The sequence below is a fragment of the Arachis hypogaea genome, chromosome 9 (genome assembly GCF_003086295.3).
Source record: "Arachis hypogaea cultivar Tifrunner chromosome 9, arahy.Tifrunner.gnm2.J5K5, whole genome shotgun sequence".
NCBI lineage: Eukaryota > Viridiplantae > Streptophyta > Magnoliopsida > Fabales > Fabaceae > Arachis > Arachis hypogaea.
Window position 1 is genome coordinate 47,827,220 of NC_092044.1, and position 72,089 is coordinate 47,899,308.

At 38.6% G+C, this 72,089-nt stretch overlaps 3 non-coding genes across 3 annotated transcripts; 2 read left to right on the forward strand and 1 right to left on the reverse strand.

Moving 5' to 3' along the window:
* Positions 1-17,747: 17,747 nt before the first annotated feature.
* On the forward strand, positions 17,748-17,855 carry LOC112713264 (small nucleolar RNA R71). The gene has a single exon (XR_003158238.1). It is a non-coding gene; the product is annotated as a small nucleolar RNA R71 (small nucleolar RNA).
* A 12,459-nt stretch (positions 17,856-30,314) lies between these two features.
* On the reverse strand, positions 30,315-30,423 carry LOC112713224 (small nucleolar RNA R71). Its single transcript, XR_003158199.1, has one exon. It is a non-coding gene; the product is annotated as a small nucleolar RNA R71 (small nucleolar RNA).
* A 25,725-nt stretch (positions 30,424-56,148) lies between these two features.
* On the forward strand, positions 56,149-56,256 carry LOC112714019 (small nucleolar RNA R71). Its single transcript, XR_003158977.1, has one exon. It is a non-coding gene; the product is annotated as a small nucleolar RNA R71 (small nucleolar RNA).
* Positions 56,257-72,089: the final 15,833 nt, after the last annotated feature.

Here is a 72,089-nt window from a genome sequence, read left to right on the forward strand (position 1 = left end):
GTAAACTTTTTCAGTTTCCCTCCAATCCTTCTTATGGCTTAAGATCTCTTTCATGAACTTAGCATAAGAGGGTATTTGCTCAAGTGCCTCTGCAAACGGAATCTTTATTTCAAGAGTCCTGAGATAGTCTGCAAAGCGGGCAAATTGCTTATCCTGTTCCACTTGGCGGAGTTTTTGAGGATAAGGCATTTTGGCTTTGTATTTCCCAACCTTAGTTGCTGTAGGTTTATTGTCTACAGATGTGGGTTGGGAAGCCTTTTTAAAAGGGTTGTTATCAACACTTGTATGTGACTGATCCCCCACTGGTGTTTGAATACCAGGGGTGGAAGCTGGAGTGGCGTTAGACGCTAGCTCCTTGCCTGTTTCTGGCGTCTGAACGCCAGAACTGTGCTCTCTTTGGGCGTTCAACGCCAAATCCTTGCTTGTTTCTGGTGTTGAACGCCAGGAATGAGCATGGTTTGGGCGTTCAACGCCAGTATTATTCCTCTCTGGGCTATGATTGTCCTCAGAGGGATTTTGGGTAGCCATTTGTTCATTTCTTAGCTTTCTGCTGCCTTGAAGTGAGGTATTTAGTGTTTTCCCACTTCTTAATTGAACTGCTTGGCATTCTTCTGTTATTTGTTTTGACAGTTGCTTTTCTGTTTGCTTCAACTGTACTTCTATATTCATATTAGCCATTCTTGTTTCTTGTAATATCTCCTTGAACTCGGCTAGCTGTTTTGTTAGAAAGTCTAATTGCTGATTGAATTCATTAGCCTGATCTACAGGACTGAGTTCAGCAGTTATTGTTTTAGCTTCTTCTTTCATGGAAGATTCACTGCTTAGGTACAGATGTTGATTTCTGGCAACTGTATCAATAAGCTCTTGAGCTTCTTCAATTGTTTTTCTCATATGTATAGATCCACCAGCTGAGTGATCTAGAGAAATCTGAGCCTTTTCTGTAAGCCCATAGTAGAAGATGTCTAATTGCACCCACTCTGAAAACATTTCAGACGGGCATTTTCTTAGCATCTCTCTGTATCTCCCCCAGGCATCATAAAGGGATTCATTATCTCCTTGTTTGAAGCCTTGGATGCTTAGCCTTAGCTGTGTCATCCGTTTTGGAGGAAAATAGTGATTCAGGAATTTTTCTGACAGCTGTTTCCATGTCCTTATGCTGTCCTTAGGTTGGTTATTTAACCACCTCTTAGCTTGATCTTTTACAGCGAATGGAAACAGTAATAATCTGTAGACATCCTGATCTACTTCATTATCATGTACTGTGTCAGCAATTTGTAAAAATTGTGCCAAAAACTCTGTAGGTTCTTCATGTGGAAGACCGGAATACTGGCAGCTTTGCTGCACCATGATAATGAACTGAGGATTCAACTCAAAGCTACTAACTCCAATGGAGGGTATACAGATACTACTCCCATATGAAGTAGTAGTGGGGTTAGCATATGACCCCAGAGTCCTCCTGGACTGTTCATTTCCACTTAGTTCCATGATGGAGCAAGGGAGATGGTATGGATGTTGATATTGTTTATTTTATTTAATTTATTATATAAAAAATTGATTTTCAAAATAATAAAATAAAATAAAATAAAAACCGAAATAAAAATAAAATAAATAAAGAAAGAAAATTAACAATTAAAATTAATAAATATTTGAAAAAATTTATGAAGATTTTCGAAAAAGTAAGGAGGGAGAAAGTGGTTAGGATATTTTTGAAAAAGATATAAATTTTTTTTTCTAATTCTTAAAAGGGATAACATTTGAAAAATTCTGAAATTGAAATATGAATTTTTATAAAAAAGAAAATTCGAAAAAATTAGTTTAAAATTAGTTAGAAAAGATATTTTTTTTGAATTTTGAATTTTATGATGAAAGAGAAAAACACATAAAAGACACAAGACTTAAAATTTTAGTTTTAATGCTCCTTATTTTCGAAAATTTTGGAGGGAAAACACCAAGGAACACCAAACTTAAAAATTTTAAGATCAAAGCACAAGAAAGACTCAAGAACACCTTGAAGATTCACAAGAACACCAAGAACAAAAGAAAGAACACCAAACTTAAAACTTTTAGAAAACTTTAATAAAATTTTCGAAAATTATGAAAAGATTAACAAGAAAACACCAAACTTAAAGTTTGGCACATGATTAAATTAAAAAAATTTATTCTTGAAAAAGATTTAAAAAAAAAGATACCCAATTACCAAGAACATAGACCAACACTCTAGCCAATTGGGCAGTAAATGTAACACTTGTTCTGAATAGGTATATTCGTTTTGGAAGATTAATGCTTTAAAAAGAGAACACAAGTGAAACAAGAAAAGACACAGAACAAGAAAAATTAAAGATCAAACAAGAAAAATAAACAAGAACAACTTGAAGATCAAGGAAGAACAAAGAACACTAATACGAAAATTTTAAAGGAAAATATAAAATATGCAATTAACACCAAACTTATAACAAGACACTAGACTAAAAAAAAATTAAAAATCAATAAAGAAAAATAATATTTTTGAAAAGAAAATAAAAGACTCTGATCCAATTGCCAAAATCTTCCTAATATAAGAAATAAAATAAACCTTTAGTTGTTCAAACTCGAACAATCCCCGGCAACGGCGCCAAAAACTTGGTGGACGAAATTGCAATCACACTTTTGCAATCCGCACAACTAATCAGCAAGTGCAATGGGTCGTCCAAGTAATACCTTACGTGAGTAAGGGTCGATCCCACGGAGATTATTGGTTGTCAGGCACACGTTCATGGATTGAGGAAGGTGATGAGTGTCACGGGTCATCACCTTCTTCATAATTAAGCGCGAATGAACATCTTAGATAGGAACACACACGTTTGAATGGAGAAATAGAAACAATTGCATTAATTCATCGAGACGCTGCAGAGCTCCTCACCCCCAACAATGGGGTTTAGAGACTCATGCCGTCAAAGTGTATAAAATTCAGATCTAAAAATGTCATGAGGTACAAAATAAGTCTCTAAAAGTTGTTTAAATAGTAAACTAGTAACCTAGGTTTACAGAATATGAGTAAACTAAGATAATTGGTGCAGAAATCCACTTCTGGGGCCCACTTGGTGTGTGCTGAGGCTGAGACTTAAGCCTCTCACGTGCTTGGGCTGCTTTTGGAGTTGAACGCCAGGTTGTAACGTGTTTTGGGCATTGAACTCCAACTTGTAACCTGTTTCGGGCGCTGGACGCCAGATTGCAACATGGAACTGGCGTTGAATGCTAGTTTACATCGTCTATATTTGCGAAAAGTATGGATTATTATATATTGCTGGAAAGCCCTGGATGTCTACTTTCCAACCCAATTAAGAGCGTGTCAATTGGATTTCTGTAGCTCCAGAAAATCTATTCCGAGTGCAGGGAGGTCAGGATCCAACAACATCAGCAGTCCTTTTTCAGCCTAAATCAGATTTTTGCTCAGCTCCCTCAATTTCTGTCATAAAATACCTGAAATCACAGAAAAATACACAAACTCATAGTAAAGTCCAGAAATATGATTTTTGCCTAAAAAATAATGATATTCTACTAAAAAATAATTAAAACATACTAAAATCTACATGAAATTACCCCCAAAAAGCGTATAAAATATCCGCTCATCAGGCTCTTGAGCAGATACCTTCTTATGCTTAGTTCATGAAGGACATTCTAAGTCATAAGAAGGATTGGAGTGTGACACAAACAGTCTTCCTCACTAAGGAGTGCAGTGCAATCATTCAAAGCAGCTTACCAGAGAAGCTTAAAGGCCCTGTAAGCTTTATGATACCATGCACTCTAGGTGATGCTTGCACAAGGACAGCTCTATGTGACCTTAGAGCAAGCATCAACCTAATACCTGTTTCTTAAATAAAGAAGTTCTGTTTGATTGAGGAAGTCAAACTAACCCGCATGTGCCTTCAACTTGCTGATGGTTCTATTAAGATACCATCAGGAGTAATCGAAGACATCATTGTCAAGGTTGGACCCTTTGCATTTCCCACTGACTTTGTGGTGTTGGACAAGGAAGGGCACAAGAGTGCATCCCTTATTCTAGGGAGATCCTCCCTAGTTACAAGACGGACCCTCATTGACATTGAAAAAGGGGAAGTAACTCTGAGTGTCAATGAGGAAAAGTTTATACTGAATGCTGTCAAGGCTATGCAGCATCCAGACACCCCTGAGGAATGCATGAGCATTGACCTCATTGATTCCCTGGTAGAAGAGGTCAACATGGCCGAAAGCCTCAAGGAAGGGCTAGATGATTTCCTTGATGATACTCAGCCCGATTCAGAGGAACCTCTAGAAACCTCTTAAGGAAAAGGAGAAGTCTCCAAAGCTTGAGCTTAAGCCATTACCATCTTCCTTAAAATATGCATTTTTGGGAGATAGAGACAACTATCCTGTAATCATAAGCTCTGCCTTAGAGCCACAAGAAAATAAAGCACTAGTTCAAGTGCTTAAAATACATAGGATCGCCCTTGGGTGGACCATAAGGGACCTTAAGGGCATTAGCCCAGCCTGATGCATTCATAAAATCCTACTGGAAGATAATGCCAAACCAGTGGTGCAACCACAAAGGTGATTAAATCCAGCTATGAAGGAAGTAGTACAGAAGGAAGTCACTAAGCTCAATGAGGTTGGGATCATTTATCCCATTTTTGATAGCCCCTGGGTGAGCCCTGTCCAAGTTGTTGCTAAGAAGGGAGGCATGCCAGTGGTTCATAATGAAAAGAATGAGCTGATCCCTAAAAGGACAGTTACAGGGTGGCATATGTGCATTGACTATAGAAGACTCAATGACGTCACCAGGAAAGATCACTTTGATTTACCCTTCATTGACCAAATGCTAGAAAGACTAGTGATGCACGAAAACTTGTCTCTCAACAAATTTTCCTTCGACAAGTATACTGAATTGTCGTCAAGTAAAAACTCACAATAGAGTGAGGTCGAATCCACAGGGATTAACATATTAAGCAATCAATGGTTAATTAATTATCCTAGTTAGACGAATCATATTTGAGTGATAAGTAACAAGGAAATGTAAATGGCATAAAAGTAAAGAAAGCAATAAAGTGCAGAAAAGTAAAATGGCAAGAAAAGTAAATGTAAGAACTAAAAATAAAATGAACATTGGGATCAAGAGATATTGCAATCTTCCGGATCAAGTTCATTCTCATCTATTCCTCAATCAATGCATTCATTGATCTCTTTGGCAATCTTAAGTGATTGGATCCCAATTCCTTGGCAATCCAATCTCTCTAAGCTTGAACAATTTCCCAATTCCTTGATTTAATTGCTCATGGGAAGAGATGAAGATTGGTCACTGATTATACCACACACATTCATAGATCAAAGTATTGGTAGGGTTAAATGTCACAATATCCATCCAACCCCCAACCTAATCCAATGTGAGAGAGCATTTCTAGCATGATCTCCTCATTCCTCTTCCAAGGTTCCGAGGAGATCCAATTATGGAGAGCTTGTCTTCCAGGATAGCTAACCAATTGGATGAAAATCGAAAGCTCTCTAGTAAAATCAAGAGAAAAGAAAGAACAAGAAAAATAAGTACAATTGATCCATTGAATCACAATAGAGCTCTCTAACCCAATGAAAAGAGTTAGTTGATCATTGCTTTACCAAAATAGAAAAGAAAGAAAGTGCAGAAAAGTAAATTTGATGATTAAAACTAACATTGAAACTTCCAAATTCATAAATGAAAAGTACAAAGAAAAGAAAGAGAAGGAAAAGTGTGTGTGGGGAGGGAGTCCGAAGACCCCTCTTCAATCCCCAATTCCAGAATCCCAATCCAGCCTCTCTTGAATGTAAAAACTAAGGCTTTTATATAGGCTCTCCTAAATTACAAAATGAAATTAAAAGCAAATTACAATTAAATAAAAATTCTTATTCTAGATGCTTCTTGAGGACTTGATTGGTTGACAATTGTGGGCTTGCTTGCTTGAGCTTTGAAGTGGACTTGAGAGAGAAGTGAATCAAGTTGAGGTCCAGGTGCTTAGCGTTAGTGATGCCGTTAGCTACAAGTGTGGCGTTAGTGCTGAAGTTATTGTGGCTAACGTTACACTTGCTACCCAGTTGGTGTTTTTAGGGCTTAAAAGATGCCTCTTGTTTGTGCTCCAATTTCATGCCCACTATAAACTATTATATATCTTTCAAAAGCTCTAAATCTCAGCTTTCTAACGCAACTAGAATCACCTCAATTGGACTTCTATAACTCAAGTTATGTTCCTTTGATGTGGACAAGGTCGCTGGCATAGTCGCTAGCGTTACTGAAAAAAGTGAGTCACAATAACATTAGCGATCAAGGGCTTAATATTGCCAGGTTCTGGAGCTTAAACTTAATGTCCACCCCATACTATTATATATTTTTGGAAAGTCCTGGATGCCTACTTTCCAAAGCCTTTAGAAGCGCATCATTTGGAGCTCTTCTGCTCGAGTTACACGTCTTGGAAAGTGAAAAGGTCAGCTGGCCTTATTACAGGTTGATACCATGTTAATCTTTGCACTTTCGGGGCATGTTTTATCCCTCAAATTTAGTGTCCACCATGTAGTGCCATATATGCTTGGAAAGCTCTGGAATCCTACTTTCCAATGCCACTAGAATCACCTCATTTGGAACTTTGTGGCTCATGTTATTCTTGTTTGAAGAAGGCATGGTCAGGCTGTCTGGTGAGATTTTGCCCACGTTAGTGTCCACGTTAGTCTAACTAACGTGGCCATTAATGTGGGTCTTCCTTTTCTTTGAAAACGTTAGTGGCGATCACCTTTTCCACTAACGTGGGCATTTCCCTTTCCTTCCACGTTAGTTCCCACGTTAATGTAACTAACGTGGAAGCTAACGTGGGTGTTCTTGCCTTCGCAAACGTTAGTGGCGTTCACTTTTTTCACTAACATTGGCGTTCCCCTTTCCTTCCACGTTAGTTCCCACGTTAATGTAACTAACGTGGGTCTTCTTGCCCTTCGCTAACGTTAGTGGTGTTTACTTTTACCACTAACGTTCCATGCTCTCCTTCTTCAAAGTTAATGCCACTAACTTTCTCACTAACGTTGAGGCTTCTCTTTTCTTACACGTTAATGGCCACGTTAGTGGCACTAACATAGCCACTAACGTGGCTCTTCTCTACTTCTTGTTACCTGAAATCAATCAAACAAAGTGCATCAAAGTCTTGCTCTTAATCATGGGATCATGCATCTTCCAATTTATCATTCAATTCATGCATAATTCTCATGAAATCATTCAAAATTCACAATGTTTGCTTGAATCATGGTATGATTGCATTTTCAACCAAATACTTGCTTATTTCCTAAGAAAATGCATGAAACCAACCTAAAGCATACAAAAAATGGCTAGTAAAACTAGCCAAGATGCCCTGGCATCAACTAGAAGGTCAAGCTCTTTTTTATTTCCTTTATGGATATTCCGGGTACAATCAAACAGCAGTGGATCCACAAGATCAAGAGAAGACAGCATTCATATGTCCATCTGGCGTGTTCACCTATAGACAAATGCCATTTGGCCTGCGTAATGCACTTGCCACCTTTCAGAGATGTATGTTAACCATCTTCTCTAATATGGTAGAGAATTTCCTTGAAGTATTCATGGAGGACTTCTCTGTTTTCGGAGACTCATTTGTCTCCAGTCTTGATCATCTGATCCGAGTTCTGAAAAGATGCCAAGAGACAAACCCTGTTCTAAACTGGGAAAATGCCACTTCATGGTAACTGAAGGCATTGTTCTTGGACATCGGATCTCAAATAAAGGGATAGAAGTGGATCAAGCTAAGGTGGAAGTGATTAAAAAATTGCCTCCACCTACTAATGTCTAGGCAATCAGAAGCTTCTTAGGACATGTAGGATTTTACAGGTGGTTTATAAAAATTTTTTCAAAAATCATAAAACCCCTGTGTAATCTCTTGGCCACTGATGTTCCATTCATCTTTAACTAAAAATGCCTGCATGCCTTTGAAACTCTGAAAGCCAACCTTGTCACTGCTCCTATCATCTCTGCACCCAACTAGGACTTACTATTTGAGCTAATGTGTGATGCCAACGATCATGCAATTGGCGCAGTCAGAGGGCAGAGACATGACAAGCTTCTGCATGTCATCTATTATGCTAGTTGCATATTAAATGATGCGTAGAAAAACTACACTACTATAGAAATGGAGCTACTTGCAGTGGTCTATGCCATTAACAAGTTCAAATCCTACCTAGTAGGGTCTAAGGTCATTATTTATAATGACCATGCTGCTCTAAAGTATATACTCACTAAGCAGGATTCTGAACCCAGACTTATCAGATGGGTATTACTCCTGCAAGAGTTTGATATAGAAATTAGAGACAGAAAAGAGATATAAAATCAGGTGGCTGATCACTTGCCCCAGATTGAGCCAATAGCAGGGACTTCTTCTCCCTCCACTGATATATCTGAATCATTTCTAGATGAGTAACTCTATGCCATCCGGACAGTACCTTGGTTTGCACACATTGCAAATTACAACGCTATAAGGTTCATCCCCAAGGAATTTACCAAGCAGCAAGCCCGGAAACTCATACATGATGCAAAATATTACCTATGGGATGAACCATATCTCTTTAAAAGATGCTCGGATGGAATAATCCAACGCTGTGTGTCTGAAGAAGAAGCACAGAAAATTCTGTGGCATTGCCATGGCTCTGACTTTGGAGGACACTTTGGAGGTGAGCGGACAACCACCAAAGTTCTCCAAAGTGACTTTTACTGGCCTACTATCTTTAAAGATTATAGAGAGTTTGTCCGTAACTGTGACAGTTGTCAAAGGACTAGAAATCTCCCTCATGGTCACAGTATGCCTCAGCAAGGAATCCTCAAGATTGAGTTGTTTGACGTATGGGGAACAGATTTCATGGGACCCTTCCCGCCTTCAAACTCAAACACCTACATCCTTATGGCTGTAGATTATGTGTCTAAATAGGTTGAAGCAATAGCAACACCCACTAATGACACCAGAGTAGTAATGAAGTCCCTCCAAAAGAATATTTTCAGCAGATTTTGTGTCCCTAGGACACTAATTAATGATGGAGGTACTCATTTCTGCAACAGACACTTGGATTTTGTCTTAAGCCGTTACAGAGTTCGCCATAAAGTAGCAACACCGTATCATCCTCAAACAAATGGCCAAGCTGAAGTCTCAAATAGAAAACAAAAGCAAATCCTAGAGAGGACAGTAAGTGCCTCTAGAAAGGATTGATCTAGATAGCTTGATGATGCTCTGTGGGCATATAGAACTGCTTTCAAAATGCCCATTGGAACTTCACAATATCAGTTACTATATGGGAAGTCCTGTCATTTGCCAGTGGAACTAGAACACAAAGCCTATTGGGCTACTAGATTCCTCAACCTTGATGCCAAGGCAGCAGGAGAAAAACAGCTTCTCCAACTAAATGAGTTGGATGAATTCCACTTAAATGCATTTGAAGATGCAAAAATCTATAAGGAGAATGCAAAAAGGTGGCATGAAAGGAAGTTATCTTCCAGAGTCTTTGAACTAGGATAGAAAGACCTGCTCTTCAACTCAAGACTCAAATGTTTCCTTGGAAACTCAAATCCCATTGGATGGGACCATTTGTGATTACTAATGTATCATCCTACGGACACATAGAACTTCAAGGTAAAGAAACTAGATTCACTGTCAATGGACAGAGGGTTAAGCATGACTTTGAAGGAGATATAGAGCGAGGAGGGTTAACACTGTTACTAAGTTAAGTACAGTGAAGTCCAGCTAAAGACATTAAAGAAGCGCTTGTTGGGAGGCAACCCAATGATTCCTTCTATGTTATTAATTCTCTAAGTACTTCTATTTTAATTAGTTTTCTTGTTAATTAGTTTTTGATTATGTTTTAAGTTAATTTTATTGTTAGTAATCATGGACAGTGCTTAAACAGAGACAGAATGATACAGAATAGCAAATAGAATAAGGTAGGCGAATGGGCATTCAAACGCCCATGGAGGCAGCAATCCTGGTGTTAAACGCCAGCTAGGGAGCACTGGCTGGGCGTTTAAACACCAACAAGGCAGCATGCAGGTACTTTCAAAATTCTAATCTTCTCTTGATTCAACTCATCTTTTTCCAATTCAATTTCAAATATTCTTTGATTTTTAAATCAAATCTTGTTCAAATACTTCAATTTCAATTTAATTTCAATTTTTAAATATTTTCTTTAAAAACCTTTTAAATCTTTTTCAACTTGTTTTAAATTTCTTGCAAAATCTTTTCTTATCTTTCCCATTTTAGTTCTTATCTTTTATTAAACTTTCATATCTTTTTCATATTTCTTATCTTATATTTAATGCCTTTTCTATATTTTTAAAATCTTTTCTTATCTTTCAAGTTTAACAACTTATCTTTTCCATCTTTTTTCAAAAAATTTTATCTTTTTTTCAAATTATTTTCGAAAATCTCTCTCCCCCTCCCTATATATATGTGTGACCATACCCCTTTCCCTCACTCACCACTTATCATTCGAATTCTCTCCTCTTTTTCTTCTTCTATTCTCTTTTCTTCTTCTTCCTTTCTTACTTTTTGCTCGAGGACGAGCAAATCTTTTAGTTTGGTGTGGCAGGAGCCCTGTTCTCTCATCAAAATTTGAACCTCATGGCTCCAAAAAATGGCAAGACCGCCCCCAAACAACAAGAAGGAAGACAACTCAACAGTTGTTTTCAAACCAGTTCGATTCCTTACCAAGCAACATGAAGAACATTATCACAAGATAATGAGTAAAAGGCCAGGAATCCCTGTGGTGGGATTAAAGCTAGGAGAACAAGAATGCCTGGAGGTCCAAGAGTATATTCGAAGGAGAGGCTGGGAGATTCTAAGTAATCCTGAATTAAATGTTGGATACAACATGATCCGTGAATTCTATGCAAATTTGTGGATGGCAGATAAGAAAAAGAAAGATGGAATATGATGAGTGGATAATTTATACGCTTTTTGGCATTGTTTTTAGATAGTTTTTAGTGTGTTTTACTTACTTTTTAGTATATTTTTATTAGTTTTTATGCAAAAATCACATTTTTGGACTTTACTATGAGTTTGTGTGTTTTTTGTGATTTCAGGTATTTTCTGGCTAAAATTGAGGGACCTGAGCAAAAATCTAATTCAGAGGCTGAGAAAGGATTGCAGCTGCTGTTGGATTCTGACCTCCCTGCACTCGAAGTGGATTTTCTGGAGCTACAGAAGCTCCATTGGTGCACTCTCAATTGCGTTGGAAATTAGACATCTTCCAGAAATTTATAATAGTCCATACTTTGTCCAAGATTTTATGGCCCAAACTGGCGTCCAAACGCCCACTAGAGACCCTTTTCTAGCGTAAAACACCGGAACTGGCACCAGAACTGGAGTTAAATGCCCAAACTAGCATCCAAGCTGGCGTTTAACTCCAAGAATGGCCTATGCACATGAAGGCTTCAAAACTCAGCCCAAGCACACACTAAGTGGGCCCCAGAAGTGGATTTTTGCACTATCTGCACTTAGTTACTCATTTTCTGTAAACCTAGTTTACTAGTTTAGTATAAATAGCACTTTTAGATAGTTTGGAGTCTTTGACCCTTTGGAGTCTTGGAACCCTTTTATCGGTTATCATGCCATTAGGGAGGCTGGCCATTCGGCCATGCCTAGATCTTATTCTCTTATGTATTTTCTACGGTAGAGTTTCTACACCTCGTAGATTAAGGTGAGGAGCTCTACTATTCCTCATGAATTAATGCAAGCACTATTATTTTTCTTTCAATTCACACGTACTTCTTCTCCAAGATATACTCTCATACTTAATTCAGTTAAGTCAGAATGAAGGGGGTGACCCATGACAATCACCCACTATCTTCATTACTCGCTTAGCTAAGATTCGCGTGCCTGACAACCACAAGTGGTCTACATGATGCTCAACATAGTCATTGTACGACAGCCGGAGTATACTCTCTTGGGTCTCTGATCCGCGATTCGCATCGTCTTTCCTAACAACAGAGCATCCGAATATGAGATTATAACCTTTGTGGTATAGGCTAAAAACAATTGGCAGCATTCCTGAGATCCGGAAAGTCTAAACCTTGTCTGTGGTATTACGAGTAGGATCTAGGACAGGATGACTATGACGAGCTTCAAACTCACAACTGTTGGGTGCAGTGATAGTGTGCAAAAGGATCAAGTGATCCTATTCTGACACAAGAGAGAACCGACAGATGATTAGCCCTGCGGTAGCTATGCCTGGTATTTTTCATCCGAGACAAGAAATCCAACAGTTGATTAGCTGTACAAAAACCGTAGCCGGACCATTTTCACTGAGAGGATCATACAACTTGCCATGGAAGGGAGGATGCATGATTGGATGAAGACAATAGGAAAGCAGAGGTTCAGAAGTAACAAAGCATCTCCAAACGCTTATCTGAAATTTCCACCCATGAATTACATAAGTATCTCTATGTTATTTTCCGTTTTATTTATCTTTTAATTATCAAATCCTCATAACCATTTGAATCCGCCTGATTGAGATTTAGAAGATGACCATAGCTTGCTTCAAGCCGTCAATCTCCGTGGGATCGACCCTTTCTCACGTAAGGTATTACCTGGATGACCAAGTGCACTTGCTGGTTAGTTGTGTGGAGTTGTGAAAAGTGTGATCACAATTTTGTGCACCAGAATAGCATTCCATACTTTTGCACTATGGTTAGGGGGAATATCATGTACTTTCATCTGGATAGGGTGAGAGAGATCTTCAAATTACCCTTGCAAAGGGATGACCCTGAATTATACAACAGAAGGGTTGTTGCCAACTAAAAGCTGGATCAAGAACTAGAGGACATATGCAAGCCTGGAACTCAATGGATGGAGAATACAAAAGGGGAACACTGCCAGCTAAAAAGGGTGAACCTCAAGCCAATTGCTAGAGGATGGCTAGACTTCATTGGGCATTCTATACTCTCCACAAGTAACCGCTCTAAAGTCAATATTCCAAGAGCTGTGATAATTCACTGCATCATGATGGGGAATGCGGTGGAAGTCCACCAAATAATCCCCTGTAAGATTTACAAGCTGGCATAGAGGGTGTCTACTAATGCCATGATAGCTTATCCAAATCTCATCTTTCACCTATGCCAAAAGGCTAAGGTTATGATCCCATCGGATAACTTTATCCCAGTGGAAAAACCAATCACCAAGTAGGTGATGGAGAGTTCCAAGATAGAAGAGGATCAACCCAAAAGGAAAGCACCTGAGCCTTCCCAAGAGATCCCTCCAATGGAGTATTGGGACCAGCTAAAGGCATCTGTAATACACTTACAGAGCACTTTAGATCAGCTCAGAGAGGAGCAAAAAGATCAGACTAGCATGATTTGCAAACTGATCATGGAGCAAGAGAAGTAGGGGCGTGAAATTGAGGAGCTGAAGCGCCAGAAGCTCTCCTCTGAAAAGGCCAGTACCTCTCAAGCTGAAGGTTGTTGAGTTTCAGCCTTGTGACTATTCCTATTCCTGTTTCACATGTTTCCATCCTAATTTAGAGTTGCATGATCACTACTAATACTTAAGTCTTTATTTTTATTTTATGTCTTTTAATTTTTAGGATTACATAAGCATTAGTAGTAATTAATAAATTTTTATTTTTCCAATTAGCTATAAATTATTCCTTTTATTATCATTAAACATGAATAAAATAGTAGATTTTTTAGAAGAAATAAACATGTATAAATTTTTGAGATTTCCAATAAATAACAGTTAATTATTTTGATGTGGTGTCATTGCTTCAGTTTTCTAAATGTATGAATAAACAGTACATATTTGAAGTTGGAATTTTAATATGTTGGCTCTTGAAAGAATGAAGAAAAGGGAAAAATATTATTGATGATATGAAAAATCCAAAAATTTGATTTTTCAAGCAAGAAAAAGCAGCAAAAAAAATTAGAAATAGAAAGAAAAACCCATTAGCTGTTTAAAATAAAAGGCAAGAGCCAAAAGCCTAAAGCTCTTTTATTCAAAAGGCAAGAGTAAAAGAATCCAAGGCTTTGAGCATCAGTCGTTAGGAGGGCCTAAAGGAAACAAAATCCTGGCCTAAGCGGCTCAAATAAGTTGTCCCTAACCATGTGCTCGTGGCGTGAAGGTGTTAAGTGAAAAGCTTCAGACTGAGCAGTTAAAGTCGTGATCCAAAGCAAAAAGAGTGTGCTTAAGAACTCTGGACACCTCTATATGGGGATTCTAGCAAAGCTGAATCACAATCCGAACGGATTCACCCAGGTAAAGTGTCTGTGGCATTTATGTATTCGGTGGTAATACTGGAAAACAAAGTGCTTAGGGCCATGGCCAAGACTCTAAAAGGCTGTGTTCAAGAATAAAAAAAAGCTGAACTAGAAGAATCAATAATATCATCTGGATTCTAAGTTCCTAAAGATGCTAGCCATTGTGATTTCCAATGGATAGTGAGATGCCAAGACTATTTAGAAGCAAAAAGCTACTAAGTTCCGCTCATCTAATTAAAACTGAACTTCATTGGAAACTCAAAGATTTATTGCAACCTAATCTTCTTTTCATCCTGTTTTATTTTTAGTTGCTTGAGGACAAGAAACAATTTAAGTTTGGTGTTGTGATGAGCGGATATTTTATACGTTTTTGGCATAGTTTTCATATAGTTTTTAATATATTTTGTTTTGTTTTTATTAAGTTTTTACAGGTTTTACTGTTAAATTCACATTTTTGAATTCCAATTTGAGTTTGTGTATTTTTCTACCATTTTTGAATTCCAATTTGAGTTTGTGTATTTTACAGGTTTTTACAGGTTTTACAGGTTTTACAGGAGTTGGAGCAAAAGTCTGATTCACAGACAGAAATTGCAGATGCTGTCCAAATCTGACCTCCTTAAACTTGGAAGCAATTTTTTGGAACTACAGAAAACCAAATGGAGCGTTCCTAATCACTATGCAAAGCTGACTTCTAGAGATTTCCAACAATATATAATATTTCATACTTTTTCTCGGATTAGAGGCCCAAAACTGGTGTTTAACGCTAGCCTCTTGCCCCCTTTCAGGCGTCCAATGTCTAAAAAGTAGAGCCCAGCGTCCAAACGCCCAGAGAGGACCCCCTAGCCAGCGTTGCACGCCCAAGAGACCTCATCGCACATGGATCTCATCAAAGTTCATCCCAAACACTCACCATGTCACCCCCAAAAGTGGATTTTAGCACTAAAAGGACTGTTTTACCCTTACTAGACATTAGTTTAGTATTTAAGAGATTTTATTTATGTTATTCAAATAATCTATACTTCATTCAGCATGTTTTCGTGTATCACTTTGTTTTTCACATAAGTATGAGTTTCTAAACCTCCTAGGTTGAGGGGAGGAGCCCTGCTGTCAGATTTATTAATAAAAGTATTACTATTTCTTCTTTGATCCGTGTCAGATTTATTTCTAAGATGTATATTCGTTCTTCAACATGGTGAATAGGATGATTAGTGACAACTGGTGCACGAAATTGTGATCACACTTTTCACAACTCCGCACAACTAACCAGCAAGTGCACTGGGTTGTCCAAGTAATAGCTTACGTGAGTAAGGGTCAATCCCACAGAGATTGATGGCTTGAAGCAAGCTATGGTAATCTTGTAAATCTCAGTTAGGCAGATTCAAATGGTTATGAGGATTTGATAGTTAAAAGATAAATAAAACGGAAAATAACATAGAGATACTTATGTAATTCATTTGTGGGAATTTCATATAAGCGTCTGGAGATGCTTTGTTGCTTCTGAACCTCTGCTTTCTTATTGTCTTCATCCAATCATGCGTCCTCCCTTCCATGGCAAGCTGTATGATCCTCTCAGCAAAAATGGTCTGGCTACGGTTTCTGTACGGCTAATCAACTATCGAATTTCTCGTCTCGGATGAAAAATACCAGGCACAGCTACTGCAGGGCTAATCATCTGTCGGTTCTCACTTGTGTCAGAATAGGATCCTTTGATCCTTTTGCACACTGTTACTGCGCCCAACAGTCCTGAGTTTGAAGCTCGTCACAGTCATCCCTTCCTAGATCTTACTTGGAATACCACAGACAAGGTTTAGACATTCCGAATCTCAAGAATGCTGTCTATTGGTTCTAGCCTATACCACAAAGGTTCTAATCACGAATTTGGATGCTCTGTTGTCAGGAGAGGTGATGCCAATCCGTGGATCAGAGACCCAAGAGAATATACTCCAGCTGTCGTCCAATGACTACGTTGAACATCATGTAGACCACTTTGTGGTTGTCAGGCACGCGGATCTTTGTTAAGCGAGTAACGAAGATAGTGGGTGATTGTCACGGGTCACCCACTTCATTCTGACTTAACTGAATTAAGTACGAGAGTATATCTTGGAGAAGAAGTAGGCGTGAATTGAAAGAAAAACAATAGTACTTGCATTAATTCATGAAGAACAGTAGAGCTCCTCTCCTTAATCTATGAGGTGTAGAAACTCTACCATAGAAAATACATAAGAGAAGAAGGTCTAAGCATGGCCGAATGGCCAGCCTCCCAAAAGTGATCCAACGATCAAAAGATATTCCAAAGGATCCTAAATATAATAGTCAAAAGTGCTATTTATACTAAACTAGTTACTAGGGTTTACAGAAAATGAGTAGATAGTGCAGAAATCCACTTCCAGGGCCCACTTGGTGTGTGTTTGGGCTGAGCTTTGAAGCTTTCACGTGCATATGCCATCCTTGGAGTTAAACGCCAGCTTGGATGCTAGTTTGGGCATTTAACTCCAAGGAACTTGCTCTTCAACAGTGTCTTTGTCCTCTTCAGAGGAAGAATATTAATCAGAGCTCATGAATGACAATAGTAAGTTTAGTGGAATCTCTATGGTCTCTGTATGAGCCTCAGATTCCTCTGGTTCCTCAATAGGGAACTTATTATTGGTCAATGGACGTCCCTTGAGGACTTCCTCACTGGGAATCACTGCCTTTTCACTCACTCCAGGTTCGGCCATTTTGGTTATAGTTATGGCGTTGCACTCTCTTTTGGGATTCTCTTCTGTATTGCTTGGGAGAGTACTAGGAGGAGTTTCAGTAACTCTTTTACTCAACTGACCCACCTGTGCCCCAAATTTCTGATGGAGGACCTTGTTTCATTCATGAAACTGAGAGTGGTTTTAGATAGATCAAAGACTATGTTTGCTAAGCCAGAGAGGCCCTGTTCAAAATTCTCTGTCTGTTGCTGAGAAGATGATGGAAAAGGTTTGCTATTGCGAAACCTATTTCTCCCACCATTATTATTAATGAAGCCTTGTTGAGGCTTCTGTTGATCCTTCCATGAGAAATTTGGATGATTTCTCCATGAAAGATTATAGGTGTTTCCATAAGATTCTCCCATGTAATTCACCTCTTCCATTGCGGGATTCTCAGGGTCATAAGCTTCTCCTTCAGAGGAGGCTTCTTTAGTACTGCTGGATGCAGCTTGCAATCCAGTCAGATTCTGAGAAATCATATTGACTTGCTGAGTCAATATTTTATTCTAAGCCAGTATGGCATTCAAAGTATCAATCTCAAGAACTCCTTTCTTCTGAGTTATCCCATTATTAACAGGATTTCTTTTAGAAGTGTACATGAACTAGTTATTTGCAACCATCTCAATGAGTTCCGGGGCTTCTGCAGGTGTTTTCAGATGAAGAGATCCACCAGCAGAGTGGTCCACTGACATCTTGGACAATTCAGATAGACGATCATAGAATATACATATGATGCTCCATTCTGGAAGCATGTCAGAAGGACACCTTTTGGTTAATTGCTTGTATCTTTCCCAAGCTTCATAGAGGTATTCACTTTCCTTCTGTTTGAAGGCTTAGACTTCCACTCTAAGCTTGCTCATCTTTTGAGGTGGAAAGAATTTGGTCAAGAAAGCATTGGCCAACTTGTCCCAAGAGTTCAGGCTTTTTCTAGGTTGTGAGTCTAACCATGTTCTAGCTCTATCTCTTACAGCAAAGGGGAAAAGCATAAATCTGTAGACCTCGGGATTAACCCCATTGGTCTTAACAATATCACAGATCTGCAAGAATTCAGCTAAGAACTAATGAGGATCTTCCGATGGAAGTCCATGAAACTTGCAATTTTGCTGCATTAGAGAAACTAATTGAGGCTTAAGCTCAATGTTGTTTGCTCCAATGGCAGGTGATGCACGAAAACTTGTCTCTCAACAAATTTCCCTTCAGCAAGTATACCGAATTGTCGTCAAGTAAAAATTCACAATAGAGTGAGGTCGAATCCACAGGGATTAACAGATTAAGCAATCAATGGTTAATTGATTATCCTAGTTAGACGGTTCAAATTTGAGTGATAAGTAACAAGGAAATGTAAATGGCATAAAAGTAAAGAAAGTAATAAAGTGCAAAAAAGTAAAATGGCAAGAAAAGTAAATGTAAGAACTAAAAATAAAATGAACATTGGGATCAAGAGATATTGCAATCCTCTGGATCAAGTTCATTCTCATCTCTTCCTCAATCAATGCATTCATTAATCTCCTTGGCAATCTTAAGTGATTGGATCCTAATTCCTTGGCAATCCAATCTCTCATGGCAATCCAATCTCCTAAATTACAAAATGAAATTAAAAGCATTTTACAATTAAATGAAAATTCCTATTCTAGATGCTTCATGTGGCCTTGATTGGTTGACACTTGTGGGCTTGCTTGCTTGAGGTTGGGTGGTCCTTTCAAGAGAAATGAATCAAGTTGAGGTCCACGTGCTAATCGTTAGTGCTACCGTTAGCCACACTAACGCTACAAGTGTGGCGTTAGTGCTGAAGTTAGTGTAGCTAACGTCACACTTGCTACCCAGTTGGTGTTTTTGGGGCTTAAAGGATGCCTCTTGTTTGTGCTTCAATTTCATGCCCACTATAGAGTATTATATATCATTGAAAATCTCTGAATGTCAAATTTCTAACGCAAGTAGAATCACCTCAATTGGACATTTGTAACTCAAGTTATACTCCTTTAAAGTGGACAAGGTCGCTAGCATAGTCGCTGGCGTTATTGGAAAGGTTAGCCACAATAACGTCAGCGTTCACGGGATTAATATTGCCAGGTTCTGGAGCTCAAACTTAATGTCCACCCCATACTATTATATATTGTTGGAAATCACCGGATGTCTACTTTCCAACGTTTTTAGAAGTGCATCATTTGGAGCTCTATAGCTCGAGTTATACTTCTTGGAAGGTGAAGAGGTCAGCTGGCCTTACTACAGGTTGATACCATGTTCATCTTTGCACTTTTGGAGCAGGTTTTATCCCTCAAATTTAGTATCCACCATATAGTTCTATATATGCATGGAAAGCTCTGGAATCCTACTTTCCAATACCACTAGAATCGCCTCATTTGGAGCTTTGTGGCTCAAGTTATTCTTGTTTGAAGAAGGCATGGTCAGGTTGCCGGGTGAGATTTTGCCCACGTTAGTGTAACTAACGTGGCCACTAACATTGCCTCTTAGCCCTTTGCTAGCGTTATTGGCACTCACTTTTACCAATAACACTGCTTCTTGTCCCTCCTTCCCACGTTAATGGTCCACGTTAGTGTAACTAACGTGGCCCTTAACGTAGGCATGCCAAGGCTCGAGGGCGTTAGTGACACTCACCTTTGTCACTAACGCTACAAAAACCCCCTTCTTCCACGTTAATGCCCACATTAGTGGCATTAACATGGCTACTAACATGGGCCTTTTTTGGTTCGCCAGAGTTAGTGGTGTTAACGTTGCCACTAACTTTCCAAGTTCTCCTCCTTCAAAGTTAATGCCGTTAACGTTCCTACTAACGTTGGGGCTTCTCCTTTCTTCCACGTTAGTGTCCATGTTAATGGCACTAACGTGGCTCTTCTCTACTTCTTGTTATATGAAATCAATCAAACAAAGTGCATCAAAGTCTGGCTTTTAATCATGAAATTATGAATCATCCATTTTATCATTCAATTCATGCATAATTCTCATGAAATCATTCAAAATTCACAATGTTTTCTTGAATCATGGTATGAATGTATTTTCAACCAAATACTTGCTTATTTCCTAAGAAAATGCATGAAACCAACCTAAAGCATACAAAAAATGGCTAGTAAAACTAGCCAAGATGCCCTGGCATCAGTAGGAATTGAGATGCTTCTTCCATAGAAGTTGGAAGTTGGTGCAGTATAGTCACCAAGCATCTTCCTTGCATCTCTAGCATTGTTTTTGGGATCGGCTGCATGTCTGCTTCTTTTTCAAAATTCTCTGTAAGGTCCTCTCCGGAGCATTATGCTTTAACTTCTCTTAGCTTCTTCTTCAGACTCCTTTCAGGTTCAGGATCAGCTTCAACAAGAATGTTTTTATCCCTGTTTCTGCTCATATGAAAAAGAAGAGAACAAAGGGAGTAGTGGAATCCTCTATGTCACAGTATAGCGATTCCTTAATGTGTCAGAAGAAAAGAAGAATAGAGGAATGAGGTAGAGAGAGAATAAGAAGAATTCGAACACAGAGGGAGAGAGAGTTCGAATTATAAGTAGAAGAGAAGTGTTAGCAAATAAATAGAAAGAGATGAGAGAGAGAGTATTCAAAAATTAAAACTAAAACAATTAGTTAATTATAAAGATTTTTAAAAAAGTGGTTAGGTGGTTTTGAAAAAGATAAGAAATAGTAATTAGTTGAAAAAGATTTGAAAATAATTTTGAAAAGATAAGAAGTTAGAAAAAAGATTTTGAAATCAAAATTTAAAAAGATATGATTGAAAAAGATTTGATTTTAAAAAGATTTGATTGAAAAGATATGATTGAAAAAGATTTGATTGAAAAAGATTTGATTTTAAAAAGATATGATTGAAAAGATATAATTGAAAAAGATTTGATTTTTAAAATTGATGACTTGACTAATAAGAAATTAAAAGATATGATTCTAAAATTCAAAGGTTGAACCTTTCTTAACAAGAAAGTAACAAACTTGCAATTTTTTGAATCAAAACATTAATTGTTAGCAAGGAATTTTGAAAATATGGAAAGATAAGATTTTAAAATTATGATTTAAAACATGAAAAATTGACAAAATATGAATTGGAAATGAAATTACCTCCCCTGTGTCTTCCTGGCGTTAAATGCCCAGAATGATATCCATTATGGCGTTTAACGCCCATGTGGCTGCCTCTTTGTGCGTTTAATGCCTAGCCAGATACCCTGGCTGGCGTTAAACGCCAGGAATCCTTCCTTACTGGGCGTTTTTCTAAACACCCAGAATGCTGCCCATTTTGGCGTTAAACACCCAAAATGCTGCCCATTCTTGCATTTAATGCCCAAAATGGTACCTTTACTAGTGTTAAATGCCTAGAATGATAGCCATTCTGGTGTTTAACGCCCAAATTGCCTCTTTACTGACGTTTTAATGCCAGTGAGCTCTTTTTCTTTGTGATTCTTTTGCCTTATGTTCTAAACCTTCATTTCTCTTTATTATTTACTTGAGAATATATATATATATATATATATATATATATATATATATATATATTTGAATTTTTAATGAAGAGAGAGAAAAATAACAAAAGGAAATAAAACATAAAAATGCATGATCAAAACAAGTAATGCATGCAAGGACACTTTGGATGTCAAGATCCACACCAAGAATGCTTTGAAGATCATGATGAACATCAAGGACATATTTTTGAAAATTTTTAAGAAAAGAAAGACATGCAAGACACCAAACTTAATAATTTTGAATGTTCAAACACTATGATTTTGAAAATGCATATGAAAAACAACATAAAACACAAAATAGAAAAATCATAAATTCAGACAAAGGAAATCATAAAGAACCACTCGAAGATCACAGAAGAACTCAATGCATGAATTTTTTTTCGAAAACTTAGGAAAATTAAAAACATGCAATTAACACCAATCTTAGGATTTGACACTAGACTCAAACAAGAAACAGAATATTTTTTTGGTTTTTATGATTTTTATAAAAAAATTTTGTATTTTTCGAAAATAAAAATAAAAAGCTTAAACATAAAATAAAATTACCCAATCTAAGCAACAAGATAAACTGTTAGTTGTCCAAACTCGAACAATCCCGGCAACGGCGCCAAAAACTTGGTGCACGAAATTGTGATCACACTTTTCACAACTCCGCACAACTAACCAGTAAGTGCACTGGGTCGTCCAAGTAATAGCTTACGTGAGTAAGGGTTGATCCCACGGAGATTGACGGCTTGAAGCAAGCTATGGTCATCTTGTAAATCTCAGTCAGGCGGATTCAAATGGTTACGAGGATTTGATAATTAAAAGATAAATAAAATGGAAAATAACAAAGAGATACTTATGTAATTCATTGGTGGGAATTTCAGATAAGCATTTGGAGATGCTTTGTTGCTTCCTAACCTCTGCTTTCCTATTGTCTTCATCCAATCATGCGTCCTCCCTTCCATGGCAAGCTGTATGATCCTCTCAGTGAAAATGGTCCAGGTACGGTTTCTGTACAGCTAATCAACTATCAGATTTCTCGTCTCGGATGAAAAATATCAAGCACAGCTACCGCAGGGCTAATCATCTGTCGGTTCTCACTTGTGTCAAAATAGGATCCCTTGATCATTTTGCACACTGTCGCTGTGCCCAACAGTTGTGAGTTTGAAGCTCGTCACAGTCATCCCTTCCCAGATCCTACTCGGAATACGATAGACAAGGTTTAGACTTTCCAGATCTTAGGAACGCTGTCAATTTGTTCTAGCCTATACCACGAAGGTTCTAATCATGAATTCGGATACTCTGTTGTCAAGAGAGGCAATGCAAATCTGTGGATCAGAGACCTAAGAGAATATACTCCGGCTGTCATCCAATGACTACGTTGAACATCATGTAGACCGCTTTGTGGTTGTCAGGCACGCGGATCTTAGTTAAGCGAGTAACAAAGATAGTGGGTGATTGTCACAAGTCAACCCCTTCATTCTGACATAACTGAATTAAGTACGAGAGTATATCTTGGAGAAGAAGTAGGCATGAATTGAAAGAAAAACAATAGTACTTGCATTAATTCATGAGGAACAGCAGAGCTCCTCACCTTAGTCTATGAGGTGTAGAAACTCCACCGTAGAAAATACATAAGAGAAGAAGGTCTAGGCATGGCCGAATGGCCAGCCTCCCAAAAGTGATCCAAAGATCGAAAGATATTCCAAAGGATCCTTAATATTGATGACATGTCATCATATACCTATTTTTCTATGCTTTTTCATACAAGAAATTGATTATTTGTGCTTAAATATTGAATGCTTATATACTTAATTGGTATATTTCCTTGATCTTTTAATTTTATAAATCTTGTAGGAAATAAGAAGAAAAAGAAGCAAAGAAGCACAAAAAAAGGAGAAAAAAAGAGCTTTGGGACACACTTTGAAGTTAGAGCACACTTTGGAGCCTTAGGCCACGCTTTTAAAAGCGTGGCCCATGACCAAATTAAAGGAGAATAGGCAATCAGCACACACTGCGCTGCTCTTGCCAAGGGCAGGGTAGAATCGTGATGCAAAATGAGGTTGGAAGCAAGAATTTTCGCTAAGGTAAAATCTGGGCGCTCACAGCATGACCATACCTCCTTCAAAGGGCTATAACTTGAGCTACAGATGTCCAATTGATGTGCTTTTAGTTGCGTTGGAAAGCTGACATTCAGAGCTTTCCAACAATATATAGAAATCCATATTTGGCATATAATTGTGGTAGGAACGAAAGGCATCTTTAGAGGCCAAAAATAAGCGAAAATAAACCAATGTGCTTCCACCAAGGTTCGAAGCTGGAGCCTCACCCCAAAGCAAAGTAGCGCTCATTTTTCTGCTCTGCCCTCTTGGAGAGCAGGGCAATGTCGTGCTCTCTTCATGAAAAATCAAGAAAAATTGCTCCCCCAAATGTTTTCACAAGGGTTTGAACTTGGGAACTCTCCTTGGCGCACACAAGCATGAGCGCATGACACGGCCAGCGCACACATTGGCGCACAGCTTGGACGCACGGGCAGGGAGGCAAGGCGCACCAAAGCAACATTGCCCTACCCTCCACAAGGGCAGGGCAGCATCCTGAAGGTCTCTCCCACACTTGGCACGCGACATGCTTCCTCACACAACTTCCCTGCTCTGCCCTCCACAAGAGCAGGGCAGCCTCCTGGGAGCAACATATGGGCCAAAATCAACCAAAATTCAATTTAATTCAATTCCTCACCAAATTGAATCAAGGCCAACCAAACCCATTTCTCCTCAAATCCAAAGCAAGCAAAGCCCACATCATCACTCAAAGGCACATGGATCAATTAAATTAGGATTTTCATTTTTGTAATTTGTTTTAATTTCATTTTCATTTTTCATTTTGTAAAGCCTATATAAAGGCATCAATAGGAGCTGAATTAAGGAGGCTAGCTCCACTAGGGAGCATTAGGATTTGAGAGCTCTCTCCTTTAATTTTCATTTCTGTCTTGAATCTTGGATTGAGATTTGAAGGAATTCTGTTTCATTCTTGATCTAAGATTGCTCTTTGTTGATTTTCTGTATAATTCAGTGAATTGAGTTTTGGATCCAAGTTTTTCTCTACGGCTTTCATCTTTCTTTCTTCTTCAATCAGCTTTCTACTTTGATCAAGGAAGGAATTGAGATCTAGACTTGTTTTCTAGTCTCTTTGATTCCCTGAGATCTTCAATTTTATTTTGCAATTGAGTTGAGTTCTTGGCTGCTCTTCTGTTTTTACTGTTCCATTGGTTTTCAATTTACTTTCAAGCAATTTAATTCTTCTGCACTTGTTCTTCATTTTACATTTCTGTTCATGATCCTAATTTACTTTCCTGCAAGTTAAGCTTTCTGCAAGAGTTTCTGAGTTTTGATCTATTGCTCTCTTTAATTTCCAGCACCCAACCCCCCTTTACTTTTCATGCAATTTACTTTTCTTGCAATTTAAGTTTCAGCTATTTTACTTTCTTGCTCTTTAAGTTTTCTGCCCATTTACATTCTGCAACTTTATCATTCCTGCAATTTACTTTCTGTTGATCAACTTCACACAATTCACTTCAATGTTAGCTTGACTAAACTAATCACCCACTAAAGTTGCTTGATCCATCAATCCCTGTGGGATCGACCTCACTCTTGTGAGTTATTACTACTTGATGCGACCCGGTATACTTGCCGGTTGGATTTGTGTGTTGGAAAATTCATTTTCCGCAAAAACACCATCAAATACAATAGTCAAAAGTGCTATTTATACTAAACTAGTTACTAGGGTTTACAGAAAATGAGTATATAGTACAGAAATCCACTTCCGGGGCCCACTTGGTGTGTGTTTGGGCTGAGCTTTGAAGCTTTCATGTGCATAGGCCATCCTTGGAGCTAAACACCAGCTTGGATGCCAATTTGGGCGTTTAACTCCAGTTCTGGTGCCAGTTCCGGTATTTTACGCCAGAAAAGGGTCTCTGGTGGGCGTTTGGATGCCAGTTTGGGCGATCAAATCTCGGGCAAAGTATAGACTATTATACATTGCTGGAAAGCCTAAGATGTCTACTTTCCAACGCAATTTAGGAGACGCCAATTGTGCATCTGTAGCTCCAGAAAATCCACTTCAAGTGCAGGGAGGTCAGAATCCAACAGCATCTGCAGTCCTTTCTCAGCCTCTGAATCAGATTTTTGCTCAGGTCCCTCAATTTCAGCCAGAAAACTCCTAAAATCATAGAAAAACACACAAACTCATAGTAAAGTCTAGAAATGTGATTTTTGCAGAAAAACTAATAAAAATATACTAAAAAGTAACTAAAACACACTAAAAACTACCTAAAAACAATGCCAAAAAGCATCCGCTCATCAACAATCAGGTTTGTTCATTATACTAAGATAAACGTGCCTAAAAAACATCCGCGTCTACTTGGGTTCGTGTGAATACGTGGTCGGAAAACGTGAACCAACGTCTACGTTTATACATCTCTCAGATGGCTAATCCACGACTTCGTTGGGGACTTCTCGAGACACCAGTTTAGCCAATTTCCACGGAGATTAGGGTCTCCGTGGTATAGGCTAGAATCCAAAGAAGCAGCATTCTTGATTCTCTTGGAAACTGTCTCTCAAAAATTTTCTACCGGCAAGTGTACCAGATTGTCGTCAAGTAAAAACTCACAGTAGTGTGAGGTTGAATCCCACAGGGACTGGTTGGTTGATCATTGTTAATTAGTGAATTATACTATTTGAGCGAAATCAGATTTGGTTGAGAATTGCAGAAAGTAAATTTGGCAAGAAACTTAAATTGCAAGAAATTAAATGACAAAAATTAAATTGCATGAAATTAAATGACAGAAGCTTAAATTGTAAGAATCTAAATGGGAATGGGAAGTTAGGGTGAAAATAAAGAGCATAATATAAAAGAATGGGTAGATAAGAGATGGGGATTCATTGGGTTTTGGGAGATATTGAACTCACTAGATCAAATCATTTTCATTTCTTCCTCAATCAATGCATTCATAGACATTTCTTGGCAATCTTAGATGATTGGATCCCAATGTCTTGGTGATGAGCGAATAATTTATACGCTTTTTGGCATTGTTTTTAGGTAGTTTTTAGTATGATTTAGTTAGTTTTTAGTATATTTTTATTAGTTTTTATGCAAAATTCACATTTCTAGACTTTACTATGAGTTTGTGTGTTTTTCCGTGATTTCAGGTATTTTCTGGCTGAAATTGAGGGGCCTGAGCAAAAATCTTATTCAGAGGCTGAAAAAGGACTGCAGATGCTGTTGGATTCTGACCTCCCTGCACTCGAAATAGATTTTCAGAAGCTACAAATACCCAATTGGCACGTTCTGAATTGCGTTAGAAAGTAGACATCTTGGGCTTTCTAGCAATGTATAATAGTCCATACGTTGCCCGAGATTTGATGGCGAAAACTGGCGTTCCAAGTTAGAATAAAAATTCTAGCATAAAACGCCCAAACTGGCATAAAAACTGGAGTTAAAAGCCTAAACTGGCACCAAAGTTGGCATTTAACTCCAAGAGAAGCCTATGCACGTGAAAGCTTCAATGCTCAGCCCAAGCACAAACCATGTGGGCCCCGGAAGTGGATTTCTGCATCATTTACGTATTTCTGTAAACCCTAGGTTACTAGTTCTCTATAAATAGGACCTTTCACTATTGTATTTTCATTCTTTTGATCATCTTTGATCTTGGGATCAGGTCTTTGAACCCTTTCTATTGTTTCATGTTATTTGGGAGGCATGGCCACTCGGCCATGCCTAGACCTTGTTCTGATGTATTTTCAACAGTGGAGTTTCTATACACCATAGGTTAAGGTGTGGAGCTCTGCTGTTCCTCATGAATCAATGCAATTACTACTGTTTTCTATTCGATTCAAGCTTATTCTTGTTCTAAGATATTCACTCGTACTTCAACTTGGTGGATGTGATGATCCGTGACACTCATCATTATCCTCCCTTATGAACGGGTGCCTAACAACCACCTTCGTTCTATCTGCTAGAGCTTGACTGTGTATCTCTTGGTCTCCTTGTTCAGGATGCATGGTTGCCTCTCCTGACAACAGAACTTCCATTCCGTGCAATCAGAGACTTCGTGGTATAAGCTAGAATTACATGGGTAGCATTCTTGAGATCTGGATAGTCTAAACCTTGTATGTGGTATTCCGAGTAGGATATGGGATGAGATGACTGTGACGAGCTTCAAACTCGCGAGTGTTAGGCGCAGTGACAGTGTGCAAAAGGATCAATGGATCTTATTCCGATATGATCGAGAACCAACAGATGATTAGCCATGCGGAAAATCGTAGAGGACCATTTTCACTGAGAGGATAGATGGTAGCCATTGACAATGGTGATCCACCTATATATAGCAGTATGAATTATTGGATGAAGGAAATAGGAACGCAGAGGCTCAGAGGGAACAAAGCATCTTCATACGCTTATCTGAAATTCCCACCAATGAATTGCATAAGTATTTCTATCCTATTTTATGTTCTATTTAGTTCTTTTAGTTATCAAAACCCCATAACCATTTGAATCCGTCTGACTGAGATTTACAAGGTGACCATAGCTTGCTTCAAGCCGACAATCTCTGTGGGATCGACCCTTACTCACGTAAGGTATTACTTGGACGACCCAGTGCAGTTGCTAGTCCGCTGCACGAAGTTGTGTATCACGATTTCGTGTACCAAGTTTTTGGCGCCATTGCCGGGTATTGTTCGAGTTTGGACAACAGACAGTTTATTTTGTTGCTTAGATTAGGTATTTTTCTTTTTATTTTCCCCTTCAAAATTTTTAAGAGTGAATTCTAGAGTTTCAGATGATGCTTTTATCATCACAGGGGCCACGATTCTTGGAATTCTTATTAAAAATTTTTGATTTTCTCATTTTCTTGTTCAAAATAATTTTCAAAAAAATTTATAAAATCATAAAATCAAAAAAATATTTTTGTGCTTCTTGTTTGAGTCTAGTGTCAATTTTTAAGTTTGGTGTCAATTGCATGTTTTCGTTTTTCTTGCAAATTTTCGAAAACTCATGCATGGTATTCTTCATGATCTTCAAGTTGTTCTTGATGATTTTCTTTGTCTGATCTTTAAATTCTCTTGTTTTGTGTCTTTTGTTGTTTCTCATGTGCATTCTCAATTTGTTAGTGTCTCTAGTATGAAAATTTCTAAGTTTGGGGTCTTGCATGTCTTTCTTTTCTTAAAAAATTTTCAAAAATATGTTCTTGATGTTCATCTTGACATTCAAAGTGTTCTTGCATGCATTGTTTATTTGATTCTAGTTTTTCATGATTAGTTTCATTTTGTTATTTTTCTCTCTCATCATTAAAAAATTCAAAAAAATTTCAAAATTATGTCTTTTCAAGTCAATTATACAGAGAATTGAAGATTCAGAACATACAGAAGAGGAATCACAGAGAAAAAGTTGGGCGTTTAAAACGCCCAGTGAAGAAGGAATTCTGGGCGTTAAACGCCAGAATGGATACAACTTTGGGCGTTTAACGCCAGGATAGCACCAAGGTGGTAGTTTTGTTTTCAAATCATATCTTTTTCAATTTTTCTAGTTTTAAAACTGATTTTTCAAAATCTTATCTTTTTCATGTCCTCTTTCATCAATCATATCTTTTTCCTTTTTCATTTAATATTTTCGAAAATCCTTGCTAACAATTAATGTTATGATTCAAAAATTTCAAGTTTGTTACTTTCTTGTTAAGAAAGGTTCAATATTTGAATTTTAGAATCATATCTTTTAATTTCTTGTTAGTCAAGTCATCAATTTTAAAAATCAAATCTTTTTCAACCATATCATTTCAATCATATCTTTTTTTAAAAATCAAATTTTCTTCAATCATATCTTTTCAATAATATCTTTTTAAAATCAAATCTTTTTCAAATCACATCTTTTTCAACTTTTGATTTCAAAAATCTTTTCTAACTTCTTATCTTTTTCAAAATTTGATTTTTAAATCTCTTCACTAATTCTCATCTTTTTCAAAACCACCTAACCACTTTTTTACTTACAATTTTCGAAAATCACTAACAACTTTTTCAAAAATCTTTTTAATTAATTAATTGTTTTAAACTCTAATTTTATTTTATTTAAAAATTTTCAGAAATTCCCTCTCTCATCTCCTTCTATTTAATCACTAGCACTCCTCCTCTCTTAATAATTCAAACCCTCTCCCCTCTTTATATGTTTGAATTCTTCTTTATCTACCTCATCCTTTTAGTTTCCTTTTCATCTGACACACCAAGGAATCTCTATACTGTGACATAGAGGATTCCATACTTTCTTTGTTTCCTTCTCTTCCATATGAGTATGAACAAAGATAAAAGTATTCTTGTTGAAGCTGATCCTGAACCTAAAAGGACTCTGAAGAGGAAGCTAAGAGAAGATAAAGCACAACTCTCTAGAGGGAACCTAACAGAAATTTTCGAAAAAGAAGAAGATATGGCAGCCGAAAATAACAACAATGCAAGGAAGGTGCTTGGTGACTTTACTGCACCTACTCCCGACTTCTATGGGAGAAGCATTTCTATTCCTGCCATTGGAGCAAACAACTTTGAGCTTAAGCCTTAATTAGTTTATCTGATGCAACAGAATTGCAAGTTTTATGGACTTCCATTGGAAGATCCTCATCAGTTCTTGGCTGAATTTTTACAAATCTGTGACACTATTAAGACCAATGGAGTTGATCCTGAGGTCTACAGAATTATTCTTTTCCCTTTTACTGTAAGAGACAGAGCTAGTATATGGTTGAACTCTCAACCTAGAGACATTCTGAACTCTTGGGAAAAGTTGGTCAATGCCTTCTTAGCTAAATTCTTTCCACCTCAAAAGATGAGTAAGCTTAGAGTGGAAGTTCAAACCTTTAAATAGAAGGAAGGTGAATCCATCTATGAAGCTTGGGAAAGATACAAGCAATTGATCAGAAGGTGTCCTTCTGACATGATTTCAGAATGGAGCATCATAGGTATCTTCTATGATGGTCTGTTTGAGTTATCTAAGATGTCATTAGACCATTCTGCAGGTGGATCTATTCATCTGAAGAAAATGCCTACAAAAGCTCAGGAACTCATTGAAATGGTTGTAAATAACTAGTTCATGTACGCTTCTGAAAGAAATTTGGTGAACAATAGGACAACTCAGAAGAAGGGAGTTCTTGAGATTGATACTCTGAATGCCATATTGGCTCAGAACAAAATATTGACTCAGCAAGTCAATATGATTTCTCAAAATCTGACTGGATTACAAGCTGCATCTGGCAGTGCTAAAGAAGCCTCCTCTGAAGGAGAAGCTTATGACCCTGAGAATTTTGCGATGGAAGAGGTGAATTACATGGGAGAACCCTATGAAAACACCTACAATTTTTCATGGAGAAATCATCCAAATTTCTCATGGAAGGATCAACAGAAGCCTCAACAAGGCTTCAACAATAAAAATGGTGGAAGAAATAGGTTTAGCAATAGCAAGCCTTTTCCATCATCTTCTCAGCAACAGACAGAGAACTCTGAGCAGAATCGCTCTGACTTAGCAACCATAGTCTCTGATCTATCTAAGACCACACTAAGTTTCATGAATGAAACAAGATCCTCCATTAGAAATTTGGAGGCACAAGTGGGTCAGCTGAGTAAGAGAGTTATTGAAACTCCTCCTAGCACTCTCTCAAGCAATACAGAAGAAAATCCCAAGAGAGAGTGCAAGGCCATAACCACGTCCAACATGGCCGAACCTATGGAGGATGGAAAGGCAGTGATTCCCAGTGAGGAAGACCTCATGGGACGTTCATTGACCACTAGGGAGTTTCCCTCTGAGGAACCAGGGGAATCTGAGGCTCATACAAAGACCATAGAGATTCCATTGAACCTACTTCTGCCATTCATGAGCTCTGATGAGTATTCTTCCTCTGAAGAGGATGAAGATATTACTGCAGAGCAAGTTTTTAAGTATCTTAGAGCAATCATAGAGCTGAATGCCAAGTTATTTGGTAATGAGACTTGGGAGGATGAACCTCCATTGCTCATTGATGAGCTAAACACCTTGGCTCAGCTAAAGATACCTCATAAGAAACTGGACCCTAGAAGGTTCTTAATACTTTGCACCATTGGCACCATGACCTTTGAAAAGGCTCTATGTGACCTAGGGTCAAGTGTAAACCTCATGCCACTCTCTGTAATGGAGAAACTAGGGATCTTTGAGGTACAAGTTGCAAGAATCTCACTGGAAATGGCAGACAATTCAAGGAAACAGGCTTATGGAGTTGTAGTGGATGTCTTAGTGAAGGTTGAAGGCCTTTACATCCCTGCTGACTTCATAATCCTGGAAACTGGAAAGAATAAGGATGAACCTATCATCTTTGGCAGACCCTTCCTAGCCACAGCAAAAGCTGTGATTGATGTTGACAGAGGAGAATTGGTCCTTCAAGTGAATGAGGACTACCTTGTGTTTAAGGCTCAAGGATCTCCTTCTGTACACATGGAGAAGAAGCATGAAAAGCTTCTCTCAATACAGAGTCAACCAAAGCCCCCACATTCAAACTCTAAGTTTGGTGTTGGGAAGCCCCAACCATGCTCTGAATATCTGTGAAGATCCATGAGAGCTCACTGTCAAGCTATTGACATTAAAGAAGCGCTTATTGGGAGGCAACACAATTTTTATTTTCCAATTTTCCATTGTTATTTTATGTTTTCTTTAGGTTGATGATCATGTGGAGTCACAAAAATAACTACAAAAATCAAAGCAAACTCAAAAATAGCATTAAAAATAGCACACCCTAGAGAAGGAGCTTACTAACGTTTAAACGCCAGTAAGGGTAACAGAATGGGCGTTAAAAGCCCAGTCTGGCACCATTCTGGGCGTTTAACGCCAGAAAATGGCACCAGACTGGCGTTTAACGCCAGAAAAGGGCACCAAGTTAGCGTTCAACGCCAAAAGGGAAGAAAAGCTGGCGTTAAACGCCAGAAATGGGCAACAATCCTAGCTTTTAACGCCAGGATTGGCACTAGGAGGGCGTTTACACGCCAAAATGGTGCAGGGATGAGAAATACTTGACACCTCAGGATCTGTGGACCCCATAGGATCCCCACCTACCTCAACTCACTCTCTCTCTTCTTCACACCTCCCCATACCACCCTTTCCCAAATACCCATCACCAATCACCTCCATCTCTCTTTCCCATCACTTCTTCACCACTCACATCCAACCACTCTTCCCCAAAAACCCTACCTACCCCACCTTTCAAAATTCAAAAACTTTCCCTTTCAAATTTAACCCTCACACAGGAACCCTACCCATCTCTCCGCTCTTATATAAACCCTTCATCCCTCATTCATTTTCACACATCATAAACACTTCTTTCCCTCCCTGGCCGAACTTCTCACACCAATCCATCTTCTCCATATTTTCTTCTTCTCCGTCCCTTCTTTCTTCTTTTGCTCGAGGACAAGCAAACATTTTAAGTTTGGTGTGAAAAATGCGTAGCTTTTTTTTTTCCATAACCATTTATGGCACCTAAGGCCGGAGAAACCTCTAGAAAGAGGAAAGGAAAGGCAAAAGCTTATACCTCCGAGTCATGGGAGATGGAGAGATTCATCTCAAAGGTCCATCAAGACCAATTCTATGAAGTTGTAGCCAAGAAGAAAGTGATCCCTGAGGTTCCTTTCATGCTCAAAAGGAATGAGTATCTGGAGATCTGACATGAGATCCAAAGAAGAGCTTGGGAAGTTCTCACCAACCCCATTCAACAAGTCAGAATCTTAATGGTTAAAGAGTTCTATGCTAACGCATGGATCACCAAGAACCTTGATCAAAGTGTGAACCCGAACTCAAAGAATTGACTCACAATGGTTCGGGGGAAAAACTTAGATTTCAGTCCGAAAAAGGTAAGGTTGGCCTTCAACTTACCTATGATGCGAGGAGATGCACGCCCCTACACTAGAAGGGTCAACTTTGATCAAAGGTTGGACCAAGTCCTCATGGACATATGTGTGGAAGGAGCTCAGTGGAAAAGAGACTCCAAAGGCAAGCCGGTTCAATTGAGAAGGCATGACCTTAAACCCATGGCTAGAGGATGGTTAGAGTTCATCCAACGCTCCATCATTCCTACTAGCAACCGATCCAAAGTGACTGTAGATCGGGCTATCATGATCCATAAAATCATGATTGGAGAGGAAGTGGAAGTTCATGAGATCATACCTCTAGAACTATATAAGGTTGCTGACAAACCTTCCACTTTGGGAAGGTTATCCTTTCCTCGTCTCATCTGTCACCTATGCAGTTTAGCTGGAATTGTCATAAATGAAGACATCCTTGATAAACCCATATTTCATGAGTTCTTTTGTGCTTAATTTGAGTGATTTATTCAATCCTTCACCTACTTATTCACATTAATTTCATGATTTTACTTTCCCTTCCTTATTATGTCATATTGTGAAAAACATGTTTCCTAAGCTTTAAAATTAATTGTTTTAATTACCTTTATTTCCATTCGATGCCATGATTAGTGTGTTGAGTAGTCTCAGGTTTTCTAAGGCTGAATGACTTAAAGGATGAAAAAGGAAACATACAAAAATGGAAGGAGAAGGCAAAATGGAGCTTTAAGGAAACTGGTATCCACGCGATCACATGGACGATGCGATCGCGTGCCAGAAGCGAAGAAGCAGCGATGCGGCTGCATGACTGAAGCGACCGTGTGCCTCAAGTAGAACACCCACGATGTGGACGCGTGACCGACGCGATCGCATGGCAAGGAAAAACTCCAGACGACGCGATCGCGTGACCCACGCGGACGCGTGACAGAGGCCACGTATCAGAATTCACAAAATACAGCCCCAGCGATTTCTGAAGCCCTTTTTGGCCCAGATCCAAGCACAGACAACATAGATTAGAGGTTATAAAGTGGAGAAATGCATCCATTCAGTGGGAGCTCGCCAATTTCTAGTTTTCATGATTTAGATTTAGTTTAGAGAGAGATTCTCTCTCTCTTTAGGATTTAGGATTTCTTCTTGTTTTGAGAGTAACTCTAGATCCAGGTTTAATGTTCTTTTATTTTCAGTTTACTTTTATTTATTTATTTGCTTTTAATATTTGAATTGATTTATGAATTATTCCATGTTACAGATCTCTATTTTGAATTAATGATATTTGAAGTATTTTCAGTTAAGATTGTTCTCTTTGATTTAAGTTACTATTGCCTTCCATCTATGGTCACCTCTATTATTCTAGCAATTTTACTTTTTTCCCTTTTGGTTTTGGTTAAGAAATCAGTAACTCAACAGTTATTAAACTCAACATATTTGATAATCGTTATCTTGCTAATTGTGCTGAACTTAAGTAATCCCAATCTTTTCTTAGAAAATAAATAAGATTCAAAGTTCAATTTAATTAGTCCCTTGACTTTCCTTAGCTTTAGTAAAGGTTGACCAAGTGGAGTTTAGATTCAACTTTCCTTATAGTTGAGAGAGATAACTACGTTGGACCTCCAATTTCTCATACCTTGCCCAAAATTTTGCTTTACAGTATTTATTCATTTCTAATTGCCATTTAAATTATTTGTCATATAACATATTCCCACCTTACTTCCAAAACCCCAATTTACAAACTCATAACCAATAATAAGAACATACCTTCCTCACAGTTCCTTGAGAAGACGACCCGAGGTTTAATACTCGGTTATCAATTTTAAAAGGGGTTTGTTACTTGTGACAACCAAAATGTTTGTACGAAGGGATTTCTGTCGGTTTAGAGACTATATCTACAACGCGACTATTTTTATGAAATTCTTTACTGGCAAAAATCCTAACGTCAATCCTCATTGAAGAGGACAAACCCATCACTAAAAAGAGGATGGAGCAAATAAGAGAGCCCACTCATGGACCTCAACAAGAGCATGAGGAAGTTCCTCATCAAGAAATCCCTGAGATGCCTTAAGGGATGCATTTTCCTCCACACAACTATTGGGAGAAACTCAACACCTCTTTGGGAGATTTGAGTTCCATTGACGCAACTAAGGATGGAGCACCAAGAAGCACTCCATTATTCTCCATGAAATTAGAGAGGATCAAATAGCCACGATGGAAGAGCAACAAAGACAAGGAAGAGACATAGAGGAGCTTAGGCGTTCCATTGGATCTTCAAGAGGAAAAACTAGCCGTCATCACTGAGGTGGGCCCATTCTTTGATTTCCTTGTTCTTATTTTTCTGTTTTTCAATTTTTATGCTTTATGTGTTATCTATGTTTGTGTCTTCACTACATGATCAGTAGTATCTATGTCTTAAGGCTATGAATAATTCCATGAATCCTTCACCTCTCTTAAATGAAAAATGTGCCTAATTACAAAAGAACAAGAAGTACTTGAATTTCAAATTTTATCTTAAAATTAGTTTAATTATTTTGATCTGGTGGCAATACTTTTTGTTTTCTGAATGAATGCTTGAACAGTGCATATTTTTTGATAGTGAAGTTTATGAATGTTAAAATTGTTGGCTCTTGAAAGAATGATGAACAAAATTGAAATGTTATTGATAATCTGAAAAATCATGAAATTGATTCTTGAAGCAAGAAAAAGCAGTAAAAAAGAAAAAAAGTAGCAAAAAAAAATTGGCAAAAAAAGGAAAAAGAAAGAAAAAGAAAAAGTAAGCATAAAAAGCCAATAGCCCTTTAAACCAAAAGGCAATGGTAAAAGGGATCCAAGGCTTTGAGCATTAGTGGATAGGAGAGCCCAAATGAGTAAAATCATGGCCTAAGCGGCTAAATCAAGTTGTCCCTAACCATATGCTTGTGTCATGAAGGTCCAAGTGAAAAGCTTGAGACTAAGTGGTTGAAGTCGTGATCCAAAGCAGAAAGAGTATGCTTAAGAACTCTGGACACCACTAACTGGGGACTTTAGCAAAGCTGACTCACAATCTGAAAAGGTTCACCCAGTTATGTGTCTGTGGCATTTATGCATCCGGTGGTAATACTGGAAAACAAAGTGCTTAGAGTCACGGCCAAGACTCATAAAGTAGATGTATTCAAGAATCAACGTACTGAACTAGGAGAATCAATAACACTATCTAAAATTCTGAGTTCCTATAGATGCCAATCATTCTGAATTTCAAAGGATAATGTGAGATGCCAAAACTGTTCAGAAGCAAAAAGCTACTAGCCCCGCTTGTCTAATTGGGACTAAGTTTCATTGATACTGTGAGATTCATTATATATTCTCTTCTTTTTATTCTATTCTGTTTTCAGTTGCATGATGACAAGCAACAATTTAAGTTTGGTGTTGTGATGAGCGGATAATTTATACGCTTTTTGGCATTGTTTTTAGGTAGTTTTTAGTATGATTTAGTTAGTTTTAAGTATATTTTTATTAGTTTTTATGCAAAATTTACATTTCTGGACTTTACTATGATTTTGTGTGTTTTTTTGTTATTTCAGGTATTTTCTAGCTGAAATTGAGGGACCTGAGCAAAAATCTCATTCAGAGGCTGAAAAAGGACTGCAGATGCTGTTGGATTCTGACCTCTCTGCACTTGAAATGAATTTTCTAGAGCTACCGAGAACCAATTGGCACGCTTTCAATTGCGTTGGAAAGTAGACATCTTGGGCTTTCCAGCAATATATAATAGTTCATTCTTTGCTTGAGATTTGATGGCCTAAACTGGCGTTCCAAGTTAGCATAAAAATTCTGGCGTAAAACGCCCAAACTGGCACCATTGCTGGCGTTTAACTCTAAGAGAAGCCAGCCTATGCATGTGAAAGCTTCAATGCTCAGCCCAAGCACACACCAAGTGGGCCCCAGAAGTGGATTTCTGCATCATTTACTGATTTCTGTAAACCCTAGGTTACTAGTTCTCTATAAATAGGACCTTTCACTATTGTATTTTCATTCTTTTGATCTTCTTTGATCTTGGGATCAGGTCTTTGAACCCTTTCTATTGTTTCATGTTATTTGGGAGGCATGGCCAAGACATTATTCTTATGTATTTTCAATGGTGGAGTTTTTACACACCATAGATTATGGTGTGGAGCTCTGCTGTTCCTCATGAATCAATGCAAATAATACTGTTTTCTATTTAATTCAAGCTTATTCTTGTTCTAAGATATTCACTCGTACTTCAACCTGGTGGATGTAATGATCCATGACACTCATTATTATCCTCCCTTATGAACGCGTGCTTAACAACCACCTCTGTTCTATCTGCTAGAGCTTGAGTGTGTATCTCTTGGCCTCCTGGTTCACGACGCATGGTTGCCTCTCCTGACAACAGAGCTTTCATTCCGTGCAATCAGAGACTTCATGGTATAACTAGAATCACATGGGCAGAATTCTTGAGATCCAAAAAGTCTAAACCTTGTCAGTGGTATTCCGAGTAGGATCTGGGATGGGATGACTGGGACGAGCTTCAAAATCACGAGTGTTGGGTGTAGTGACAGTGTGCAAAAGGATCAATGGATCTTATTCTGACATGATCGAGAACTGACAGATTATTAGCCATGTGGGAAACCGTAGAGGACAATTTTAACTGAGAGGATGGATGGTAGCCATTGACAATGGTGATCCACCTACATACAGTTTGCCATGGAAAGGAGTATGAATGATTGGATGAAGGCAATAGGAATGCAGAGGCTCAGAAGGAATAAAGCATCTTCATACGCTTATCTGAAATTCCCACCAATGAATTGCATAAGTATTTCTATCCCATTTTATGTTCTATTTCATTCTTTTAATTATCAAAACCCCATAACAATTTGAATCTATCTGACTGAAATTTACAAGGTGACCATAGCTTGCTTCAAGCCGACAATCTCCGTGGGATCGACCCTTAGTCACGTAAGGTATTACATGGACGACCCAGTGCACTTGCTGGTCAGCTGCACAAAGTTGTGTATCACGATTTTGTGTATCACTTGGCTCACTAATCTCTCTAAGCATGAACAATTGCCCAATATCTTGATTTAATTGCTCATGGGAAGAGTTGAAGTTCGGTCACTGATTATACCACACAAATTCATAGATCAAAGTATTGGTGAGATTAAATGTCACAATATACATCCAACCCCCATTCTAATCCAATGTGAGAAAGCAATTCTAGCATGAATTCTTCATCCCTCTCTCAAGGATCCGAAGAACTCCAATTATGGGTAGCTTCTCTCTCAAGACAACTATCCAAATGAATTAAGACCGAAAGCTTTCTAACAAAAATCAAGAGAAAAGTAAGAAGAAGAATAGGAAAACTACTATTGATCCTTTGAATTACAATAGAGCTCCCTAACCCAATAAAAGGAGTTTAGTTGTTCATAGCTCTCAAAATGGAAAATGAAATTGAAAGATACATTGCTCAAAATTGAAGAATTATCGAAAACTCAATTCAACCGAAAAGTATAAAAATGAAGTAAAAGCGTGTAAAGTCCCTCTAACTTAAATTCTAAGATATTTATACACTTTCTTCCATTGCTCTTCAATATCTGAATTGGGCTTTTGGCCTTGATGGAATTGGGTTGAAAAAGATGGCTCCAATTGGTTTCCCTTGATGTTGAGAAGAGATCTATGTTTGAATTGCACGTTCTGATGCTTCACGTTGGAGTCAATGTTTGATGGCCAAAGTTTACTCAAACGCCTTTTAGATGAACAACCAGAAAAACCAGGTACTTTACTGTCATTGGCGTTTGACTCAATGTTGGAGGGCCAACGTTCTGCTTACCCACGCGTATGCGTACCTGACGCGTTTGTGCCCATGGGGTGAAAATGCGTATCCACGCGTGCGCGTGCTGCACGCGTGCGCGTGGATTCTCAAAAGTTAAGGTTACGCGTACGCGCCATGGACGTGTATGCGTCGTTGCGCGTTTTTAAAATCACAACTTTGAAGCCACAATCGCGCACGTTGGCCTTCAACGTTTGAGGTAGCGTTTGGGGTCCAACGTTGCCTATCCATGCGTACGCGTTGGTGCACTGAATTGTGATCACACTTTTCACAACTTCGTACAACTAATCAGCAAGTGCACTGGGTCATCCAAGTAATACCTTACATGAGTAAGGGTCGATCCCACGGAGATTGCCGGCTTGAAGCAAGCTATGGTTATCCTATAACTCTTAGTCAGGAAATTAGTAATAAAAATGATTTTGTTTGTAAAAAGTAAAAGAGCATGAAATGAATGATACTTGTTATTCGGTAATGGAGAACAGGTTGAGGTTTCAGAGATGCTCTGTCGTCTGAATCTCTGCTTTCCTACTGTCTTCTTCGTCCAAACACGCATGGCTTCCTTCCATGGCATGCTGTATGATCCTCTCAGAGAAAATGGTCCAAGTACTATTTCTGCACGGCTAATTAACTGTCGAATTTCTCATCTCGGATGAAAAATACCAGGCACAGCTACCGCACGGCTAATTATCTGGCGATTCTCACTTGTGTCAGAATAAGATCTCTCTATCCTTTTGTACACTGTCACTGCGCCCAACATTCGTGAGTTTGAAGCTCGTCATAGTCATCCCCTTCCAGATCCTACTCAGAATACCACAGACAAGGTTTAGACTTTTCGGATCTCAAGAATGCTGCCAATTGGTTCTAGCCTCTACCACGAAGGTTCTAATCTCTCAGTCCGTGGATCAGAGACCCAAGAGATACGCACTCAAGCTATTACCCAATGACTACGTTGAGCAGAACGAGAATGCTTGTCAGGCACGCGTTCATAAAGTTGAGGATAATGATGAGTGTCACGAATCATCATATTCTCTATTTTGAAGTACGAGTGAGTATCTTAGAATAGAATCAAGCGTGATTGAATAGAAAACAATAGTAATTGCGTTAATCCATTGAGACACAGCAGAGCTCCTCACCCCCACCTATGGGGTTTAGAGACTTATGCCATAGAAGATACAATATGAAATATAAAAAAATGTCATAAGTCTCAAATGAATCTCTAAAAGTAGTTTTTATACTAAACTAGTAACCTAGGTTTACAGAAAATGAGTAACTAAGTACAGATAGTGCAGAAATCCACTTCCGAGTTCCACTTGGTGAGTGTTTGGGCTGAGCTTTGAAGCTTTCACGTGCATAGACCATTCTTGGAGCTAAACGCCAGCTTGGGTACAAGTTTGGATGTTTAACTCCAGTTTTGGTGCCAATTCTAGCTGGCATTTAACGCCAGTTTGGGCCATCAAATCTCGGGCAAAGTATGGACTATTATACATTGCTGGAAAGCCCAAGATGTCTACTTTCCAACGCATTTAAGAGCGCGCCAAGTGGGTTTCTGTAGCTCTAGAAAATCCACATCGAGTGCAGGAGGGTTAGAATCCTACAGCATGTGCAGTCCTTTCTCAGCTTCTGTATCAGATTTTTGCTCAGGTCCCTTAATTTTAGTTAGAAAATACCTGAAATTATAAAAAAATACACAAACCCATAGTGAAGTCCAGAAATGTAATTTTTGAATAAAAATTAATAAAAATATAACAAAAATTGAATGAAACATGCTAAAAATTATATGAAAACTCTATCAAAAAGCGTATAAAATATCAGCTACGCATGCGCATGATTTCTCAGAAATTCCAATCCACGCGAACGCGTGTAGCACGTGTGCGCATCGCTACAATTTTTCAAAATCTTCTGAAAGCTCATTTTTTTACAACGTTGGGGGTAACGTTGGATGTCCAACCTTCCCCCCAACGTGAGCACCAGAAATTATGCAGAGAATTGCTCTGCTTTCCTTCCAACGTTTGAGGCAATGTTGGTGGTCCAACTTGGCCACCAACGTTGCTTCTTCTTCATCTTTTCCATGCTCCTTCTTCAACTTCTCTCCGTGCCTTCCTTCACTTGTCATCAACCATTATATGCATCAAAGCCTTGCTAAAGTCATGAGAATTCTCATCATTCTTAGCACACAAGTAATTATAGCATAATTCTCATGAAATTGCATCAAATTAATCATAGTTGGATGAATCTAGGTATGCATGAATATCTACTCAATTTGCTTACTTACAACTCAAGAAAAGTGCATAAAACCAATTAAAACAAAGAAAAAGGATAGTGAAACTAGCCTAAGCAAGTACTGAATTATTAAGAAGAAAGAAAGAAACAGAAGGCGATGTTCATATCATCAAGTCATTATTATTAGCTAATGGGGTTTTATGCAAAAAAATGCATTAACTCACTTCTTATTGATCTTTAGGCATAGAATGTCTCCTTCAAGTATCAATTAACATACTGCTATGACCTCTTGTTATTCACTCATCCTTGGTAATTGCTTTCCTTTATTTTCTTTTCCTATAAACTTTAGCTCAGTGTCATGTGTTGTGGCCATTTCTTAGCTTATATGTACTTAACACATATTCACTACAGACACTTGGCTCACAATTCTTCTTAAGACATTGGTGCCTATCACCTCTTTGGGTTACTAAATGTCTTGTAACTAGGTTGCTCTAGATAATGGACTTTTGGTTGATAATCCCGGGTTAGTTAACCCAAGTTACCAAGTGTTAAAGCACTCCATGGAACATAATCATCCAAGCAGATCCTAGTACAAAGACACCACAGGCATATGTCCTAAGGTCCAAGCTACTGGTGTCTAGCCTTATTCTTTGCTTCTTTTTGTTTCTGTTGCCACTTTTGGCTTTTATTTTTCTTTCTTTTTGTTTATTTCTCTTTCACCCAATGACTTTTATTTGCTAAGATTCATAGACAGCATGCTAGTTTTCACTAAAAGGAGTACAATCTATCCTTTTATTCATTATAAGTGAGCTACGACACAATCAAACATATATACCACCACTTACTGTTATTTTACTTTTTGCTAAAAAGGAACTATTTCACTTCTAGTTCAAACATTTCTTTTATTTAAATTGAAAACACTAAGGGAATAAGACAAGCATTCAAACAAGTGAAAGTGAAAGGACACACACCTAGGCCAGCTCACCTATTGTAACTTAAACACACAGGATGCAAAATGATTTCAACTAACATTTGCCTATTAACATGGGTGCATTCAGACTTCCAATTTACACATTTTAAAGTAGAAATGGTTGAGTGACAATACAACCTCTTGAAGCCCAGTTACTTCCTCTCTGTCATCACCATCTTTGGCTTTTGTGTCCTTCTTTTTCTTCATAGCTAATGGTGTGTATTCCTTCCAAGAGATTGATTGAATTCCTGCAAAGTTATTGGAAGTTGCTTGTTCCCCAAGTACTTGACAAATTGTTAGCATGCATGTATATTTGTAGGCTTTTGAGCTTAGATGTGTGTGTGAACACCAAACTTAGTTTCTTGCCTTATCCAGCAATTTGGGTCTTATGCAGAAAACATCAAGTGCTTTTATTTAAGAAAGTAAACTATGGACCATAAAACAACTATGAACTAGATAACAAACCAAAAACTAGAAAACAAACAACCTTTGAGGAATTTTTCTGATTGTTTGGAGCTGATAACTAGTTATGCTGACGGTGCAATGTGTTTTTAATGAAATCCATGGTGGAACACCAAACTTAGAGTCACACATTCAACCTTAAAAGTCTTTGGTGTGCAACACCAAACTTAGCTCCTTGCGATGCAGCGAAAACCTTCTTAACTCTCTTATTAACAAGCTATGAAAATAGAATTACCTTTGGCTGGGTTGCCTCCCAACAAGCGCTCTTTTAACGTCACTAGCTTGACGGTTAACTCTCTAAGTTGAGTCTATATTTTGTCTTAGGCCTTTCCTTCATATCACCCAAATAGTGCTTGAGCCTTTGTCCATTTACAGTGAAGGTCTCCTGTGACTTTTCTTCCATAATTTCTATATATCCATATAGAGAAACCTTGGTGATAAGAAAAGGGCCTGACCACCTTGATCTTAATTTCCCAGGGAAAAGTTTCAGTCGGGAGTTGTAAAGTAGCACTTTCTGTCCTTCCTCAAAGCTTCTTGGTGCAATCTTTAGGTTGTGTTTTTCCTTTGCCTTTTCCTTGTATAATTTGGCATTTTCATAGGCTTGGGATCTGAATTCTTCCAATTCTTGCAGTTGCAAGAGTCTCCTTTCAATAGCAGCTTGGCTATCAAAATTCAACAACTTGAGAGCCCAGAAAGCCTTGTGTTCAAGCTCTAATGGCAGGTGACAAGCCTTACCATACACCAGTTGATATGGAGACAAGCCAATTGGTGTTTTAAAGGCTGTCCGGTATGCCCAAAGAGCATCATCCAGCTTCTTTGACCAGTCTTTTCTTGAAGCTCCCACAGTCTTTTCCAGGATCCTTTTTAGCTCTCTATTGGATACCTCTGTCTGGCCACTTGTTTGGGGGTGATAGGATGTGGCAACCTTATGCTTCACTCCATATCTCAGGAGGAGGGTCTCTAATGGCCTATTGCAAAAATGGCTTCCTTCATCACTGATGAGTGCTTTGGGAACTCCAAAATGGCTAAAGATATTCTTTCTGAGGAAGTTCAAGACCACCTTATTATCATTTATAGGGGTTGCAATGGCCTCCACCCATTTGGACACATAGTCCGTTGCTACCAAGATATAGTTGTTTGAGTATGAAGTTGGGAATGGTCCCATGAAGTCAATCCCCCATACATCAAACAACTCAAGTTCTAGGATGAATTGCTGTGGCATCTCATTCTTCTTGGGCAGATTTCCAGCCCGCTGACATTTATTACAGTTCTTCACTAGCTCTCGTGTATCTTTGAATATAGTGGGTCAAAAGAATCTGCACTGCAAGACTTTTGCTGCGGATCTTTCTCCTCCAGAATGGCCTCCATAGCAAGAACCATAATAATTCTGTAAAACTTCCCTTCCTTCCTCCTCTGAAATACATCTTCTGAGCAATCCATCTGAGCATTTTTTGAATAAGTATGGCACATCCCAAATGAAATACTTTGCATCATTGATGAGTTTCCTCTTCTGATGCTTGTTGATCATTGAAGAAAATTCCCCAGTAGCCTTAAAATTAGCAATGTCTGCGAACCAGTGTGCCTTATTAACCAGCATTAATTGCTCATCAGGGAAGAATTCATTGACACTTGATTTGTGGGTACCACCTTCTTCACAAGGAACTCGGGACAAATGATCTGCTACTTTGTTCTCCACTCTCTTCTTGTCTTTAATCTCAATGTGGAATTCCCAAAATAGCAAAATCTACCTTATCAGTCTTGGTTTTGACACTTGTTTTGCAAGTAAATATTTTAGTGCTGCATGATCAGTAAAGACAATAACTTTAGATTCAATGAGATATGATCCAAACTTGTCAAATGCAAATACTATTTCCAGTAGTTCTTTCTCAGTAGTGGTATAATTCCTTTGAGTTTCATTCAAAACCTTGCTGGCATAATATATAACATGCACTAAATTGCCTTTCCTCTGTCCAAGCACTGCCCCAACAATAATGTCTAATGCATCACACATCAGTTCAGAAGGTAAATTCCAATCAGGTGGGGCAATGATAGGTGCTGAGCAAAGCTCTCTTTTCAGTTTTTCAAATGTTAATGTGCATTTTTGATCAAATACAAAAGGTGTATCAAAGACTAATAGGTTGCTCAAAGGCTTTGCAATTTTGGAAAATTCTCTGATAAACCTTCTATAGAAACCAGGATGGCCTAAAAAACTCGTAATTCCCTGACATTAATGGGTGGAGGCAATTTCTCAATTAATTCCACCTTAGCTTTGTCTACTTCTATGCCTTTTTCTGAAGTTTTATGGCCAAGGACAATCCCCTCTGTTACCATAAAATGACAATTCTCCCAGTTTAGAACTAGGTTTGTCTCTTGGCACCTTTTTAACACTAAAGCAAGATGATTAAGGCAATTGGGAAAGGAATATCCAAAAACTGAAAAATTGTCCATGAAGACTTCAATGAATTTTTCAATCATGTTTGAAAAAATAGACAACATGCATCTTTAAAAAGATGCAGGGGAATTGCACAATCCAAAGGCATGCACTTGTAAGCAAAATCTCTACATGGATAGGTGAATGATGTTTTTTCTTGATCTCTTGGATCAACCACTATTTGATTATAACTTGAATATCCATCAAGAAAACAGTAATACGCATGTCCTGCCAATCTCTCCAGTATCTGGTCCACAAAAATGAGTGGAAAATGATCTTTTCTGGTTGCCTCATTGAGTTTTCTATAGTCAATACACATCCTCCAGCCTGTCATTGTTCTTGTGGGGATGAGTTCGTTCCTCTCATTGGGCACAACTGTTATCCCTCCTTTCTTTGGAACCACATGGACCAGACTCACCCATGGGCTATCAAAAATAGGGTAAATGACTCCTGCCTGCCATAGCTTCATCACCTCTTTTTGGACTGCTTCTTTCATGACAGGATTCAATCTTCTTTGGGCTTGAATGGAGGGTTTGGAATCATCTTCCAGCAAGATCTTATGCATGCACATGGATGAGCTTATCCCTTTTATGTCAGCAAGTGTCCATCCAATGGCATCTTGGTGCTTTTGCAGCACCTTGATTAATTCCTCCTCCTGCTCTTGACAAAGGGCAGAATTGATGATCACTGGGTACTTTCCATCACTTCCCAAGTACGCATACTTGAGAGTAGGGGACAGTGCTTTCAACTCCAATTTGGGTGCTTCCTTCTCTTTTTTTCTCCTCCTCCGATGTACTTGGAATAGGCATTTCAGCTGCATTGACATCAACAGCCTCAACACGTAACATGGAATCACCCTCTGTCATTTTTTCAAGTTCTTCTTCAAAGGTTTCATGCACTACAATTTCCACTGCATCTAGCCTCACACACTCTCCTAGTGACTCTGGTGGATAGCTTATGGCTTTGAATACATTGAATACCATTTTTTTATCATGTAGCCTAAGGGTAAGTTCACCCTTTTGGACATCAATGATGGCTCCAGCAGTAGCTAGAAATGGCCTTCCCAAAATTATTGAAGCCTTAGCTTCTTCCTCTACATCCAATACCACAAAGTCAGGAGGGAAGATGAAGTCTCCCACTTTCACTAACAAGTCTTCTACTATTCCATGAGGGAATTTGAATGACCAATCTACTAATTGGAGGGCCATTCTTGTTGGTTTGGCTTCCTCGATCTTCATTATTTTCATCATTGTTAAGGACATCAAATTTATACTAGCTCCCAAGTCACATAAGGCTTTTTCAATTGTTATTTCCCCTATGATACAGGGAATTTGGAAGCTTCTTGGGTCCTTCAATTTTTGAGGCAGCTTGTGTTGGATGATAGCACTACATTCCTCAATTAATACCACAGTTTTATCAATCGTCCAACTTCTCTTCTTGGTCATCAATTCCTTCAAAAACTTAGCATAAAGTGGCATTTGTTCTAGTGCTTCTACAAAGGGAATGTTGATCTGAAGTTTCTTGAAAATCTCTGATAAATCGCTATTTTACAATTTATCTTGTGTTCAATTGAGTGGTTTTTACGGATTCTTCCCACATTTATCCATCTAATTAGCATGTTATACATTTACCTTCCTGATCTAATACTATGATTGAAAACCTGCTTCTTAGGCCTTTAAATTGTTAGATTATAATCCCTTTCTATTCCATTCGATGTCATGATCTGTGTGTTTAGTGTTTCAGGCCTTATAGGGCAAGGATGGCTTGGAGAACAGAAAAGAAGCTTGCAAAAATGGAAGGAACACAAAGAAACAATGAAGCTGACCAGCGAGGCGTGACGCGCACGCATGGCCAACGCGTGCGTGTGATTTGGAGCATTCAACAGTGACGCACACGCACAGGTGACGTGCGCGCGTGATTGGCGCACAGGACGAGCAATGCGTACGTGTGACAAAGAGTTTTCACAAATGACGCGCACGCATGACTTGCGCGTACGTGTGACATGTGCGATGTACAACAGTTGCAGAAAATCACTAGGGGCGATTTTGGGCCAGTTTTAGATCCAGTTTTCGGCCCAGAAACACAGATTAGAGCTAGGAGATAGCAGAGACTCAGTAGATTGACACATTTGACACAAAAATCATCTGATTCATTAGTTTTAGGTTTTTTAGTTTTTGAATCTTGGGGAGAGAAATTACTTCTTCCCCTAGGGTTCTTTACATTCATAGTTCTTAGTTCTATGCTTTTGATCTGGATATTGAGAAGATTGACTACCTCCGTGGAAGACCTCATATTCTAGTTTGTTTCCTTACTTGTTACTTACTCTTCCATATCCTTAATCCTTATTCAGAATTACAATTGGATTGATTTTAGAATTTATTAATGCAAGATCTATTTTCACTTTTTAATTAATTCTCAGTTATTATTTAATTTATCATGTCTTCTCTCTATTCTCTTTTTATGCTTATGAATGTAGCACTCATGTCAAGGGAGTAGACTCCCAACTTGACTTGGGAGTTGATTGAGAAGAGACCCTTGAGTTGGAAATACTCAAGTGTTAATTCTAATTGGAAGTTGTTGGATGATTCTCTAATCTCTAACTCTAAATCTTCCTTTAAAGAGGATTTGGACTTGAGAATAGAGTTGATTAGCTAGTTACTTGACTTTCCTTTATTAAGTAATGGATAACTAAATAGAACAACAACCTATCACTATTACACTTGGGAACATCCAACACGGATAGAACTTCCGATTAGTCTTCTCCCAGTCAAGGCCTTTTTTATCATAATTAATTAAATCTTATGTCAATTCTCTAGCTTTAATTCTATTCCCCAACTCCAAACTTCTCATAAACTTCCTGATCAATAAATAGCACTCTCTCTACAACTTGTTGGGAGACGACCTGGGATTCATACTCCCAGTATTTTTATTCTTGTTTTGTGACAACCCTTTTAAATTAATAAGCGGATTTCCATCGGTTAAGAACTATACTTGCAACGCTACTTTCATTATAAATTCTTAATCAGCTAATTTCTGCCGCGTTAATTTTTGGCGCCGTTGTCGGGGAGTTGCAACAGTGTGCTAATTTATTGGTTGGAATTTACTTATTTGCATTTTATTTTATTTTTCTACCATGAGCTGTATGTTTCTTTCATTGAATGATGCGTTCACTACCTGATCCGAGCCTACCCACATTTGATCCTAAAATTGAAAGAACTATTTCACGTATAAGGCAAGCTCAGCGACGGTTAGTCCTATCGGAGGACGAATCTGAAACATCATTTAAGGAAGAAATAAGCTACCTTTCTACTGATTTGGTTAATTTGAGCGCAGAGGACATGGCAGTTCCCAGGAGGATTACTCTTCAGGAAGCAGGAGCTCTGGACTTTACACTACTACCTTTCCAAGCGCGTCATCTAAATCTGGGTGCAGATATTGAACTGAAGACTGCACTAATCAATCTATTGCCAAAGTTTCATGGCTTACCTGCTCAAGAGCCTCTCAAGTACCTTAGAGATTTTTAGACAGCCTGTTCTACTGTTAGGCATAATGGTACAATTGAGACTTCTATTCTGCTAGCCGTCTTCCCGTTTTCTCTTAAGGGGAAGGCCAGGGAGTGGTACTACACTCAACCTAAAGCAGCTGTTACTAACTGGGACACGCTCAGGAGGGAATTCTTGGAAAAATACTTTCCAGTTGAAGTTACTGATAGACTGAGGAAGGAAATTTCAATGATTATTCAAGGCGAATCCGAGACTCTCTACGAATATTGGGAGCGCTTCAATAGCCTCCTAGACGCATGCCCCCACTACATGATTGACAAACTGATGTTGATCAGCTATTTCACACAAGGCATGAAGCCTAAGGATAAGATCACATTGGATGGTGCAAGTAATGGTTCTCTGAAAAAGTACAAGACCGCAAAAGAAGCATGGCAACTGATCAACGATCTAGCTGAGTCTTCTCAGAATCACAGGCACAGGCACAACCATCCCAAGGCTGTAAAAGAGGTTTCCTCTAATAGTGAGACTACTGCCCTCACATAGACTCTGAATGAGGTGACTAACCTACTGAAGCAGATAAAACAGAATCAACAACAACCTCAGCCTCCCCTAGTATAACAGAATCAATAGTTGGTTCCTCAGAGAGTATGCGGAATATGTGTTGATTATACTCATTACACTGATGAGTGTCCGCAGCTCCAACAAGAAGACAATATCGTGGCAGCTACTCATAATTTCTATGACCATCCGAATCAAGGATACTATCAACAAGGTGGCAATTACAATCAAGGTGGAAACTACAATCAAGGTTGGCAAGATAACTCCAACCAGGGATGGAGAGATAATTCCAATCAAGGATGGAGGGACAACTACAATAGAGGAGGAAGAGACAACAATAGAAATCAGAGGTGGAACAACAATAATAACAGATAGCAGAATCAAAACCAACCTTACACAGCACCTCACCAAAGGCAAGCTCAGGGATCTCAGAATAACCAACAGCAAGGCCCTCAAGTCACCTATGCACCTTTCTCCTCCAATGACGAGTTACTTCAGTCCATTGACCAAAGACAAAAGACCATGGAGAACACACTTAGCTCTACTTTTAACGGTCTGACTTCTGCTGTACAAGCTCTAGCCTTACAGATTGGATCTATGAATACACCCAATAGTCAACTTGCAAGCTCTACTGCACTTCTGTCACAACCTTTACCCAACCCCAAGGGGGGCATCAATGTCATCACTTTGAGGTCTGGAACCACACTGCCAGAGAGGAGTCATGATGAGCCAAGATCAAAGGAGAACATTCAGGTTAGAGATGTTGTTGAGGTAGAAGATGCTGAAGAGGAAGAGGAGGTACAAGACATGACTGCAGAAGAAGCAACTCAACCAGAGAATAGCACGTCAAAAGCAGCTGAAGCTACGAGAGATGCTACCCCTATCCCCTTTCCACATCTTGCAAGGAAATCTAGGAACCAGATGGAGCTCGATCCCAAAATGGTAGAAATCTTCAAAAAGGTTGAAGTAACTATTCCCCTTTTTGATGCCATTCAGCAAGTACCTAAATATGCGAAATTTCTAAAAGATTTGTGCATACATAAGGATAAAATTAATGAATTAGAAACTATTACTTTAGGTAGCTCTATTTCTGCTTTAATGGGTGCTGTACCAGAAAAATGTAGTGATCCAAGTCCATGCATGGTTACTTGTACTATTGATGGTATTCAAATTTTTGACTGCATGTGTGATTTGGGTGCATGTGTGAGTATTATGCCATTATCTGTATATGATGCTTTGAGGCTCCCTCCCTTAAAAAGGTCGGTGATGCACAAAATTGTGATACACAATGGCGCCAACAACTTGTACGCACAATTGTAATCTTACTCTTTGTCATAACTTCGCACAACTAACCAGCAAGTGCACTGGGTCGTCCAAGTAATAAAACTTACGTGAGTAAGGGTGACCCCACGGAGATTGTCTGCTTGAAGCAAGCTATGGTCACCTTGTAAATCTCAATCAGGCGGATTCAAATGGGTTATGGAGTTTTCATAATTAAAAGATAAATAAAACATAAAATAAAGATAGAGATACTTATGTATATCATTGGTGGAAATTTTAGATAAGTGTATGGAGATGCTTTATCCCTCTTGAATATCTGTTTCGTACTGCCTTCATCTAAGCCTTCTTACTCCCTTCCATGGCAAGCTATAAGTTGGGTTTCACCGGCGTCAATGGCTACCTCCCGTCCTCTCAGTGAAAAAGGTCCTCTACGGTTTCCCGCATAGCTAATCAGCTGTTGGTTCTCGATCATGTAGGAATCGGATTTACTATCATTTTGCGTCTGTCACTATGCCCTACAGTCATGAGTTTGAAGCTCGTCACAGTCATCCCATCTCAGATCCTACATGGAATACCACAGACAAGGTTTAGACTTTCTGGATCTCAAGAATGGCCGCCAATAATTCTAGCTTATACCACGAAGACTCTGATCTCACAGAATGGAAGGCTCGATTGTCAGGTGAGGCAACCATGCGTCGTGGACCAGAAATCCAAGAGATACACATTCTAGCTTTCGCAGGTAGAACGAAAGTGTTTGTCAGGCACGCGTTCATAAGTGAAAATGGTGATGAGTGTCATGGATCATCACATTCATCAGGTTGAAGTGCAAATGGATATCTTAGAATAAGAATAATCATGAATTGAATAAAAACCAGTAGTAATTGCATTAATACTTGAGGAACAGCAGAGCTCCACACCTTAATATATGGTGTGTAGAAACTCCACCGTTGAAAATACATAAGAACAAGGTCCAAGCATGGCCGAATGGCTAGCCTCCCACAATATTAAAATATAATGTATCAGAATCTCTATGATCTGAAGATGAAAATACAATAGTAAAAGCTCCTATTTATAATGAAACTAGCTACTAGGGTTTACAGAAATAGGTAAATGATGCAGAAATCCACTTCCGGGCCCACTTGGTGTGTGCTTGGGCTGAGCATTGAGCTTTACATGTGTAGAGGCTTCACTTGGAGTTAAATGCCAGCTTTGGTGCCAGTTGGGCGTTTAACTCTAACTTTAATGCCAGTTCTGGCGTTTTAACTTCAAAATAGGGCAGAGAAGGGGCGTTTGAACGCCAGTTTGCATCGTCAAAACTCGAGCAAAGTATGGACTGTTATATATTGCTGGAAAGCCTGGATGTCTACTTTCTAACTCAATTGAGAGTGCGCCATTTGCAATTCTGTAGCTCCAGGAAATCTACTTCGAGTGCAGGGAGGTCAGAATCCAACAGCATCAGCAGTCCTTTGTCAGCCTCTGAATCAGATTTTTGCTCAGGTCCCTCAATTTCAGCCAGAAAATACTTGAAATCACAGAAAAACACACAAACTCATAGTAAAGTCTAGAAATATGAATTTTGCATAAAAACTAATAAAAACATCCCAAAAAGTAGCTAAATCCTACTAAAAACTACCTAAAACAATCCCTAAAAGCGTATAAATTATCCGCTGATCACAACACCAAACTTAAATTGTTGCTTGTCCCCAAAAAATTGAAAACAAAATAGGATGAAAAGAAGAAAATATATAATGAATCCACAATATCAATGAAACTTAGTCCTAATTAGGTGAGCGGGGCTTGTAGCTTTTTTGCTTCTAATCAGTTTTGGCATCTCACTTTCTCCTTTGAAATTCAGAATGATTGGCATCTATAGAAACTCAGAATTTTAGATAGTGTTATTGATTCTCCTAGTTCAGTATGTTGATTCTTGAACACAGCTACTTTATGAGTCTTGGCCGTGACCCTAAGCACTTTGTTTTCCAGTATTACCACCGGATACATAAATGCCACAGACACAAAACTGGGTGAACCTTTTCAGATTGTGACTCAGCTTTGCTAAAGTCCCCAGTTAGAGGTGTCCAGAGTTCTTAAGCACACTCTTTTCCTTTGGATCACGACTTTAACCACTCAGTCTCAAGCTTTTCACTTGGACCTGCATGCCACAAGCACATGGTTAGGGACAACTTGATTTAGGCACTTAGGCCTGAATTTTATTTCCTTGGGCCCTCCTATCCATTAATGCTGAAAGTCTTGGATCTTTTTTACCCTTAACTTTTGGTTTAAAGGGCTATTGGCTTTTTCTGCTTGCTTTTTTTTTCTTTTCTCTCTTTTTTTTGCCATTTTTTTTCTCTTTTCTCTCTCTTTTTTTTCACTACTTTTTCTTGCTTCAAGAACCAATTTCATGATTTTTCAGATTATCAATAACATTTCTCTTTGTTTATCATTCTTTCAAGAGCCAACAACTTTAACATTCATAAACAAGATAAAAAATATGCACTGTTCAAGCATTCATTCAGAGAACAAAAAGTATTGCCACCACATCAAAATAATTAAACTAGTTTCAAGATAAAATTTGAAATCCAAGTACTTCTTATTCTTTTGTAATTAAGCACATTTTTCATGTAAGAGAGGTGAAGGATTCATTGAGTTATTCATAGCTTTAAGACATAGACACTAGACACTAATGATCATGTAGTGAAGACACAAACATAGATAGAACATACAGTATACGGCCGAAAATAGAAAATTAAATAGACAAGGAGATTAAGGAATGAGTCCACCTTAGTGAGGGTGGTGTCTTCTTCTTCTTGAAGAACCAATGGTGCTCTTGAGCTCCTCTATGTCTCTTTATTGCCATTGTTGCTTCTCCCTCACAGCTCTTTGATCTTCTCTAATCTCATGGAGAATGATGGAGTGCTCTTGGTGTTCTACCCTTAATTGGTCCATGTTGTAACTCAAGCTTTCCAAAGAAGTGTTGAGTTGCTCTCAGTAATTGTGTGGAGGAAATTGCATCCCTTGAGGCATCTCAAGGATTTCTTGATGAGGGACTTCCTTATGCTCTTGTTGAGTGCCATGAATGGGCTCTCTAGTTGTGCAGTCAAATGCCCTACTACTGAGCTATGGACCCTTGAGATGAATCTCTCCATCTCTCATGACTCGAAGGTGGAACCTTTTGTCTTCCCTTTCCTCTTTCTAGAGGTTTCTCCGACCTTAGGTGCCATAAATGGATATGGAAAAATAAAAAGCAATGCTTTTACCACACCAAACTTAAATTGTTTGCTCTTCCTCGAGCAAAAGATGAAAGGAAGAAGAAGAAAATGGAGGAGATGGAAGGTGTATAGGGTTCGGCCAAGGGGGGAAGAAGGTGTTTATGATGTGTGAAAAGGAGAGAGAATAAGTTGAGGTTGGTGGGGATCCTGTGGGGTCCATAGATCCTGAGGGGTCAAGGAATTCTCATCCCTGCTCCAATGGGGCATACAGAACTCCTTAGAGTGCAATCCTGGCATTTAAACGCCAGTCTGCTGCCCTATTCTGGCGTTTAAACGCCAGCTTTTCTTCCTGTTCTAGCGTCTAAAAGCCAGTTTGTTGCCCTGTTCTGGCATTTAAATGCCAGTCTAGTGCCCTATTCTGGCATTTAAACACCCAGAAAGGTGCCAGATTGGGCGTTTAAACGTCTATTTTGCTACCCTTACTGGCGTTTAAATGCTTGTAAGTCTTTCCTCCAGGTTGTGCTGTTTTCAATGTTGTTTTTGATTTTTTTTCTTTATTTTTGTAATTGTTTTTGTGACTTCACATGATCATCAACCTAAAAGAAAATAGAATAATATAGATAAAATTAAAATAAAATTGGGTTGCCTCCCAATAAGTGCTTCTTTAATGTCAATAGCTTGACAGTGAGCTCTCATGGAGCCTCACAGATGATCAGAGTATAGTTGAGATCTCTCAACACCAAACTTAGAGTTTGGTTGTGGCCTCCCAACACCAAACTTAGAGTTTGAATGTGGGGGCTCTGTTTGACTCTGTATTTGGAGAAGCTCTTCATGCTTACTCTCCATGGTTACAGATGGAGAACCTTGAGTCTTTACTACAAGGCATTCTTCATTCTCATGAAGGATTAACTCTCCTCTGTCAACATCAATCACAGCTCTTGTTGTGGCTAGGAAGAGCCTTCCAAGGATGATGGATTCATCCTCATCCCTCCTAGTGTCTAGGATTATGAAATCAACAGGGAAGTAAAGGCCTTCAACCTTAACTAGCACGTCCTCTACTAGTCCATAAGCCTTTTTCATAGATTTATCCGCCATCTCTAATGAGAATTTGGCAGCCTATACCTCAAAGATTCCCAGTTTTTCCATTACAGATAGTGGCATCATGTTTATCCCTGACCCCAGGTCACACAAAGCTTTTTCAAAGGTCATGGTGCCTATGGTACAGGGTATTAAGAAATTACCAGGATCCTGTTTCTTTTGAGGTAAATTTTGCTGAACCAATGTATTCAGTTCATTGGTGAGCAAGGGAGGCTCTTCCTCCCAAGTCTCATTACCAAATAGCTTGGCATTCAGCTTCATGATTTCTCCTAAATATTGGGCAACTTGCCCTTCAACAATGTCTTCATCCTCTTCAGAAGATGAATAGTCATCAGAGCTCATGAATGGTAGAAGGAGGTCCAAGAAAATCTCTATGGTCTCTATATGGCCTCAGATTCCTTTGGTTTCTTATAATGGGATTCTGTACTGACCGTTGGACGTCCCCTGATGTCTTCCTCATTGGGATTCATGTCCTCCTCCTCCTTTAAGGTTTCAACCACGTTGATTATATCAATGGCCTTGCACTCTCCTTTGTGATTCTCTTTTGTATTGCCTGGGAGAGTGTTATGAGGAGTTTTAGTAACCCTTTTACTCAGCTGGCCCACTTGTGCCTCCAAATTTCTAATGCAAGATCTTGTTTCAGTCATGAAACTAAGAGTGGCCTTAGATAGATCAGAGACTATGTATGCTAAGCTAGAAGGATTCTGTCAGAATGCTCTGTCTGTTGCTGAGAAGATGATGGGAAAGGTTTGCTATTGCTAAACCTGTTTCTTCCACCATTGTTATTATTGAAGCCTTGCTTTTGTTGATCCCTCCATGAAAAATTTGGATGATTTTTCCATGAAGGATTATAGGTTTTGCCAAAGGCTTCACCCATGTAATTCACCTCTACCATTGCAGGGTTCTCAGGATCATAAGCTTCTTCTTCAGAAGATTCTTCCTTAGTACTGTTGGATGCATTTTGTAATCCATTCAGACTCTGAGAGATCATATTGACTTGTTGGGTCAATATTTTGTTTTGAGCCAATATGGCATTCAGAGCATCAATTTCAAGAACTCCTCTCTTTTGAGGCGTCCCATTACTCATAGGATTCCTCTTAGAGGTATACATGAACTGGTTATTTGCAACCATTTCAATAAGTTCCTGAGCTTCTACATGCGTTTTCTTTAGGTGAATGGATCCACCTACAGAGTGGTCCAGTGACATCTTGGAAAATTCAGACAGTCCATCATAGAATATATCTAATGTGGTCCATTCTGAAAGCATGTCAGAAGGACACTTTTTGGTCAGTTGCTTGTATCTTTCCCAAGCTTCATAGAGGGACTCACCATCTTTTTGTCTGAAGGTCTGAATATCCACTCTAAGCTTGCTCAGCTTTTGAGGAGGAAAGAACTTGGCTAAGAAAGCCGTGACCAGCTTATCCTAAGAGTCCAGGCTATCTCTAGGTTGTGAGTCTAACCATGTTCTAGCTCTGTCTCTTACAGTAAAAGGGAAAAGCATAAGCTTATAGATTTTAGGATCAACTCCATTGGTCTTAACAGTATCACATATCTACAAGAACTCAGTTAAGAGCTGATAAGGGTCTTCTGATGGAAGTCCATGAAATTTGCAGTTCTGTTGTAGTAGAGAAACTAATCGAGGCTTTAGCTCAAAATTGTTTGCTCCTATGGCAGGGATTGAGATGCTTCTTCTATAGAAGTTGGAAGTTGGAAGTTGGTGTAGTAAAATCACCAAGCATCTTCCTTGCATTGTTGTTTGGTTCGGCCATAATTGTTTCTTTTGTTGCTTCCTTTTCGAAAATTTCAGCGAAGTCCTCTTCAGAGTTTTGTGCTTTAGCTGCTCTTAGCTTCCTATTCAGAGTCCTTTCAGGTTCAGGATTAGCTTCAACAAGTATGCCTTTATCTTTGTTCCTGCTCATATAAAAGAGAAGAAAACAAAAAAATATAGAATCATATATGTCACAGTATAGAGATTCCTTGAGGTGTCAAAGGAAAACAAGAATGGAAGGATGAGGTAGGTAAGGAAGAATTCGAACACACAAAGAGAGATGGAGTTCGAATTGACAATGGAGGAGGAATGTTAGTGTTTAAACAGGAAAATATAAGAGAGGGGGAAGAATTTTCAAAAATAAAAAGAATAAAATTTAAAATAAATTTTTGAAAAAAATTGGTTGTGGTTTTGAAAAAGATAAGAAATAGTAAAACAAACAAAAAGTCAATTAGTTAGTTGAAAAATACTTGAAAATCAATTTTGAAAAGATAAGAAGTTAGAAAAGATTTTGAAATTGATTTTGAAAAAGATATGTTTGAAAAGATATGATTGAAATTTATTTTGAAAAAGATTTGAATAGGAAATTAAAAAAAGATTTGATTTTTTTTTGAAAAATATATGTTTGAAAAGATATGATTTTGAAAAAGATATGATTGAAAATATTTGATTTGAAAATGATTTGATTTTGAAAAATTATGAAGATTTGAAAAAGATTTTATTTGAAAACAAAATTCCTCTCCTTGTGTCATCCTGGCGTTAAACGCCCAGGAGCTGCATGTTTTGGGCGTTTAACGCCCAATCGCTGCATGGTTTGGGCGTTTAAACGCCCAACCAAGTACCCTGGCTGGCGTTTAAACACCAGTTTTCCTTCTTCACTGGGCGTTTTGAACGCCAGCTTTTTCTCTTTAATTCCTCTGCTTTATGTTCTTAGATCTTCATTTTGCCAAATCCTTTATTCAAGAAGATATGTTTTCAATTTTGAAAAACAACCAAATGAGTCAAAATATATCATTCTTGGATCAAAACACAAGATATATGCAAGAACATTATGAACATCAAGATGAACACCGAGAACAATCTTGAAGATCAAGATGAACATCAAGAGCTCAGTTTTCTTAATGAAAGAAAACATGGAGGACACCAAACTTAGAACTTTCTCATGTTTGGGCCATATGAATGCAAGAATGCATATGTAGAACATCATGCATTGTAAATCAATAAATCATGAAGATCAAACAAGGCAATTCATCAAGAACGACTTGAAGATCATCAATAACACAATGCATGTGTTTCGAAAATTGCAAGACAATTAAAATCATGCAATTGACTCCAAACTTAAAATTTTGGTCCAGAGAAGTTTGTGAGAGTTGTGAGTTGTCATGTGCTCTTGTCATCTCAAGGGCAGTTTCAGGTTCAAATATTTCCACCACCTCTTCCTTCTTCACTAAAGATTCACTTGACTTAGTAGCCTCTTCCTCTTGTTTTTCCTCTTTCCTTGTTGCACTCACCAATTGAGCTAACATTATTTCCATGTTTTTGAATGAATTCTCTTGCTCGTTCCAGGATATCTGTGCCTCCCTCTCATATTTTTCAATCATGGTCTCAAGCTTTGAGAGGCTTTGGTTCATGGAAGTTTGTGTGGGTGGTGAATTTTGATAGAGGCTTTCTGTTGAAGCATGGTCAAGTGATGATATCTTTGGATGAATATCATATGGAGCATTAGAATTTCCTTCCCAGCCACCATTAGAATCATGACTAGCATCATTTTGTGGTGGAAGAAAATATACCATATGATTTTCTTGCTCATCTTGTGTCTGTGAAGCAAATCTCCATGGATTGGAGTGCTCAGAATCTGTGATTTCTTGGTGATATTCCCAACCACCATTAGAGATTGGTGATGGTGGGTAATATCCCATAAAATTTGTTTGATCATAAGATGAGTTGAACTCCATTTAAATTTTGGAAAACACAACACCAAGAAAAATTGAAATTACTCATATCAGAGATGAGAATTTCTTAGTGAGGCAAAAACTCAAACACCTTGGTTTCACTTTAAAACAGAGAACAAAAACAAAAAAAAATGCTTGATCTAGACTTCTCACCCACTTAATCATTGTTGATCTAATCAATCCCCGGCAACGGCGCCAAAAACTTGATGGTGTTTTTGTGGAAAAACGAATTTCCAACACACAAATCCAACCGGCAAGTGTACCGGGTCGCATCAAGTAATAATAACTCACAAGAGTGAGGTCGATCCCACAGGGATTGATGGATCAAGCAACTTTAGTGGGTGATTAGTTTAGTCAAGCTAACATTTAAGTGAGAATTGTGGCAGCAAAATGTAAATAGCAATGAACTTAAAGTGCAGAATGTAAATAGGCAGGAAGCTTAAAGAACAAGCAATGTAAATTGCAGAAACTTAAATGACAAGAAATGTAAATTGCTTGAATCTTAAATGGGTCAGGGATGTGGGATTGCAGAAATTAATCAAGGAAAAATAAATTGCAACAAGTAGAAGAGTAGAGAATTGATTCAATGGAACTAGATCTTAACAGAAAAGTAAAAATGCCTTGAAGAATTTAGAACAGAAAAGCAATGCTTAAGTTGCAGCAAATTAAAAGTGATTGAAGATCTCAGGAGTGGAGGAGACTAGATAACAAGTCTAGATCTCAAATCCTTCCTTGATCCAACAAGAACAATTGCAAAAGAAATAAAGGAAAGCAAATTGCAGAATCGCAGAAGAAGAAGAAATGAACAGAAAGTAGAATTCAATTATGCAGAAAATTAAAGAAGAGATCTCAAGGTGAGATTGAAACAGAAGTTCTTCAATTCTTCACCCAAGATCCAAAGCAAGAATGAAAACTAAGAGAGCTTTCTAATGGAGCCCCCCCTTTCCGAGCTCTAATTGATGCCTTTATATAGGCTTTACAAAGTGAAAATGAAAATGAAATTAAAACAAATTACAATTAAAATAAAAATCCTAATCTAATTTATCCATGTGCCTTTGAGTGATGATGTGGGCTTTGCTTGCTTTGGATTTGAGGAGAGATGGGTCTTGGATGGCCTTGGTTCAATTGGTGAAGAATTGGGTTCAAAGGGAATTTGAATTGAATTTTGACCCATGGGTGTTCCCAGGAGGCTGCCCTGCCCTTGTGGAGGGCAGAGCAGGGAAATTGTGCGTGCGGCTTGGTGTGGGCGTGGTGCGGGCTTGGTGTGTGAAGATGCTGCCCTGCCCTTGTGGAGGGCAGGGCAATGTTGCCTTGCATGTGTGTCTTGCGCACTCACTTCCTTGGACCGTGTCATGATGCGCTCCTCACTCCCCTTAGGTGCTTGGTTCGAAACTTGGTGAAAGCACTTGAGGAGCAATTTTTCCTTGATTTTCCATGAAGAGCACGACATTGCCCTGCTCTCCAAGAGGGCAGGGCAGAAAATTGAGCGCCACTTTGTTTTGGAGTGAGGCTCCAGCTTCGAGCCTTGGTGGAAGCACTTTAGTTTATTTTCGCTTATTTTTGGCCCTTAAAGATGGCTCTCGTTCCTGCCTCAATTGTACGCCAAATATGAATTGCTATATATCGTTGGAAAGCTCTGAATGTCAGCTTTCCAACGCAACTGAAAGCACATCAATTGGACGTCTGTAGCTCAAGTTATAGCCCTTTGAAGGAGGCATGGTCATGCTGTGAGCGCCCAGATTTTACCTTAGCGAAATTCTTGCTTCCAACCTCAATGTGCATCACGATTCTGCCCTGCCCTTGGCAAGGGCAGGGCAGTGTGCGTGCTGGTTGTTTTCGTCTTTGATTTGGTCATGGGCCACGCTTTTAAAAGCGTGGCCTAAGGCTCCAAAGTGTGCTCCAACTTCAAAGTGTGTCCCAAAGCTCTTTTTTTCTCCTTTTTTTGTGCTTCTTTGCTTCTTTTTCTTCTTATTTTCTACAAGATTTATAAAATTAAAATATCAAGAAAATATATCATTTAAGTACAAAAGCATTCAATATTTAAGCACAAATCATCAATTTCTTGTATGAAAAAGCATAGAAAAATAGGTATATGATGACTTGTCATCACAACACCAAACTTAAACCTTGCTTGTCCCCAAGCAAGAAAAGAATCATGCAATAGAAATTGACAATCCAAGGTAAGAAGAGTAGCAAGTTAATGTTCATGGCAAGCTAGTTTTCTATGCATGCTACAATTACAAAAGAGATGTAAATGATTGATGCTTCTATCTAGCTTATTTTATGAAATCTTTTTCTTATAATTCTTCCTTGAAACAAGCTTTTGATTTTTTTTTTTTAGCTTCTCCTTTTGGGTGCTTTGCCCCATGAGTTAATAACAAAGCTACGACTTCTAAATGCTTTGTTTTCAAGTATTACCACTTGATACATAAGCACCACAAGCATTTGAATTAGAGGACTTCATTAAGCTCATTTTTTTTCTTTTCTTGACTCTCTAATCATTGATGCTCAGAGCCTTGAGCTTTGAGGGAGTGCTTTTGCACTTGAGCCTAGCCTTGACTTCTAAGTGTTTTGTTTTCAAGCATTTGGCTTGATACATAAACACCACAAGCACTTAGCAAATAAATTGCCATTGGTACTCAGAGCCTTCAGCTTTCTCATTCTTTCCCTTTTTCTTTTCTTGCTTTAATTGTATTTGCTTCTTCAAGGTTTTCATGATTTTTAAAAGATTTCACAAAATGTATTAGATGAGAAACTTCAATTAAATAAAATCCAATGCAATTGAGCAACAATTAATCATACTAGCTTTCCAATACTTGTATGCACATGCTAAAATCTTCTTGGTGTGTGCTTGGGCTGAGCATTGAGCTTTACACGTGTAGAGGCTTCTCTTGGAGTTAGACGCCAGCTTTGGTGCCAGTTTGGGTGTTTAACTCTAACTTTTATGCCAGTTCTGGCGTTTTGACTTTAGAATAAGGCAGAGAAGGGGCATTTGAACGCCAGTTTATGTCATCAAAACTCGAGCAAAGTATGGACTATTATATATTGCTGGAAATCCCTGGATGTCTACTTTCCAAAGCAATTGAAAGAGCACCATTTGGAGTTCTATAGCTCCAGAAAATCCACTTTGAGTGCAGGGAGGTCAGAATCCAACAACATCAGTAGTCCTTTGTCAGCCTCTGAATCAGACTTTTGCTCATGTCCCTCAATTTCAGCCAGAAAATACCTGAAATCACAAAAAAAAACACACAAACTCATTGTAAAGTTCAGTAACATGAATTTTGCATAAAAACTAATAAAAACATCCCAAAAAGTAGCTAAATCCTACTAAAAACTACCTAAAAACAATGGCAAAAAGCGTATAAATTGTCTGCTCATCAGTCGGCAGCACGTTTTGTTTTGGCAGATAAAAGCATAATCTCTATAGTTGAAATTGTTGAGGATGTGCTCATGAGCATTAAGGGGCTGACATTCCCTATTGACTTTTATATTTTGGAGATGCCCCCTAATGACTCAGGAAAACCTTCATCTATCCTACTTGGAAAACCATTTCTGAAAACTTCAAAATTTAAGCTGGATGCCTACTCATGAACCTACTATTTTGAGATAGATGGCAGAATAGTGAGCTTCAATCTGGATGAAGCTATGAGACACCCACCGGAAGATCACTCCATCTTCCAATGCGACATTATTGATGAGATAATGGCTGTAGTCCATCATGAAGAAATAGAAGAGATGCACATGGAGCAAGAAGCAAGTGTGGGGAAGCCCGTTGAGCTTCCTGAAGATGTCATACCACCACACATGGCTCCAGATGATCAAGTGCCTAGCCAGGAGTAGAAAACAGAACTGAAGCCCCTTCTACCCCACCTCAAGTACGTGTGTGCTCAGAATAATATGAAGCTCCCAGTCATCATTGCCAGGGAACTCACTTCCCAACAAGAGGAGCAGCTGCTTAGTGTGCTGAGAAAACACAAGAGAGCAATTGGGTGGAGCTTGGTAGATATAGTAGGCATCAGCCCCCATGTTTGTGAACACCGAATATTTTTAGAAGAGGGTGCAAGGCCTGTCTGTTAACCTTAAAGGCGGTTTAACCCCACTATTTTGGAGGTTGTCAAGAAGGAAGTGACCAGATTACTTGAAGCAGACATCATCTATCCCATCTCAAATAGCGAATAGGTCAGTCTGGTACAAGTGTTGCCCAAGAAATCTGGAGTCACAACAGTGGAGAATGAACATGGAGAGCTCATAACAAAGAGAGTGCAGAACTCCTGGAGAGTCTGTATTGATTATAGGAACCTCAACCAGGCTACTCGCAAGGATCACTACCCGTTGCCTTTCATCGATCAGATGCTTGATCGCCTGTCAGGTAAATCACACTACTATTTTCTATATGGATATACTGGATATTTTCAAATTCATATAGCTCCTGAGGATCAGGAGAAGACTACTTTTACATGTCCCTTCGAAACGTATGCATATAAGAGAATGCCTTTTGGCCTATGTAATGCACCAGCTACATTTTAAAGATGCATGATGAGTATTTTCTCAGACTTTCTAGAGAGCTGTATGGAAGTTTTTATGGACGACTTTAGTGTTTATGGTGATTCATTTGATCTTTGCATGGATGGTTTAGCTAAGGTATTAGAAAGATGTGTTAGTTCAAACCTTGTATTAAACTTTGAGAAATGTCATTTTATGGTAAAACAAGGTATCGTTCTAAGACATGTTGTTTCTAATGCTGGTATTTCAGTTGACCCAGCAAAGATAGATGTTATTTCTAGTCTACCTTACCCCTTTTCTATGAGGGAGGTTTGTTCGTTTCTTGGTCATGTAGGTTTCTACCGGCGGTTCATCAAGGATTTCAGTAAGGTAGCACTGCCCCTATCCAGACTGCTACAGAAAGATGTTGAGTTCGAGCTGAGTGCTGACTGCAAGGAAGCGTTCGATAAACTGAAGACCGCCTTGACCTAAGACCCTATTGTGAGAGGGCCTGACTGGAGTCAACCATTTGAGATAATGTGCGATGCCTCCAACTATGCAGTAGGAGCGGCGCTAGCTCAGCGCTACGGTAAGGACCCTTTCGTTATTGCCTATGCATCTAAGACCTTAGACGCTGCTCAATCTAACTATACTACTAGTGAAAAAGAGCTTTTGGCTATTATTTTTGCGCTGGATAAATTCCGAGCCTATTTAATTGGAACTAAAGTAGTAGTTTATTCAGATCATGTAGCTCTAAGGTATTTACTATCTAAGAATGAGTCTAAGCCAAGGCTGATATGTTGGATATTGTTACTGCAAGAATTTGATTTAGATATTAAGGATAGAAGTTGTTTACAGAATTTAGTGGCTGACCATTTGAGTCGCCTAGAGCACATTAAAAATAACGCCACTCCTATCAATGATGCTTTTCCATTTGATAACTTGCACGCAATATCTGAAGTAGTTCCTTCGTACGCACCTATAGCTAATTATTTGGTTAGTCGTACCTTCCCTCCTAATTTTACTAAACATAAGAGGGACAAGCTTAAAAGCGAGTCTAAATATTATATATGGGATGACCCGTATTTATGGATGTGTGGTGCTGACCAAATAATTAAGAGATGTGCGCCACAATCAGAATTTCAGTCCATTTTAGAAGCCTACCACTCTTCAGAGAGTGGTGGTCATTTTGGTCCTTAAAGAACAGCTAGAAAGATTTTAGACTGTGGATTCTAGTGGCCCACACTATTTAAGGATGCAGCTATTTTTTGTAAATATTGTTCACCATGTCAGAGGTTTGGTAATATATCCAAGAGGGATGAAATGCCCCAACAATCCATGTTATTCTGTGAAATTTTTTATGTCTGGGGTATTGACTTCATGGGTCCATTTCCAAACTCTAATGGTTTCTTATATGTACTGCTAGCTGTTGATTACGTTTCTAAATGGGTGGAAGCAATTCCTACCCGTACTGATGATGCTAACACTGTTGTCTCTTTTGTTAGAAATCATATTATCTTTCGCTTTGGATTACCACGAGCAATCACGAGTGATTAAGGCACTCGCTTTTGTTAGAAACATGGCATCAATCACATGATAGCAACAGCCTACCATCCCCAGACCAATGGGCAAGTGATGAGCGGATAATTTATACGCTTTTTGGCATTATTTTTAGGTAGTTTGTAGCATGTTTTAGTTACTTTTTAGTATATTTTTATTAATTTTTATGAAAAAATCATATTTATGGACTTTATTATGAGTTTATGTGTATTTCTGTAATTTCAGGTATTTTTTGGCTGAAATTGAGGGACTTGAGCAAAACTCTAATTCATAGGCTAAGAAAGGACTGCAGATGCTGTTGGATTCTGACCCTCCTGCACTCGAATTGGATTTTTGGAAGATATAGAAGCCCATTTGGCTCGCTCTCAATTGCGTTGGAAAGTATACATCTTGGGATTTCCAGAAATGTATAATAGTTCATACTTTGCTCGAGATATGATGGCCCAAACTGGCGTTAAACGCCAGCTAGAGACCCTTTTCTGGCGTAAAATGCCAGAACTGGCACCAAAACTGGAGTTAAACGCCCAAACTGGCACCCAAGCTGACGTTTAACTCCAAGAATGGCCTATGCACGTGAAAGCTTCAAAGCTTAGCCCAAACACTCACCAAGTGGACCCCAGAAGTGGATTTCTGCACTATCTGCACTTAGTTACTCATTTTCTGTAAACCTACGTTACTAGTTTAGTATAAAAACTACTTTTAGAAAGTCATTTTGGAACTTATGACATTTTTCACATTTCATATTGTATCTTCTACGACATGAGTCTCTAAACTCCATAGGTGGGGGTGAGGAGCTCTGCTGTGTTTCAATGGATTAATGTAATTACTATTATTTTCTATTCAATCACGCTTGATTCTATTCTAAGATACTCACTCGTACTTCAATATAGAGAATATGATGATCCGTGACACTCATCGTTATCCTCAACCTTATAAACACGTGCCTGACAATCACTCCTATTCTATCTAAGCTCAACGTAGTCATTGGGCGACAGCTTGAGTGCGTATCTCTTGGGTCTCCGATCCACGGACTGAGTCCGTGAGATTAGAACCTTCGTGGTAGAGGCTAGAATCAATTGGCAGCATTCTTGAGATACGAAAAGTCTAAACCTTGTCTGTGGTATTCCGAGTAGGATCTGGAAGAGGATGATTGTGACGAGTTTCAAACTCACGAATGTTAGGCGCAGTGGCAGTGTGCAAAAGGATAGAGAGATTCTATTCTGACACAAGTGAGAACTGACAGATGATTAGCCATATGGTAGCTGTGCCTGGTATTTTTCATCCGAGACGAGAAATCCAACAGTTGATTAGCTGTGCAGAAACTGTACTTAGACCATTTTCACTGAGAGGATCATATAGCCTGCCGTGGAAGGAAGCCATGCGTGTTTGAAGAAGAAGACAGTAGGAAAGCAAAGATTCATACGACGGAGCATCTTCGGAACCTCAACCTGTTCCTCATTACTGAATCATAAGTATCATTTATTTCATGTTATTTACTTTCCATAAACAAAATCATTTTTATGACTAATCTCCTGACTAAGATTTACAAGATAACCATAGCTTGCTTCAAGTCGGCAATCTCTGTGGGATCAATCGTTACTCACGTAAGGTATAACTTGGACGACCCAGTGCACTTGTTGGTTAGTTGTGCGGAGTTGCAAAGGTGTGATTGCAATTTCGTGCACCAAGTTTTTGGCGCCGTTACCAGAGATTGTTCGAGTTTGGACAACTGAAGGTTCATCTTGTTGCTTAGATTAGGAATACTTTATTTTTGTTGGTTTAGAGTTTTCTGTTTGAGTCTAGTTTCATGTTTTAAGTTTGGTGTCAATTGGATGTTTTTACTTTCCTTCATATTTTCAAATTTTTGTGTTCCTTGTGTGATCTTCAGTTTTTCTTGTTTTGTGTCTTTCCTTGTTTTTCTTATGCATTTTTGATTTATTATTGTCCAAAGTATAAAAATTTTTAAGTTTGGTGTTATTTGTGTTTTATTTTCCTTAAAAATTTTCAAAATGTGTTCTTAGTGTTCATCTTGATCTTCAAAGTGTTCTTAGTGTTCATCTTGACATTCAAAGTTTTCTTATTTGCTTTCTTTGTTTTGATCTAAAAATTCTAAGTTTGGTGTCATTTTATTGTTTTTCTCTTTCCTCATTAAATTCAAAAAATATATTTTCCTTTATTTTTACTCATCATTTTTAAAATTTGTTAGTTTCTTGTTAGTCAAGTCAAGATTTCAACTTCTAAAACTTTATCTTTTTAAATCTTTTTCAAAATATCCTTTTTAAAATTTCTTTTTATATTTTTTCGAAAATCTTTTATAAATTTTTTGGAAATTATTTTTCTTTCTAAATTTTCGAATTACTTGTTCCATTTTATTAGTTTGATTGAAAAATATTAAGTTTGGTGTTTTCTTGTTAAGGAAATTTCAATCTTTAAAATTTTAAATCATATCTTTTTCAAATCTTTTCTTTTATTTTCTTACAAGTATTAATTTTCAAGTATCTTTAATTTTAGGACATATCTTTTTCAAAACTTCCTAACCACTTCCTCTCTCCTCAATTTTTCGAAAATCCACATAAAAAATTTTTTCCATTCTTTTTAATTAATTAATTTATTTATCTTTCTATCTTTTATTTCTTTTTCCCTTCTTAATTTTTGAAACTTATATTCAATTTTTCATTTATTTTATTTTATTTTTTTCTTTTAATTTCGGTATTCAAAAAAAAAAAGAGAGAAAATTGTTTATTTGCAATTCACATCATCTCCCTTTCTCCATCATGGACCTAAGTGGAAATGAATAGTCCAGAAGGACCCTGGGGTCGTATGCTAACCCCACTACTGCTTCATATGGAAGTAGTATCTGTATACCCTCCATCAGAGCCAGTAATTTTGAGTTAAATCCTCAGCTCATTATCATGGTGCAGTAAAATTGCCAATATTCTGGTCTTCCACAAGAAGAACCTACTGAAGTTTCTGGCACAGTTCTTACAGATTGTTGACACAGTACGTGATAAGGAAGTGGATCAGGATGTCTACAGATTATTACTATTTCCATTTGCTGTAAAAGACCAAGCTAAGATGTGGTTAAGCAACCAACCCAAAGCCAGCATAAGAACTTGGAAATAGATGTTAGACAAATTTCTGAATTAATATTTCCCTCCAAAAAGGATGACACAGCTAAGGCTGGACATCCAGGGCTTTAAACAAGATGATAGTGAATCTCTTTATGACGCCTGGGAGAGGTACAAATGGATGCTAAGGAAATGCCCCTCTAAAATATTTTCAGAATGGGTGCAGTTAGACATCTTCTACTTCGGGCTTATAGAAAAGGCCCAGATACAGTGTTAGACATCTTCTCAAGAGCTCATTGATACAGTTGCTATAAATCAGCATATGTACTTAAGTAGTGAGTCCTCCATAAAAGAAGAGGCAAAAGCAATATCCACTGAACTTTGTCCTCCAGAACAAGTTGTGGAACTCAATCAACAATTGATTTTTATAACAAAACAGTTAGCAGAATTTAAGGAGATGCTACAAGACACTAAAAATGCTAACAAGAATATGGAAGCACAATTGGATTAGACAAGACAACAGTTATCTAAACAGATAACAGAAGAGTGTCAAGCTGTTCATTTAAGGAGTGGAAAAACATTGAATGTTTCAACTCAAGACAGTAGGAAGCCAAGAAAAGAATAGCTGACAGAAGTTGACCAACCCACTGCCCAAAATCCATCTGAGGACAGTAAGAGCCCAGAGAGGAATGATTCTGGCATTCAAATGCCAGAAAAGGGTGAAAATCTGGCGTTAAACGCCCAATGGATGGCTAATTCTGGCGTCTAAATGCCAATGAGGGATCAGACACCTGCAAGTGCTGATAACAACCCCCTTAAGCAGGCTTCTCCAAACACTTCTGTAGGTAGTAAACCTGCATCAACTAAGGTTGAAGACTATAAAGCCGTGATGCCTTATCCTCAGAAACTCTGCCAAGCGGAACAGGATAAACAATTTGCCCACTTAGCAGACTATCTCAGGACTCTTGAAATAAAGATTCCATTTGTAGAGGCACTTGAGCAAATACCCTCTTATGCTAACTTCATGAAAGAGATCTTAAGTCATAAGAAGGATTGGAGAGAAATTGAAAAAGTTTTCCTCATTGTAGAATGCAGTGCAGTCATTCTGAAAAGCTTACCAGAGAAGCTTAAGGATCCTGGAAGCTTTATGATACCATGCACACTAGAGGATGCTTGTACCAAGACAGCTCTATGTGATCTTGGGGCAAGTATCAACTTGATATCAGCATCCACTATCAGAAAGCTTCGTTTGACTGAAGAAGTCAAACTAACCCGGATATTCCTCCAACTTGCTGATGGCTCCACTAAAATTCCATTAGGCGTAATTGAGGACATGATTGTCAAGGTTGGGCCATTTGCCTTTCCCACTGGCTTTGTGGTACTGGAAATGGAGGAGCACAAGAGTACAACTCTCATTCTAGGAAGACCTTTCCTACCAACTGGACGAACCCTCATTGATGTCCAAAAAGGGGAGGTGACCCTGAGAGTCAATGAGGATGAGTTTAAGTTGAATGCTCTAAAAGCTATTCAGCATCCAGACACCCCAAAGATGTTCAGCCTAATGTAGAAGAACCAAAGAAAACAAAAGAACCTCTGAAAACTCCTCAGGAAGAGGAGAAGCCTCCTAAACCCGAGCTCAAACCACTACCACCATCCTTGAAATATGCATTTCTGGGAGAAGATGACACTTTTTTGATAATCATAAGCTTTGCTTTAGAGCCACAGGAAGAGAAAGTACTACTTCAGGTGCTAAGGACACACAAGACAGCTCTTAGGTGGTCCACAAGTGATCTTAAGGGCACTAGTCCAGCCAGATGCATGTACAAGATCCTATTGGAGGATGATGCTAAGCCAGTGGTTCAACCACAGTGGCGGCTAAATCCAGCCATGAAGGAGGTGGTGCAGAAAGAGGTCACTAAGTTACTAGAGGCTGGGATTATTTATCCTATTTCTGATAGCCCCTTGGTTAGCCCTGTCCAAGTTGTTCCCAAGAAGGGAGGAATGACAGTGGTTTATAATGAAAAGAATGAACTGGTTCCTACAAGAACAGTTACAGGATGGCGTATGTGTATTGACTACAGAAGTCTCAATACAGCCACCAGAAAGGATCATTTTCCTTTACCATTCATAGATCAGATGCTAGGGAGACTAGCAGGTCATGAATAGTACTACTTTTTGGATGGCTATTCAGGTTACAACCAAATTGCAATAGATCCTCAGGATCAAGAGAAAATAGCATTCACATGTCCATCCGGAGTATTCGCCTACAGAATGATGCCATTTGGTCTGTGCAATGCACCTGCAACCTTTCAAAGGTGCATGCTCTCCATCTTTTCTGATATGGTAGAGAAATTTCTGAAAGTCTTCTTGGATGACTTCTCAGTGTTCGGAGACTCGTTCAGCTCCTGTCTTGACCATCTAGTACTTGTTCTGAGAAGGTGTTAAGAGACTAACCTGGTTTTAAACTAGGAGACATGTCACTTCATGGTGACTGAAGGAATTGTCCTTGGGCACACAATTTCAAATAGGGGAATAGAGGTGGATCAAGCTAAGGTATAGGTAATTGAAAAATTACTACCACCTGCCAATGTTAAGGCAATCAAAAGCTTTTTGGGGCATGCAGGATTCTATAGGAGGTTTATAAAAGATTTTTCAAAAATTGCAAAACCCCTGAGTAATATGCTAGCTGCTGACATACCATTTGTCTTTGACACAGAGTGTCTGCAGGCGTTTGAGACTCTGAAAGCTAAGCTGCTCACAGCACCAGTCATTTTTGCACCAGACTGGACATTACCATTTAAACTAATGTGTGATGCTAGTGACCATGCCTTTATTGCAATATTGGGACAGAGGCATGACAAGCTTCTGCATGTCATTTATTATGGTAGCCATGTTTTAAATGACGCACAGAAGAATTACACAACCACAGAAAATGAGTTGCTTGCAGTGGTTTATGCCATTGACAAGTTCATATCCTATTTAGTAGAATCAAAAGTGATTGTGTACACTGACCATGCTGTTCTAAAATATCTCCTCACAAAGCAGGATTCAAAACCCAGACTCATAAAATGGGTGTTGCTTCTGCAAGAGTTTGATATAGAAATAAGAGACAGAAAAGGGACAGAGAACCAAGTAGCTGATCATCTGACCCGGATAGAACCAATAGCAGGAGCGTCCCTCCCTCCTACTGAGATCTCTGAAACCTTTCTAGATGAGCAACTCTTTGCCATTCAGGATGTACCGTGGTTTGTAGACATTGGAAACTATAAAGCTGTGAGATTCATACCCAAAGAGTACAGTAGGCAGCAAACAAAAAAATTGATTTCTAATGCAAAGTACTACTTGTGGGATGAACCATATCTCTTTAAGAGATGTGCAGACAGAATAATCCGAAGATGTGTACCTAGAAAATAGGCGCAGAAGAACCTATGCCACTACCATGGATCACAATATGGAGGACATTTTGGAGGTGAGCGAATAGCCACAAGGGTTCTCCAATGTGGCTTCTACTGGCCTACTCTTTATAGAGACTCCCGAGAATTTGTATGTAACTGTGACAGTTGTTAGAGAGCTGGTAATCTGCCTCACGGTTATGCCATGCCTCAGCAAGGGATCTTAGAGATTGAGTTGTTTGATGTATGGGGTATTGACTTCATGGGGCCTTTCCCACCATTATATTCAAACACTTATATTCTGGTGGCAGTAGACTATGTATCTAAATGGGTAGAGGCAATTATGACACCCACTAATGATACTAAGATAGTGATGAAGTTGCTCCAAAAGCATATCTTCAGCAGGTTCAGTGTCCCTAGGATACTAATCAATGATGGAGGCACTCATTTATGCAATAAACAGCTTGACTCTGCTCTGGTCCGATATGGAATTAACCACAAAGTGGCAACTCCATATCATCCATAGACAAATGGGCAGGCTGAAGTCTCAAATAGAGAACTAAAATGAATCCTGGAACGGACTGTAAGTACCCGTAGAAAGGATTGAGCAAAAAGTTTGGACGATGCTCTGTGGGCATACAAAACTGCATTCAAGCCTGTTATATGGACCTCTCCATACCAGCTGGTATATGGAAAAGCCTGTCATCTGCCAGTGAAACTGGAACACAAGGCATACTGGGCAACCAGATTCCTAAACTTTGATGCTAAGGTGGCTGGAGATAAGAGATTACTCCAGTTGAATGAGCTAGAGGAGTTCAGACTCAATGCTTTCAAAAATGCTAAAATTTACAAGGAGAAAGCGAAAAGGTGGCATGACAGAAAGCTGTCATCTAGAGTCTTTGAGCCAGGATAGAAGGTTCTGCTGTTTAAGTCTATGCTCAGATTGTTCCCTGGGAAATTGAAATCCAGGTGGAAGGGAC